The following is a 72,089-nucleotide window of genomic DNA, read 5'->3' as shown; positions in this document are numbered from 1 at the left end:
ATGAAACATTGCTTGGAAGTGGGGTACAATTGTTTGTTTTGGCAGAGTTCCAAGATGTAGAATTTTTATTGTCCTTTGTCAAGCTTCAATACTTTACCTGTTTAGTACAAGCTTCACAGATGGAGACCCCCCTATAGTATACACTGGAGCACCTGTGTGGGAACCCCTAATAAAAAGTGTGTTCTTGTGTCCCACACTAGTGCTCCAGCGTCCAGATGTGAAAACTGCTGAGTGTCCTCTCCTTACACAGAATCTAGTTTGCATTTCATTCTAGTTACAAACCCATCTACACAACCAAATTATTTTTAGACATGTAGGCCATAAAAAATGTTGGCAAATGCATATGGCCAAAACAATGGTGTTTTCTAGGCCGAACGAACAATGTTTTATACGAACGAATAATGTGCCTATGAACATGAAAGTTGACATTTTAAACTGGACAACAGTTAAGAAAAGCACATGGAGCAGCACGAACATAATAAACATAAAGAATAGGAACACAGGACAACTACTTACTTTTTTGCAGCACTCTCCTGATCCTTCTGTACTGCTCGTGCTCCCTTAATTTGAGGTTCTGAGCTGATCTTTCAATCGTCGTACCCCGAAATTCTGGTGCAGACTCTTGACGACTTTCGCCATTATCTTGGCCTTTCTGACATTGGGGTTGGGGTAAGGTCCATACTTCCCGTCATAGTCGGCCTTCTTCAGGCTCTCGACCATCTCCACCATCTCCACAAAGGACATATTTGAGGCCTTAAATCATCTCCTTCTGGATCGGGACGTTCCAGGCTCCGGGCTTTCCTCCTCCTCCTCCTCGTTGCTGTAATTAGCACACACCTGCTGTGTCTCCGCCATGTGCTCTTCCCCCACTGTGCCGAACGAGAAGGGGCGGGGAATAGACTAGAAAGAATGTCAGGGGCGGCAGAGTTTCACACATGCGCAGTGTCTATAAAGGGTAAAACGCGTGCGTAGGATGGACGATCTGTGAGCGGAGGAAGGAGTATCTGAGGCGCCGATCGTGATAACGATGGTAAGATAAAAACTTGGGCCTATACTGCTTCTAGATTGAGGCCTATATTGTAACAAGATTAGGAGAGTTTTGCCTGGCATTAGGGTTTATCTTGTGTATTGCAGATAAAATGGATGGCTTCAATGACCACAACTTCCTCCTCCTGTTCATAGACAAGTACAGGGAGCTGCCCTGTCTGTGGCAGGTCAAACACCCGCATTATAATCATAAACAAAAGAGGCAGGCAGCGCTGGAGAAACTGCTGGAGTTGGTGAAGCCGGTGGTCCCCACGGCAACCACCCCCTATTTAAAACAAAAATTGGTGGCCTGAGGAGCACTTATCTTAGGGAGCGCAAGAAGGTCACAGATTCCCAGAGATCCGGAGCTGCAGCAGATGACATTTATGTCCCCAGGCTGTGGTACTATGAGAGACTACGATTTCTGTCAGACCAGACTGGAGTCAGGGAATCCCTCTCAACCCTTCCTTCCACTCTTCCTTCCACCCCAGCTGAGGCTTCCGATGTCCAGCCTGGGACTTCCAGCCAGGAAGAAGTGGAGGAGCCCAGCTGGAGCCAGGTATAGCATTCTTCTACAGATTTCTGGTCAATAAATAAATGATGTTTACTAGATGTTATTATTGGTCACTAATTGCTGATTTAATAAAGTGTTTTACATATCAATAGACAGTAGTGGGCAAAAATAATTGGAACAAGAATAAAAAATGCTTGGCTCAGAATTATAGTCTGTTATATTTGTTAACATTCAATTTGCAACAGTCACGAGGTGAAAATTGTGTGTGATTGATGAAGAAAAAACAAAAACTATGACCCTTTTTCATACACAGGAAGACCTCAGCCAGGACGAGGCTCTGGAATGTGGAACACAGGAGGAGGCTGTGGAATGTGGTAGCCAGGAGGAAGCGGGGGTTAGTTGTAGCCAGGAGGAGGCGGGGCTAAGTGGCAGCCAGGAGAAGCCTGGGCCCAGTAGGAGCCTGACAGAATCGCAGGTTCCTCCCCTCCGCCTTCCAAACAAAAGACCCAGGAAGGGGAGTCACGTGCAGGATTCAGCACTCAGGCTGATGCAGGAGGCTTCTGCGTCCCTCAGAGCCACCCCCACTCCTGAAGAGGCCTTTGCCTGCATGGCTACCACCAAACTGCAGGGCATGCAGGAGGGCCAACGCCAGCTGTGTGAGGACCTTCTTTATAAAGTCTTAACTAAGGGTATGAGGGGCGAAATCACACCCAATACCCACCTGAGTGAGTTGGAACATCCTCCTCCCCCTCCTCCTCCTCCTGCCACAACTACACCACCACAGCGTGGAAGGAAGCGTGGAAGGAAGACCAGAGAGCAATGGCCTGGGTTCAGTCTGGTCTGACAAAAGATGCAGGCTCTTGTATGACCACAGCCTGGGGACACAGATGTCATCTGCTGCTTTCATGATCTCTGGGACTTCTGGACCAACTGCACTCCCTTATATATGAACTCCTCAGGCCACCAATTTTGCAGTAAAATAATTGATGTCTGCCCTGGGGGTCAAAGGGTTCACCAATTTCTGCTGTTTCTCCAGCGTTGCCTCCCTCTTTGTTTGGTTATGAGCACTTAATAAAGGTTTTTTGGTTTCAATTATACTCGCCTATGTGTGTTTCCCTTCAAAAAGGACAGTTTGTTTGTGAGGAGGCAGGTACATTTCTAAAGTACAATGTGAAATTAACAAGCGACACCAACACCAAACAATCTCCTTGAGATTAAATAATACAAGATAATAATGGTGTTGTGGTAACTTGACACACAAAACACACACAAAAATATTCAAGATGTTAAATAACTAAAAAAAATAATAATAATAAGATCAGCCTTGAAAAAAATACAAACCAAAAAAAAAAAATCACATCAGGCTTGAACAAAAAACAAAAAAAACAAAAAAAATGATATAGATTTTTTGTCAGATGTGACAAATCATAATATATTGAGGGAGGGGGCATGGCTTGGCGCGCAGCGGAGATGGCAGCTCACTGAGAGAGCTCTGAGGCACACGCGGAGGTTCTCAGCCTAACACCCGACCTAAAGCATACAGATGCCGGGCAGAAAGCTCCACTGGACCCCCCGATCCAGGACACGCCGCAATTCGGCTTCAGCTAACGCCAACATAGCTGATATTTTCAGACACAACGCGGTGGCCTGTAGCGGGATCACGAGAAGCAAGATGGCGCCGACGCCTCAGGAGGAAGGAGAGAGCGAGGACTCCATGTCAGCTACTGAGGACACAGGCAGGGGTAAGTCCAGACCGGACCCCCCGCTCACATTCGCAGACATGTCAGTGTTTGCAGCGGACATTAAGGCCACGTTTTCAGCTGCCATAACAGACTTGAAAATGAGCATGATGGTGATAAATGAAAAAATGGCGGCGGCCGAAAGGCAGACACAGGGACAAGGCAATACACAATCTGGAGATAGTGACATCCAGCCACATGCAGCACTTTATTAATATGAATAGACACATTGAAGACCTTGATAACAGGGGGAGGAGATGCAACATCAGGGTCCGGGGGATCCCGGAATCGGTGGATCAGGATCAGATCACCCCAGCTCTCCGTAGAGTCTTTAATAGCCTGCTTGAGAGACAGGAAGACACAGAGATTGAATTTGTGAGAGCCCATAGAGCTCTCAGGCCTAGAGGATCGGATACCGCACCGCCTAGAGACATAATCTGCTGTTTACAGAGTTTTGCCACCAAAGAGGAGATCATGCGTAAAGCGAGAAGAAATGATCAAATTATCTTTAATGGCACCACGATTATGTTATTTCAAGATCTATCACAGATCACACTGAGAAATAGACGTGCACTGCGCCCCCTACTGGAGAAGCTAAGAGCAAAGGACTTGAAGTATGCTTGGAGATTCCCCTTCGCCCTCACGGTCACATATAATGGACATCAATTTATACTACGCACACCGGCTGACCTCCCGGAATTCTGCGAGTCACTAGACCTGGGACCATTGGAATTGCCAGATTGGTACGTGTAATTTCTGCAACCACCACTGACCAGGAGTCCTCCCTCTTCCCCGCTCTCTTCCCCAGACAAAAGACAGCTGAAGAAACACAAACAAAATAGGGGCAACAATACCTATGCTGATACCCCGAGAAGATTGGCTGGTCCCTCCAGAGCCCAGGAATGTGAATAGATGCTCCATCCCACTGATGCATTAACATTGTCCCATGCTTTGCTTGCAATATATCCTTCGTCACACAGGTATGCCCACCACATGTGCCTACACTCATAGGCCACTTACCCCAGGAGAGATGAACATTCTGGAGGACACCAGGCGGATCGGCGGATCTGACAACAACCTAAAACCAGCACTCAGTTCATCATACAGCTTATGTGTACAGGAAACTGGAACTTTCACAAGACACTGAGAAGACCTGCCAGACGCACTATCTGTTCGATTGATGGGATGGCAATAACACTGGTTGTGAAAGTAGATATGCCCTGGACGTGGCTCACTGTTACACAAATGAACCCCCCCACGATCTCACGAACTCCTTTTGGGATCCCCATGAGATAGTATATTTTGGTGGAGGGGGGGTCTTCCCATCCTTTTTTTTTTTTTTTTTGGTGTTGTTCTGCCTCTGGGTTGCTTGGTGTCGATCCGGATTGTTAAGCTTGGTTACGGTCTGGCACTTAATAAGGGGGTACTCCTATGGGTGACAATTAATGCTTACTATTTAAGATAACGGTTTATTATCACATTTATTACAGTTATACCTGTGTGATCTATAGAGTAAATTTTTTCACACATGAGCCCGAGTTTACCCATGACACACCTAGGTCGGGTGTAAACAATATACTACCATTAAGTTTATTTAATTGAACCAAAGTGTGTGCCCCGTTGAGGTAGTTCTGATTTAGTTTTTACAGGTTTCCAATTATTTGGAGATTAGACTGCCTCTAGCTGCGGTCGCCTCCTAGCGACTCCACAAACATTCCTGACTCCTCCGGGAGAAAGGGAAGATATTCGCATTACGTTTGGTGGATCCTCTCCTTTGGGGGCGTCGTAGTTGCTTCTGGAGAGTGACACACCATTGTAATACCCTCCCGCTAAAAGTATTCTCTCATTCTTTCTTTTTCCTTTCCTGTATCCCTCTCCTCTTACTAAGACTCCTAACTGTTTAGTTTTCAGAAGGTACCCACTTGGATACCTAGAGGAGCCCAATCTTAGATTGGACTATCAGTCGCTAACCTTTAAATAACAGTTTTGTCTTCACAGCCCCGAACTTCGGCCGTCTCCTCTTCCACCACCAATATGGTTTACTCATCATTGGGGGTCCAACCCCTTGTGATCTCACACAATATCAGAGGTTTGAACATCCCCGAACGACGCTCCACCCTCCTTAGGGAACTCAAAAAAGGTAAGCCTCAGTTTGTGTTTCTACAAGAAACCCATTTTAAAACAAACAACATTCCCAAAAAACGAGTCTGCAGTTCCCGAGGGCTTTTCACGCCACGACAGCTGATTCTAAGTCAAAAGGGGTCACGATATTGGTGGGCAGAGACACACCCTTTAAACTGACTGAACAAGTTTGTGACCCTGATGGACGATATGTGTTCCTGAAGGACCTGTACAATGATATACCAGTAACCTTGGCCAACGTACTTTCGTACGTACTTTCCGAACAAGACACACTTGACTTTCTGCCAACATATAGTGGGGAGGCTACAGGAGTTTGCCAGAGGCTGCCTAATACTAGGAGGAGACTTTAACGTCCCCCTAAGCCCTCTGTTTGACACTTCCAATGGTAGGACATGTATCACCTATAAAATTTAGAAAAAAATCAAATCACTTCTAAAACAACTACAGTTGGTGGACTCCTGGCGCTTCCTCAACCCAGACGGTAGAGACTATACACACTTTTCGGTCCCACACAACAGATATGCCCAATTAGATTGCATCTACGTCTCCCAAAGGGACCTTTCGAGAATCTCTGGTGCCCGAATAGGTTCCCAAACAATCTCGGATCACGCCCCCATCTCATTGTCCCTGGACCTACAGAATACAACCAGACAACAACCGACATGGAGGTTAAATCCGTCTCTGCTGACGGACCAGACACTCCTACCTGTCCTTACTAGTAACCTCACTGAATTTTTCAAACATAATAATACATCTGGGATAGATCCCTTAATAATGTGGGAAGCACACAAATGTACCATGAGGGGAGTACTGATAGAAATGGGCTCCAGGCGTAAAAAAGAAAGAGATGCTCAGGTAAAGAAACTACTCAACCAAATTGACTCACTGGAACTATTACATAAACAATCTCTCTCGGAGGCCTCAGCCAGGAGCCTTCTTGAGGCCAGGAAAGAACTACAGCGCTTACTTAATACCAAAGCCAAACGGATGCTTTTCTTTAAGAGACGACTTTATTATGAGGCAGGCGATAAAGCTGGTAGATTCCTGGCAAGGGCTCTGAGGGAACACAACGCGATTAATAGGATCGCTGGGATCAGAACTAAGGAAGGACAGCTAAAGGTATCTTCAGAGGCGATAGCTAAACAGTTCCATGCTTTCTACACGAAGCTCTATAACTTGCCACCACAACATAAACATCAACAGATGACAGGGGACAGAGCACAAATCATACAAGACTATATAACTAAAAGTGGGCTCCCAGCTTTGTCTAAGGTTGATATAGAATTTCTAGAAACCCCAATCACATCAGCTGAAATTAAACAGGCCATCAAATTGCTCAAAACAGGTAAAAGCCCAGGTCCTGATGGGTACTCAGCCATCTATTACAAGTCTTTTATAGATATCTTAACCGAACCTTTAAGAGAGGCTTTGAACTCCTTATCCAGGCAAAGAAGTGTTACACTGGGTTTTCTTTCAGCTCATATCACGGTTATACCGAAAGATGGTAAAGATCCCGAGGATTGTGCTAGCTATCTCTTTGCTGAACCTGGATGTCAAATTGTTCGCAAAGATATTAGCAATCAGGATGGGACCGTTGCTTACAAAACTAATTGGTTTGGAACAAGTGGGTTTTATGCCAAACAGAGAGGCCAGGGATAATGTAACCAAGGCACTCTTGCTAACACACGCAGCTAGACAACGGAAGATCGAGGGCTTTCTCCTCTCGACAGATGCGGAGAAGGCCTTCGATCGCGTGGCATGGGACTTCATGATGGCGGTTTGTGGAAGGGTAGGCCTGGGCCCAAACATGCTGAATTGGATTTCTACTCTTTACCAAGACCCGACAGCAGAACTAAAAATAAATGGCATTCTCTCAGAAAAGGTACATATAAAAAATGGGACTAGACAGGGCTGTCCCCTATCGCCCCTACTGTTTATTCTTATGCTAGAACCCTTTATTAGATCAGTACAAAATAACCCCGCAGTGCAGGGTTTTCAGATAATCAATAGTATAAAATAGTATAGTATAAAAATTAATTATACAAAGTCAGAGGCACTGAACCTCTCGCTGCCAGATAGATTACTCACCTTGACGCAGGCTAACTCTGCGTTTAAATGGGACAAGACCAAATTGAAACACCTGGGGATCTGGCTTACGTCTTCTATAAAATCAGCCTTTGAGAGAAATTTTGTGACCTTTCTTAAAAACTGTTCGGAAGACCTCACAAAGTGGAATGAGAAGCTCTTCTCTTGGTTTGGCAGGGCGGCCATAATAAAAATGGTTATACTGCCCAAATTCCTGTATCTAACCCACGCATTATCGATCGAGTTACCTCAGAAATTTTTCAAAGAATTTAATTCGATGGTCACGAGGTTCCTCTGGCACCACAAAAAACCCAGAATCAAATTAGCCACTCTGGTCAAACCTAAAGACCTAGGAGGAATCCACTTTCCGAATTTTCAACACTATTACCAGGCTTCACATATAACCAGAATCATAGATTGGCACTGCCACAATTCGGTAAAAGACTGGGTTACACTAGAGGCAGTACTGGCCACACTTCCGCTTAAATACTTACCTTGGGCCTCTCTGAAAAGTCTACCCCATGCCATTCACACACATCCGATCACAGGCACGACACTGAAGATCATTAATATGTTAGCCAAACATAGAGAGTTGACCTCAGTTCCTAGCCCGCTTACGCCCTTGACAGACAATCCTGACTTCATCCCAGGACTACACAACACAACACTCAAGACATCATCTCAGGGTAACCCCCTACTGGCAGGAGACTGTTATATTGAGAACAAATTCAGAGATTGGTCTTCCTTTAAGACAGAAAAGAATCTGTCTCAGATGAGGCAGTGGACCTATTTCCAAATAAGAAGCTACTTAGGTAAAATAAAGGAACCTCAAAAATTATACAGACCCCTGACGGCTTTGGAGTCGGTGTGTCGAGATGGGAACCCGACCATTAGGGCTACTTCAGTTGCTTATACATGGTTGAGTCGTTCGGGAACAGACAAACTGAGTGGACACAGGAGGAGATGGTCGGAGGAACTTGATGTGGAGATCACAGACAAACAATGGAGGTACGCTGCTATTCTAGCGCACAAATGCTCTATAAGCACAAAACTACAAGAGACAAATTACAAACTATTGACCCATTGGTACAACACACCCGACAAGTTGCATAAATGGGACGCACAAAAATCAGACACATGCTGGAGATGCCGTTCAGAGAAGGGCTCACTAGCTCACATATGGTGGTACTGTTCCAAAATTGAACCCTTCTGGAATGAAGTTAAGATCTTAATCAAAAAAATCACAGAGACCAAAGTTGAGCTGACTCCAGCGTGTTGTCTTTTACACGTATCCAATTCTTCTTTTAAAAGCTACAAACATTCATTGACAATTCATTTCCTCAATGCTGCCAAATCCCTAATTCCACTTCATTGGTTGTCAACCTCCACCCCTTCTGTTAAGGAGTGGGTGTCAAAAATTAGTGAAATTTATGAAATGGAGGATACTCTGGCCCAAGACAAAGGAAACATTGAACGTTTCCACAAAACGTGGCAACCATGGCTGATTTTCAAATATCAGATTTCCCTACTTAATTTGTGTGTGGGGAAGTTTGAAAAGCTCTAAGTGGGTGCCTTCTTTACTTTCTATACTCCCCATACCTTCTATACTTTCTTTATCTTCTTTGATGTTTACATACCTCTCCCCTTCCCTAATCTCTTTTCACTCACTTTCTTGACCCTTAACCTCTCTACCTCACTGGACTATATTTATCTCACATGTACTTCTCCTGTATGCATGAAGAAAAATGCTTTAGATAGACACAGAAACACTATTCATATACGATACCAATAGTTTGCGTTTTGAATCATTGGCAAGATGTTTCTGGCTTAATGGACGACATTTATACAGAAATGTAATAACATTTATAGATACAAAGATGTCTTAGCGGGATTATCTTGACAACTTAAGAATTTCAAAGTTTGATACCATCTGAGATCTTTGTATCAGTTGTATACTTTCGGTTTAATCTGTAATGGCGAAAAGTACGCAGTTGCACCTGCGAAATTTGCATTGTACAGTGCGTTTATATGTTACTTTCTTTTGTTTCAATAAACTTTAAATGGAAAAAAAATATATTGAGGGAATCACGATAAGTAATAAAGAAAGAAGTTTGTGAGAAGTCTGTGTGAATATCAGCAGCAAAACTACTTCGTTCTTCCTGCATTATAAAGAAGAAGAGAGTGCGCTGTATTAAAGAATTTTAAACACTGCAGCCTGACGAACACTGCAGCCTGACGAAAGTGCTCTATCCATTCCGAACGCTAATTTTACCAGACCAAGCTGTTCCATCTCGGAATTTCTTCTGAGCATGCGTGGCACTTTGTGCATCGGAATTGTCCACACATGGTCGGAATTGACGCGATCGGATTTTGTTGTCATAAAATTTTATAGCCTGCTCTCAAACTTTGTGTGTCAGAAAATCCGATGGAAAAAGTCAGATGGAGCCCACACACGGTCGGATTTTCCGACAACACGCTCCGATCGCACATTTTCCATCGGAAAATGCAACCGTGTGTACGGGGCATTAGAGTTCAAAAAGTAATATATCCAAAACATAGTTACTCTATTTTTCAAACAAACTTTCCCACCAATTTTTAGCATTCCACGGATTCAATATATGTAACACTTTATTTTGGACCCAATTGTAAAATGTCAGCCTTTTTTTTACCAAAATCCCATTATCAAATTTTAATCTAACTCCAAGCCCTAAAAGAGGGGATATCAGGCTTAATATCCAACTTTTCTCCATGAATACCATAGGTAGACCCCTTTTTTCCCTCCTACTCTTAGGTAGGAATACAGACACAATACATTTCCTCTTAAACTTGTACATTGGAACCTTGGTTTACGAGTAACGTGGTTAACGAGCGCTTTGAAAGACAAGCAACTTTTTTAAAAAATTCTGACTCAGTTTGCGATTGTTGTCTCACAAAACGAGCAGAATTTAAGCTAATGGGGTGTGCAGTACAGCATTTGGCCAGAGGTGCAGGGGTGCTGGGGACACTCGGAACGGTTCGGGGCCATTCGGAAACACTTGGAAATACTCCATTCCCGAGTGTTTGCGAGCCTTTCTGAGTATTTCCAAGGCACCCCCCCCACCTCTGGCAACATGCGGTATTGCATGTAATAGAAGTCAATGCGGAACAAATTATCTTAGTTATCTTAGCTTTGATATGCAAGTGCTTTGGATTACAAGCATTCTCCTGGAACGGATTATGCTCGTCATCCAAGGTTCCACTATATACATTTTAAGACATACACTAAATAACTTTGTCTTAGGTATTTCAACTATTAAATGTGAATCCATAAACCATAATAATTTTTTTCTTGATACAATAAAACACTTTCCATTCCTTTATTCTCTTTCACTGGCCCTTCCATTCATTCATTTAGAATGCATTCTTCCATATTTATACGGCAAATCACTGGTTTTTATCACCAATATTGTATCAATTGTATTAACTCTATCAACTTTACAATAGTATAGGTTAGCAACACAGTCAAAACACTTCATGCCTCGAATAGTAGGGCCCCTCTATGTAAAAGGGGTATATCCAGATTTTGGCACTCACATGTATTACAGCTTAACCACTTGCTGCCCGCCCACTGTAAAATGATGGAAGGACGGTGCGGCTCTCGGTCTGGGTGGACGTCATATGACGACGCACCTGAACGGCCGCTCCCACGCAACCTAGCAACACGGCGTGACCCCGATCTCTATAAAGAGATCGACCGTATCCAATCACAGCTGTGTCCACTCACAGCCGATCACATGTAAACATGGAAGTGCTGGTAATCGGCTCTTCTCGCCTCACACTGACAGATTGTGCGGTGAGGAGAGCCGATCAGCATCATCTCCTCGCAGGGGACACTAAGAGATATAATCAGGGCACTGATGATCAGTGCCCTGATTACATTAGAGTGCCAGAAGTGCCAGAAATCCATGCCCACCAGTGCAAGCAATCTTTAATTATTCAACATCTAATATTGAATGTACAGTACAAAGATTGCAATATTATATGTGTTAAAATTAAGTGTTATTCATTTGAGAAACAAGTAAAACATTTTGTTCAACTATGTTGTTCAAATATTAGCTGTGCATTCTGTATAAAAGCTAGTGTCAGTCCAAGGCAATTCCAGCAATTTGATGTAAGCACTGCAACTCCTACAAACATTATGTATTAGGGGCTCAAATGCACTTATATCTGCAGTGAGAAGGCCGATCTAAATAAAAATAATCAAGAAAATAAAATGAAATAATTGTTTTTCAGTGAAAAATATCCAATTTTATCATTTCAAAAAAAATAAATCTGTGCTAATTTATTTATCACTGACTGATCCGGTGAAAATATGTTAGTCATCTTGGCTGATGTTTGAATTGGACCGCAATTACAATGTGCATGGAAATGCTCACCATTCACCACAGAGCTATCCCAGAAGAAGATTCAATTTCTAATTATTTTGCTTCCTGTTTCTATTTCTGAGTTGATTTATTTGTAAACAAAAGGTTTACATCACATTACTGAACCCATTTTCCTCTAAATGCTTTTCCTCTAAACGCCTAAAACAGAAATCAAGAAATGCCATAGTGATTTCATCTTTCTATTAATGTCAGGACTGGATTAATATAGGGGCCTTTTGAGCTGCAGCTGCAGGTCCCTTACCTTAAGATAGGCTCATTTGCGAAAAAAAAAAAATCACAAAAAAAATAATAATAAACGATCAACTTTGAGGGTCGTGGCTCGGCGACCAGGGTAGCTGAAGACCTCCCCCACCACTGGTGAAAATTTGGGGCTCCTATCATCTATGGTTCCGGAGATACGGGGCTCCTTGCACAGCTTGTCAGAAGCTACATACAGAGCGGCCTGTTTAAATACAAGCTGGCACACTCTGCAGCAGACTGAAAGGATGAGCTCACAGTGCCTTTCCTAACTTCTTATTAGAGGCACTGAGCTCAATGGACAGCTTGGAGCCTGCAGAGTTTGACAGGCAGCACTGCATATAAAAATCGCCTACTGATTTCAATGGGGCCACTCTGCAACTGCAGGCCAAACTCACTTGCAGCGAGAACAAAAGGAAACCTCTGAGGTGGGAATTTCTGGGCAAGTAATGAAAAGATGTGAATTTTTTTTTTTAAATATATAAAAAAATACAATTTATTCATACAAAAGTTCATAAAACCGCAATTCGATAATAGTCAAAAGGTATAGACAACCATAATACTATATTGACAATGTTGACAGAAATGGCAAGAATCCCACTACATGAATGTTGGTAATCCATGCGTGAGAGTCCAACATGTTTCGAAATATGTAAATACAATCTTCATCAGGGCCAATTTTTCCATTTCTGTAATGCAAAACACAGTATAAATACATATAAATACAATCTATATCTTAATATATGCAACAATCTATTCAAAGAACTTACATATCAAAAAACTTCATCATTGGAAATTCCTCCATAGACATAATTCTCCAAAACAGTCTAAAAGGCCTTTCATTATGCAAAAGAACCCAGGGATAAAGATATCCAACAGGGGCGGACTTACACCAGGCCGGCTACTTCCATCTGTTTCACTCTATTGTGCCCCTGGAGTGCGGGTGCCCGTCGTTTGTGCATGCGGTGTCGGGTGGTTCCCTTCCGTCCCTCAGTTTGTGGGATAGGGTGGGGGTGCTCCTCCCGTTCTCCACTGTCTCCGATGGCTGCTTCCATTCCACGCTACAGCGGTGGCGTCCTTGGTTTCCATGGTTTCCATGTCACGTGTTCGGATGATGTTGCCGCCCATCTCATGGGCGGCGGCGTCATGTTACCATGCTGCGTTCCAGCTCTCCATGGGACTAGGTGGATTCTGACCTCGCTTGTGGTTCAGCTTCTGGTTTCTTCCATCGTGCACTGGTTATGACGTCAGGGCTTAGACGTTCTTCAAGTGCGCCACACCTGGCTCATCCTGCACGGGGTTAAGGGGCTTTAATAGGAGGACGCTGGGAATCCTTGGAGCGCCATTCCCTCTCCATGCCATGCTATTGGCATACGGTTTATGCATTAGCTGGTCTTTCTCAGGGAGGGGGTACCTTTTGTCCTATTCAGTTGGGCAGGTTGTGCGGATATTTGGAACCTTGCAGTGGACCACACAGTTATTATATCTGGTAAGTTTTGGTTAGTCCCTTATCTTTGTATTATGGGGATGGTGTATTGAACTTTCCAAGGCCTGGGACTGATCCTTTTGGATGCTTTCCCTTGAGTTTTTACTTGGATTTTACCACCCCATATACATGTGTATGTGTGCATGTATATATGTATGTTTATATATGCATACATGTGTGTGTGTGCTTGTTACATACATTGAATTATGTTTTTTTTTGTTTTGTTTTTTTATTTATTTAATTTTTGTATTCACTCATCCTTAGGTGAATTCTTCCACTCTTTCCCCTGGGAATTGTGAACACATATTTTCAAATAATTTTTTGTCCTATACATGGTTGGATCATCGGGGCCATTACCTTTTTCTGGGCTCACTTTGGACCATATGACACTGTAAGTGTAGTTTAATTCATTTGTTTATATTCTTCCAATCTTGCCAGCACTGCTGTCCATGCCTGTGTGGTTTGGAGGGTGGGGGATGTTTACCTCTTCCATCTCTCGAGTTTCTGGGGTTTGGTTTGAGGTCTCCCCATGCTCACCCAGGTTTGGCATTGTTTGATGTGGTTTTTCAGATGTACACTCTGACATCTTGGATACTTTATGCTTTGGTTTCTAATATATGTATATTTATACATTTTGTACTGCAGATTCCTTATCCGCACTGTTTTGGGGAATTATGGGTATGGAGGAATTTCCAATGATGATGTTTTTTGATATGTAAGTTCTTTGAATAGATTGTTGTATATGTTAAGATATAGATTGTATTTATATGTATTTATACTGTGTTTTGCATTACAGAAATGGATTGTATTTACATATTTCGAAACGCGTTGGACTCTCACGCATGGATTACCAACATTCATGTAGTGGGATTCTTGCCATTTCTGTCAACATTGTCTCATATAGTATTATGGTTGTCTATACCTTTTGACTATTATCGAATTACGGTTTCATGAACTTTTGTATAAATAATAAATTGTATTTTTTTATATATTTAAAAAAAAAATTTCATATATTTTCATTAATTGCCCAGAAAATCCCACCTCAGAGGTTTCCTTTTGTTCTCATTTATAATTAAGGGATGTTGGCAATTGTACACGCAACCTTTTGGAGTCAAGTTCTTTTCTTAACAAACTCACTTGCAGTAGCAGCATAGTCCAACAATGTAAAACTACCATTCAGCAATGTAAAAAAAAAAAAAGGAGTGACAGTAGCACCTCATGAATGTCTGTCAGCTGCTGCTATACCACTCGTTAAAAAGCAATCCACCACAGATCACTTTTCAGAGGGCAGTAAGCATTACCGCAAATGTGAAAGAAACTTGAAATACAACATCCATTTCATACTCCCCACCAACCAGGTCACTCCCCAGCCACTTCCCATGTTAGTCACCTCGCAGTTACTTTCCCCACCCGCTAATTGATATCCCTCCATGACCACCTCACACTCCCCTGCTGACAGACTTCTCTCCCCAGCCTGTCCCCACACACCCTCTCACCCGCTGACCTGTGGATGGGGGAATCACTCCCGCAGTGTTATTGTGTTCAGCCAGTGGGGAGCCTTCCCTACCCACAGAATACAATGATCAGTGTTGCTAACTATAGCTGGCAGCGCTGATTGTTTTGGGAAAAACCTGACAGGCTGGTTGTACTCAAGTCAATTAATAGATTGACTTGACAACCAGTTAGCCCATACATGGCTGGTCTCTGCTTAATTGGCTTAATTTCAATCCATGTATGGCCCGCTTAACCATTACGCAGTCCCTAAACATTCTTTCACAATCCTTTAATCCTCCCAGATTCCTTCATCCTCCTTACTAAGGAAGAGCTAAACACCCCCCGGTCGGTTCGCAGCAGAACATGTGAACAGGTAAAAAATTTGTTCGAACACGCAAACACCATTAAAGTCTATGGACACGAACATGAATAATCAAAAGTGATAATTTTAAAGGCTTATATGCAAGTTATTGTCAAAAAAAGTGTTTGGGGACCTGGGTCCTGCCCCAGGGGATATGTATCAATGCAAAAAAAAGTTTTAAAAATGGCCGTTTTTTCAGGAGCAGTGATTTTAATAATGCTTAAAGTGAAACAATAAAAGTGAAATATTCCTTTTAAAATTTCGTACCTGGGGGGTGTCTATAGCATGCCTGTAAAGTGGAGCATGTTTCCTGTGTTTAGAACAGTCCGAAAGCAAAATGACATTTCTAAAGGAAAAAAGTAATTTAAAACTACTCGCAGCTAAAATAAATTGTCGGTCTGGCAATACAGATAAAAGAAGTCATTGGAAAAAACGGCATGGGATCCCCCCAGTCCATTACCAGTCCCCAGTACACTACCAGACCCCAAACCAAAATAAAAAAAAAAAAATTGCATGGGGGTCCCCCCAAATTCCATACCAGGCCCTTCAGGTCTGGCATGGATATTAAGGGGAACCCCGTGCCAAAATAAAAAAAAATGGCGTGGGGTCCCCCAAAAATCCATACCAGACCCTTATCTGAGCACGCAACCTGGCAGGCTGTAGGAAAAGAGGGGGATGAGAGAGCGCCCCCCCTCCTGAACCGTACCAGGCCACATGCCCTCAACATGGGGAGGGTAGCCCCCCAAAGCACCTTGTCCGCATGTTGATGGGGACAAGGGCCTCATCCCCATAACCCTTGCCCGGTGGTTGTGGGGGTCTGTGGGTGGGGGGCTTATTGGAATCTGGAAGCCCCTTTAACATGGGGACCCCCAGATCCCAGCCTCCCCCGTGTGAAATGGTACAAATTTACCCCTACCATTTCACAAAAAGAGTGTCGAAATGGTAAAAATAACAAGACACGGCTTGGGACAAGTCCTTTATTAAAAAATAAAAATATTAAAATGTCCCACGAAGTCTTCTTCTTCTCTAGCTACGCCAACGGACCGAAAAAGAAAAAAAAACGCGACCGACCCACCTCCATGGAAGGCTCCAGCCATATGACACGCCTTCGCTTTGACAGTTCTTTTATAACTGAGGGCGGGTCCACACCGTGATGTTCCCGGGTGACCCCGCCCCTCTCTGACACAAGGGGACTTCCCTATGGCTTTGCCGAGGCGTTGGAAGGGGGGTGGGGCCACTCATTTACAAAAACAGTTCTTTAAAATTATATTGAATATCCTCAATGTTACCAGCTCTAGAATGGGCACACTTTTGTTAGTTTAACTTAAGGAAATCTTCTCAATCCTCATATTTGTTCTGCCCATTATTAGTAGTCATTTAATTTTGTGATTACTACTGTGATGTATGAAGGAACATAGGGGATGTCAGCTATTCTAAATATACCACTGGTAAAAAAAAAAGTGTCCCTGAAAATATTTTTAAAATGTTGGCAACTATGCACCTAGTCATTGCCCAAGGGCCACCGGGTCAGTAGGGGGCTCCATGAGAGGCTCCTGGGATCCTGTGATATTACATCGGTAGTAACATTACTACTTTTTAAAGGCCCTGAGGTAGGTTATGCAATAATGTACTAGTATGCACAGCATAGGTACTCTTACCTGTCAGACTGAGCCCTCCGCCACTGCGTTGTGATCAATCCGGCGAGTCCCAGGCGCTTCCATATTTACCTGGTCTTCCTTCCAGGTTCTGTGCCTTCGGTCACTTGCCTTGGCTGGGCTGCGTTGCTGTCACTCCCACGCATGCTTATGCGCATCATCTCTCTCATACACCCTCCTTTACCCCTCACCCCTCTCTCTCTCATCCTCCCTCTCTCTATTTAATTTAATTTGTTATAACAAAAAATGTTTGCATATTTATTTATTTATTTATTTATTTTTTATAAAAAGCCCTACCAAAATCCTCAGCACCAGGCCCATGATGTTCTTAATCTGGCCCTGATTAATGTCATTTAAAACAAACACACATTTGCAAATGTTTTTTTTTTAAACTTACTTTAAAGTGTATCTAAATCCCAAAACTAAAATGTAATATATTGAAGCCTACAAGTCCTTAGATGTAGTGGCTTAATTTGTTTTCTTTTGCTTTCACCTGGTAATTTTGACCCTAATGCCTATACTTTTTTCCACTGTGTCTATGAAGGTAGCCATGGTTGTCACACAGGTTGGACTTACATGTTTGGCTTTGTTCGTCTCCCTTTACATAGTTGACTGATGGGACTAGAAGCTTCCACAATGAGTATTCTTTGTGCTTTATTTTAACCACTTGCTGCCCGCAATATAGCAATATGACGTCAGCAAAGTGGTTTGGTTTAGTTATCCTGATCGGACATCATATGACCTGATCAGGATAACAAGCCAGCGATCAGAGGTGCTATGTGTCAGTCTGACACACGAAACTCGGATTGTGGTATGGAGACGCTGACAGAGGCTTCTTACCATGTGATCAGCAGTGACCAATCACAGGTGATCATTGTGTGAACCATGAAGTGCCGGTAATTGGCTTTCCTCGGTTCACGCTGACAGGGAGAGCTGATTGGCGGCTCTCCCTGTCAGAGGGGGGTTTGCACTAATAATCAGTACATTGATTATCAGTGCAGCCCCCATCCCAGGTGCTCATCCCCTGCCAATCAGTGCCAATAACCTGCCAGCCAGTGCCCCACAAATAACTCCTGTCCGTGCCAATAAAAATGCCATAAAAGTGCCAATCATTGCCCCATCAGTAATGCTGTCAGTGCCCTTCAGATGCCACTCAGTAATTCCTGTTAGTAGCTCCTCATCAGTGCTGCCTATCCAGTGCCACCTACACATACTCAACACCTACACCCCCTGCACTTTCAGTGGACAAGCAGGACAACCTTGGACGGTACAAAGGTAATACTAATATAAAGGCACAAGCTAATTGTCCCAAATCAGCTGCGGAGCTGATCTGTGTCTCACCTTTACTGCTGTAGGCCGGCTGATACCTGTTGTTCCACTAACTTATGTTCAGCTCTGCTGCACTCTGCAGCTATGGGTGTCGCCGGCTTCACCTGTTGCTTAATATATGATTCCTTCCTGCTACTTCCTGTCCAGCCCCTCATGTGCTTCTCTATTTAAATCCCTCTCAGACCAGTTCTGGTTGCTTGAGCAACATTTGTTTCTGAGCTCCCTTTGTGTAACCTGCCTTAACCTGACCTCTCATGAACTGATCTCTTGTGTACCGACTCGGCTTGTTCTGATTATGTTATCTTCAGCCCGCCCTGACCTTGGCTCGCTATCCGGCTCTCCTTTGCTTCATCCATCTATCCTTGTCTGACAGTGTCTTCTGGTACTTCCCTAGCGAGCAGGGTGAACCCGGGGGTCATGACCTGGGGTCAGCACGCAGCTAAGCCCAAACCCTTGTTAAAGGGTCCCTGGCAGAATACCGGCTGGCCCTTAGACTCCACGCCCTGGGGGACCCCGTGTCATCTGCTCGCCTGTGGGCTCACTTAAGTATTACTGTGACAGTAATGGCCAAGAAAGAGAGATGGCACAGGAGGAGGGAGATAATACTACTATTAAAAATTCTACTGGAATTCCATCTGGAAATTTTCAAAATCTGCAACAAGTTCGGATTGAAGAGCCAACATTGAAAGATGTGTTTAAAGCGGTTCAAATAAGCAATGCTACACTATCTTTTTTGACAAATCAGTTTCAACAGATGCATGAGGAGATCACTACTATTTGCCAAGATATGCAAAAAGTGCAAGAGCGCACTACAGCAGTACAAAGTCGAGTTGGTAATATTAAGGACACAATGCCACTTATGAAAAGAAATATCAAAGCAGCGGACCTCCAGTTAAAGCAGCATGCTAATCAAATTGATGATTTTGAAAATAGATTGCGAATAAATACTTTAAGATTGATCGCCATTCCAGATAATAAAAAATAATTTTTTTCTTTTTCCATTGAGCGAGCACACAAGATTCCGTTTAGACCACCTCCTCCAAGAAAATTTCCCCAACCTATTATTATTAAGATGCTGCATTATTGAGACAGGGATAACATTCTGGATATGGCCCGAAAAAAAGGCAATGTGGAAATAAATGCAACAAAAATCTAATTTTATCCAGATTACTCAATGGAAGTGCAAAACATCAGAGGGCAATCTGCAACTGACCTACGTGATGTTGTATCCAGTGAAGCTAAGGATTGTAGCTAGAGAAGAAACTATTTTTTTTTTATAATCCCAAGGCTGCCACTAGATAAGAATGAGCAGCTACTGCTACCTCATCAGGAGAAGATATCCAGGGAAAAATGACACTATATCAGTGGCCGCTGGTGCTTCATTTTATTCGGGGGGGGTGCAAACAAATCCCCAACCAACCCAATACCCCCCCACACTCACCCACAATAGGGCCTACAGATAGATAGATAGATAGATAGATAGATAGATAGATAGATAGATAGATAGACAGACAGAGAGGGATATAGTGGTGAATGGGAGAAGCATTTGATCAGAGTCAGCAGTTCCCCATGGCAATCCCTCCCCTCTCCTCTCCTGCCAGGCACATGTCTCTGTCTGATCCAGCAGATTGTGAGTGAATAGCTGGGGGCAGGGGTGAAGCAGGACACCCTCCCCCTCCTTCCACCTTCAGTCTGATCACAGGATGCTGCTACGGACAGACAGGGTGTCAGGTCACATTACAGACTGCTGCCCGGGGAAATCACCACCCATTTCCTATGGTGGTGCCAATAGAAAACCCCACAGCAAAGAGAATGCTTGCAAGATGGGAGTGTTGCGGCACAGTGCTTTGCGCCACAATGACTCATAAAAGCAGGCAAATGAAGCGTCTCACATGCAATCACGTGATTGCATAGACGTTATGCTACCCATAGTGCACTGTGTCCGGTATCCATACACAGTGCACTTGTGCAGTTAAAGGACTTTTTTTTTTAAGGACCTTTTAAAAAAAAATTGTTTTTTTTATTTTTTATGGTGACTAGCCTTGGGTGGGCCGTCACTGCACTATATAAATATGAAAATGTTCCCTATATCAGTGTTTCTCAACTCCAGTCCTCAAGGTGCCACAACAGGTCATGTTTTCAGGCTTACCATTATTTTGCACAGGTATTTTGGTCAGTTTCACTGCCTTAGTAATTATCACAGCTGTTTCATCTGAGGGAAATCCTGAAAACATGGCCTGTTGGGGTGCCTTGAAGACTGGAGATGAGAAACACTGCCTTAAATGTCTGGCTGGGGGCAGTGGCGGGGTGGCTGTCGCTATCTTTAATTTTTTCAGTTCTGCACATGCCACCCCCCTCCTCTCACCTAATGCTGTTGGGTGGAAAGGGATGGTGGATGAGGGACTGCTACTGTTTTTTTTTCTCCCTCTGCTTTTGTGCAGAAAATGTTTTATTTTTTGGGAGTTGTTGGGGGTTGGGGTTTTTTTGTTGCTGTTGTTGTTGTCTGTCTGGGCCTACACATAAATACGGTACTACCAAATGAATGACTTCATGGTCACTCCAATGTTACATAGTTACATAGTTACATAGTAGGTGAGGTTGAAAAAAGACACAAGTCCATCAAGTCCAACCTATGTGTGTGATTATGTGTCAGTATTGCATTGTATATCCCTGTATGTTGTGGCCATTCAGGTGCTTATCTAATAGTTTCTTGAAGCTATCAATGCTCCCCGCTGAGACCACCGCCTGTGGAAGGGAATTCCACATCCTTGCCGCTCTTACAGTAAAGAACCCTCTACGTAGTTTAAGATTAAACCTCTTTTCTTCTAATTTTAATGAGTGGCCACGAGTCTTGGTAAACTCTCTTCTGCGAAAAAGTTTTATCCCTATTGAGGGGTCACCAGTCTGGTATTTGTAAATTGAAATCATATCCCCTCTCAAGCGTCTCTTCTCCAGAGAGAATAAGTTCAGTGCTCACAACCTTTCCTCATAACTAATATCCTCCAGACCCTTTATTAGCTTTGTTGCCCTTCTTTGTACTCGCTCCATTTCCAGTACATCCTTCCTGAGGACTGGTGCCCAGAACTGGACCGCATACTCTAGGTGCGGCCGGACCGGAGTCTTGTAGAGCGGGAGAATTATCGTTTTATCTCTGGAGTTGATCCCCCTTTTAATGCATGCCAATATTCCGTTTGCTTTGTTAGCAGCAGCTTGGCATTGCCTGCCATTGCTGAGCCTATCATCTACTAGGACCCCCAGGTCCTTTTCCATCCTAGATTCCCCCAGAGGTTCTCCCCCCAGTGTATAGATTGCATTCATATTTTTGCCACCCAAATGCATTATTTTACATTTTTCTACATTGAACCTCATTTGCCATGTAGTCGCCCACCCCATTAATTTGTTCAGGTCTTTTTGCAAGGTTTCCACGTCCTGCTGAGAAGTTAGTGCCCTGCTTAGCTTAGTATCGTCTGCAAATACAGAGATTGAACTGTTTATCCCATCCTCCAGATCGTTTATGAACAAATTAAATAGGATTGGTCCCAGCACAGAACCTTGGGGAACCCCACTACCCACCCCTGACCATTCTGAGTACTCCCCATTTATCACCACCCTCTGAACTTGCCCTTGTAGCCAGTTTTCAATCCATGTACTCACCCTATGGTCCATGCCAACAGACCTTATTTTGTACAGTAAACGTTTATGGGGAACTGTGTCAAATGCTTTTGCAAAATCCAGATACACCACGTCTACAGGCCTTCCTTTATCTAGATGGCAACTCACCTCCTCATAGAAGGTTAATAGATTGGTTTGGCAAGAACGATTCTTCATGAATTCATGCTGATTACTGCTAATGATATCGTTCGTATTACTAAAATCCTGTATATAGTCCCTTATCATCCCCTCCAAGAGTTTACATACTATCGATGTTAGGCTAACTGGTCTGTAATTCCCAGGGATGTATTTTGTGGCCTTTTTAAATATAGGTGCTACATTGGCTTTTCTCCAATCAGCTGGTACCATTCCAGTCAGTAGACTATCTGTAAAAATTAGGAACAACGGTCTGGCAATCACTTGACTGAGTTCCCTAAGTACCCTCGGATGCAAGCCACCTGGTCCCGGTGATTTATTAATGTTAAGTTTCTCAAGTCTAATTTTAATTCCGTCCTCTGTTAACCATGGAGGTGCTTCCTGTGTTGTGTCATGAGGATAAACACTGCAGTTTTGGTTACTGAAGCCCCCCGATTCACTCGTGAAGACTGAGTAGAAGAATAAATTCAATTCCTTTCGCCATCTCCCCATCCTTTGTAACCAGATGTCCTTCCTCATTCTTTATGGGGCCAATATGGTCTGTCCTCCCTTTTTTACTGTTTACATACTTAAAGAATTTCTTGGGATTTTTTTTGCTCTCCTCCGCTATGTGTCTTTCATGTTCTATCTTAGCTGTCCTAATTGCACCTTTACATATCCTGTTGCATTCTTTATAAAGTCTGAATGCTGAGGATGATCCCTCAACCTTGTATTTTTTGAAGGCCTTCTCCTTTGCTTTTATATGCATTTTTACATTGGAGTTAAGCCATCCAGGACTTTTGTTCGCTCTTTTAAATTTATTACCCAATGGGATACATTGGCTAATGCCCTTATTTAATATGCTCTTAAAGCAAACCCATCTCTCCTCCGTATTCTTTGTTTCTAATATTTTATCCCAGTTTATGCCTTTTAGCAAGGTTTGTAGTTTAGGGAAGTTGGCTCTTTTGAAATTCAGTGTCTTTGTATTCCCTTTATGTTTCCTATTTGTGTGATTTATACTGAAACTAATTGACCTGTTATCACTGTTACCTAAATTGCCCCGCATTTCCACATCCGTGATCAGGTCTGTATTGTTGGTAATCAGTAGATCCAGTAATGTTTTATTTCTAGTTGGTGCGTCTACCATCTGACCCATAAAATTGTCCTGCAAGACATTAAGGAACTGGCGAGCCTTAAATAAATGCGCGGTTCCCTCCGCCCAATCTATGTCTGGATAATTAAAATCCCCGATTATGATAACACTTCCCATCCTTGCTGCTACTCCAATTTGTGATAGGAGATCCGTCTCCACTTCCTCCCTCAGGTTTGGGGGCCTATAGCATACTCCCAGTATTATTTTCCCCTTAGCTTTATCCCTTTGGAGCTCTACCCATAAGGATTCCACCTCCTCTCTAGCTCCCTCAGTGATGTCATCTCTCACATTCACTTGTACATTATTCTTGATATATAGGCATACCCCTCCCCCTTTTTTACCCTCTCTATCCTTGCGGTATAGGGTATACCCTTGAATGTTTGCCAGCCAATCATGAGAGCTGTTGAACCAGGTCTCTGAAATTCCCACAAAATCCAAATCCTCCTCGTACAACAGTATCTCTAGTTCACCCATCTTGTCCGCCATGCTCCTGGCATTGGTGAACATGCCACATAGTTTAGACCGGTCGCATATTGTCTTCGTATTGGGTGTTTCGAGATTGCAACTAGGACTTGCTACTATACTCACCTTGTGTTTTTGTGCTTTGGTTAACCTACCACTAATGCCCCCAATACTACCCTCTGGAATATCTTCCGTGCTGGCTATCTCTGCCTCTGGACCCTCCCCCCCATCGCCTAGTTTAAAAACCCCTCTAACTTTTTGGCCATCTTCCTTCCCAGCAGATCTGCACCTTCCTCATTTAGGTGCAGTCCGTCCCTTCTATAGTACCGGTTACCAACTGAGAAGTCGGCCCAGTCCTCCAGGAACCCAAACCCCTCCTCACTACACTAGCTCTTCGGCCACTTGTTTACTTCCCTAATCTCCCTCTTCCTTTCTGGTGTGGCTCGATGTACCGGTAGTATTCCTGAGAATACTACCTTGGAGGTCCTTTTCCTCAATTTAGCTCCTAAGTCCCTAAAATCGTTCTTTAGGACACTCCATCTGCCTCTGACTTTGTCATTGGTGCCAACGTGCACCATGACAGCCGGGTCTTCCCCAGCCCCTCCCAGTAATCTGTCCACAAGATCCATGATGTGCCGAACCCGAGCGCCCGGTAGACAACATACTGTTCGGCGCTTCAGGTCTTGGTTACAGATTGCCCTCTCTGTCCTTCTAAGAATTGAGTCCCCTACCACCAGAATCTGTCTTTCCTTTCCCTTTGCTGCCCCCCCACTCTCACTGGAGGAGTTCTTCCCCGGCAGCTAGGAGAGTCCCTCAGCTCCAGCAGTGCTGGTCCCTGACTGGTTTCACCAATGTCACTCAAAGTAGCGTACTTATTGGGATGCTCCAGTCCTGGATCGGCCTCCCTGGCACTTCCCCCTCTACCCCTCCTGACTGCCACCCATCTACTCTTTGCTAGTGCCAGCACCTCTTTGTCTCCACCCGCCTCTGTGCTGGCCCCTGCCGGCACCTGCCGTGTACGTTCCTGGCTCTCCTTTAGTATGGAGGGACTTCTCAGTGCTGACAGTTGCTTCCCCAGATTCAGAACCTGGGCTTCCAGGGAAACAATGTGCTTACATTTTGCACAGCAGTATTCGCCCTCGATCTGATGATCAAGGAACGCATACATGCGGCAAGATGTACAAAGAGTCGCCTCTCCACACCCGCCGGGCATCGTACCTATTAAATTTAGTGAGGATTGGGGATTTTACCCTGTCTAAATTTCCTAACAGCTAGCTTCCTGGCACTAATACTCAAGACAATACACAGGTACACAACAAGACAATACACAGGTACACAGGTACACAAGACAATACACAGGTACTCACAGACCTAAGTGCAATCGCAGAACAGTCGCAGACCTATGTACACTCGCAATACTCAAGTATACAATACACAATACACAAGTACTAACGATCCACACACACTACTCAGACAACACTCATGTACTCACACTACACAGGTACTATGACCCCTGTTATAATCTCCTGTTTTAAACTCTGGTTTTAACTCACCACTTAGAAAAGTTCCACTTGGTTTAAGTTTCAGCAATCTCCCAATGAGCAGGCTCAGGATGAGTCCTACACACAGTTATATAGACTGCAGGCACCTGTGAGCAATCACCCTCCCCCTACTTAATAGCCTGAAGGAACCAAAGAAGAGAAAAAAAAAAAAAAAGCTATTTAAAAAGTGACAGAAAAAGCTAATTAAAAAGCTAAAAGGAAAAGCCCCAAAAATGCTACCCAGCAAACAAAAAGTAAAACTTGTTCACTCTCCCTCTGGTTTTAACTCACCACTTAGAAAAGTTCCACTTGGTTTAAGTTCCAGCAATCTCCCAATGAGCAGGCTCATGTCTCACTATTGATAGCCTGGCGTTTAGTAGAATGTGGGTAACTATAAATCTTGAAGCCGCTGGTATGGACTTTATTCCTAGAGATAAGATGGCCAAACCTTCAGATAGAGGGATACATAACCCTAGGATTTGTGATATTAATCTAAAGATTTTGGTCCAAAAGGCGTGTATAGCTGGGCAATGGCATGCCCAAAATATGTGAAATAACGTGCCTCTAGATCCACATTTTCTCCAGCAAAATGGGGAAGTCTGGGTGTCAAATTTTGACATTCTAAAGGGTGTCAAGTACCAACAAAGCAGTATTTTTTTTTGGTTAATTCCCATAGGTTAACACTTTTTGATGCTGCATAAGTAGTATGGAGTGCTTTCTGCCATTGTTCTGGAGTATAAAATGTGTCCAAGTCCTGTTCCTATGCTTTAATAGATAAGGATTTAGTGAATACATTCTTGTTATTTAGGATATTGTAGAATAAAGAGATACATTTAATGTTAGTGGAGGGTTTGGCAAGATATAAAGCTATTCTCCATGGTACAACTAGATACTTTGAATACAGTTAGTTATTGTGGTGTGTATGATACTATAGTATCAAAGTAACTGTGCTTGTGGAAAATAATGGATACATGGCATAAGCAGTTTGATCTGAGGTGAAGAGCCCAGCATGATTTGTGATTAGTGTTTGAAATAATGCTGATTTGCCTTGGAAGGGTGCTTCTTTGTAAAATAATTCTTAGTTGAATTGATCTAAAATTAAAATGTTCATATATGATATTTAATAGGCTATGGATTTGCTATAAAATCCCCTTCATCCTAGACTAATACTATATTATCAAAGTAATTCCTTAACAGTGGATACATGTTGTGTGTAAAAATCTTGTAAAAAAAAAAATATTAAATAACTATCTGTATAGTGAACCTACCATTGCATGAAGTATAACACAAAAGATTACTACAGAAATTCCTAAGACTGTTATTTATTTGTAAAGGTCATGTAACAAGATTTACTGTATATTTAATTGACACAATATACGTAGAAAATGGGAGCAACTCCTATATTTATTGAACTTTCCTTCATACCTCAAGACAATTTCAATGATTCAAGTGTTCAACATTCTGTTGCTATATAGTTTTTATAATTTTCTAGTGCTCAATTAGTAACTTGTCAGAAAAAGTCTGTGGTATCTAGTTCACTGACCAAACACTAGTTCAATGTTTCATTTTGTTACTTTAGGTTAAAAAAGTCAGACCAAAGATTTGGTTTAAAAATTAGCCCAGTTTACTCTAAATATATGAATGACCTTCAGAAGAAAGTATGGTTAAAACACTGTAAAGTTAGACCTTCAGATGTTGGAAGATATCTGTATATGTAAAAAAAAATAGAAAGAAATCCTGCGAGCCACCACTGTCTAGATGCTTAAAGTGGTTTAAATAACCCAAAAACTATTGATATTAAGCCTGTCACATGTATTGTGAAAGATAAATAAATTATCTAAAAGCTGCTAGCGTTGAACACGTCACATATATCGTGCAAAGATAAATACATTAGTTGAATATGCTGCGCTAAAAATTATATAGAATGTAGTGTATACTAAAACTGTAAAATTGTGAAATTAATCAAATTAATATAACTAATAAATGGATATGATATACACAAAAAAAAATTAAAACCATAAAAATAGGGAGGCGTGGCCTAACCACACACGAGAACGGCCGCCTGAGTTCCGCTCCTCCACAGAGCTACACAGCGGCATTCAGCGCCTAAACTTAGTCCATCATCCCCCACAGAGGGGCAGCTGACTCCCCGCATCCCCAGGAGTATGACCCGTGGACAATCCGACTCACACGGATCGCAGAAACTGCTAGACTTCTACATGAGGGTCGCCAAGCCACCAGCCCAAGATGGCGCCGGCCGGGACAGAGCTCTCTCACCACAGACACACAAAAACACAGGCAGTGCCCGCACAAACCGATGATTCTATTTCAGACATGGAGGAGTCAGAAGAGCAGCGACCTCAGCCAGCCTCCTCTCCGGCAGATAGAGGTAAGAGGTCTGCAAATTCCCCAGCGCACTCTCCCACAAAGCCCCCCCTGTGAAGAAGCAGCATGGTGCTGAGACCTGTAGTGCCATGGCAGATGATATACCTACCACATCTCTAGCTGCATACATAACTACAGATAATCCTGCCTCAGAACACACATTGAAAGCAATGCTGTTCTCCCTACAATCTGACATGCAAAAAGAGTATAAATCCTCAATTAATCATCTACTTGATAGAGTGGATAACCTGGAGGACCGTATTAATCATATTGAGCAGCACCTAGCGGCAGCTACCATAGCCCATAACACCACTGTAGACATACAGGATGAACACCCAGAGGCTATCCATCAATTGCGTCTGAAAATGGCCTACCTTGAAGACCATTCCAGGCAGAACAATATTAAAATTAGGGGAGTGCCAGAAGCAATAACACCTGCTGAGATTCGTACCTACACCAATTATTCCGCAAAATCTTATCGACATTAACGCCGCAAGACCTCCTCATTGACAGAGCCCACAGGATTCATAAACCACAGCATTTACCTGAATCCCTGTCTAGGGACATCCTGGCCCAAGTCCATTTTTTTCATTCTAAAGAACAAATCATGAGAGTAGCAAGATCTCTGCGCAACCTCCTTGAACCGTTCTCCAACATAAAACTCTATAATGACATTTCTGCAGCTACCTTGCAGGCACGCAAAGCTTTTACACCAGTTACATCGATACTCATGGAGCACAAAATCACATACAAATGGGGATTTCCTACCAAACTTCTTGTCAATTACCAGCGTCAGCAAGTCGCAATCTTGACACCCAAAGATGGGATTAAACAGCTGCATAACTGGGGTATTGTCCCTAATCCACCTCCAACAACCCCATTAAACAAAAGATCTTCCAAGATCTCCAACAAATGGGTGGCAAGGGATAAACCCTAGCTGTTAGATCACATAGGGACAACCTTTCAAGGTCATCCCTAAACCCAGCTGGATATCATTTGCTTTAAAATTGTGGAGGAGTTCCTCCTCTACTGGTTGACTCTCTTCACCCTACTGCTACAGTGTGCAAAGCACACAGCGTTTTCTCAGGTTACCATTATATTTTTCCTTTTTAATGTTTGTAACAGCTCTGTTTAACTAAGTCTATGAAGTCTCTATATCAGTCTTGATCACTGTATAGAAGTCAATTTTCTTACTCTCTACTTACGTAAGCAAACTATAAACACATTACTAATTCCATAAAGTTCTGTTAAATACTACTTATACCTTTACAGGATCGAACGTTCTCTGTGCCACTTTGACATCTACAAACCACTACACATCTCTCAAAATCAGTTCCCTTAATGTCAAGGGTTTAAATAGCCCATTCAAACGATCCATGCTATGGAAGGAAGCGATTTCCCAACGCACCGATATATTATGTATTCAAGAGACACACTTTTCCTCAATCAATCCACCACGCTGTACCCACAAATTATACCCACATATTTTCCACTCCCAAACTAATAAAAAAGTAAGAGGAGTAATGATAGCGGTACGTTCTACCGTGTCCCTCACAGTTTTACACATAGAACAAGATCCCTCTGGCAGGTACCTAATACTATCAGCTCATTTCAACAACAAACCTCTGATAATTGTGAATCTCAATGCCCCAAACACCCACCAAAAATCCTTTTATAAAACTATCATAAAAAATGTAACTTTATTCTTCATTTATCCTTCATTAAAGTCGCCAAATTATTCTATGTGACGACTTTAATGAAGTACTTGACCACTCAATTGATACTTCCACCTCAAAGAGGAGAAGATTCACTGCCCTCTCCTCTATGGTACTCTTAGAAGAGTTCTATGACCCCTGGAGATGTCAACACAGCACTGAGAAAGATTTCACCTTTTACTCCAACTCCTAATCACACCCAAATCAGGTGGGATTCATCCCTCAACGTCAGGCCTCTGATGGCACCCGCTGCTTTGTGGATCTCATTCACTGTTCTGAACATCACCAAACGCCTTCTCTGCTGATCTCTCTTGACGCAGAGAAGGCATTTGATAGAGTCCAGTGGGGCTATCTAGAAGGTGTGCTGAGAAAATTTGGCATAAAGGGCAAATTTTTGCAAGCCATCTTAGGTCTCTATTCCTCACCCAGCGCTAAGGTATGGACCTCAGGTATTCTCTCTAACTCTTTTGCAATCACCAATGGCTCCCGACAAGGGTGTCCGCTCTCGCCCCTGATCTTTGCCTTGGTGATTGAGCCCTTAGCCCAAGCCATCCGAACAAATCCCCTCATTTCAAGGATCCTAGTTGGAGACACCCATCACAAAATAGGCCTCTAAGCAGATGACATTAGTATCGCAGTTATCGATCCTCTGAACTCGCTCCCCATTCTATGTCAAGTACTTGATGATTTTAGTAAGATTTCAATGTATAAATTAAACCACTCCAAGTAATCCATGATTGACATTTCAATATCACCCTCAACCAAAATGGAGATTTCCAAAATGTCCCCTTTCTCCTGGGCCTCCAGCTCCTCAATGACATATCTGGGCATCTAACTTTTATCTCCTTCCTCCACGCTTCTTCGCACTAACTTATCTTCCCTTTATCAGAAACTACTAACCATAACCTCGGCTATGTCATCCATCAAAGCATCATGGGCTGGATGGATAGCTCTGCCAAAATGTTTCTTCTCCCACATGTTCTTTACTACTTTAGGACGCTACCATTACTGATATTACCGACAGAACTATCCAAAATTCAACAAATTCTCAACTCCTTTATTTGGGCAGCTCGCAAACCGCGACTGAAAGCTTCAATACTATGCACTCCTACTAACTATGCATTGGGATGGGTGCACCCAACATCAAATGGTACTATAAAGCAGTCATCTTAGATCAAGTAAAGCAGTCTTGGTCTCCGCACCCTACTACATGTGGCATCAAATTGAGTCAACTGCTATATCAAATACCTCACAACTAGTATTATCAGCAATTTGGATGAGCTTTCATGCACCTCACTCATACCTTCCTACAGTCAATGCCTTTATCACAACATGGAAAGCTGTAAGTCACGCCTGTCAAGGAATACACATTGATACCTTGAAATTACTTCCAATTCTCGCATTGCAACTCCTATCTCCGAACTTAACAATTCAACACTGGTATGAAGCTGGAGTCAAGACAATCAGAGACCTATTTCTCCAAATTAACCTTTAAAAGTTACCAACAACGCACCATGGAATACGGTTTATCAAGTAAAGACTTTTACATCTATCTTAGGTTCTGACACATACTCTCAAAAACTACCTGCCCCTATAGAAACGACCTCCAGGAACCTGCTCTCCTACTATGTTCACCCAACCAACAAAATCAAGGGCATCTCCCACATCTACACTCTCCTCTCTTGAACAGCAACCACACACAAGCCAACCAGTATGGTATACTGGGAATCAAAATTAAAGTCCTCCTTCCCTGCAGAATAATGGTACCAAACCCTTTACCTCCCGTCTATCTTTTCCAAAAATGTATCTCATTGGGAAACCCTCATGAAGATTTACCACAAATGGTATTACACACCTGCTAGACTGGCATCCATATTTCCATCTCAATCTTCAAAGTGTTGGAGGAATTGTGATGAAACTAGGGACACCTTTCACATATGGTGGGATTGTCCTATCATAATACCATTCTGGAAACAAGTATCTGCATTAATCGTTAACACAACTAACACTTCCTGACAATTAACTCCACAAATGGCTCTCTTTGGTCTAGATCCCCAACCTCGACCTACAGCCAAAATCCCAATTATTCAACATATTCTAATTTTAGCGCGTACAGTCTTAGCCCGCTCCTGGAAAAACCCACTCCCACCAACTATCACTTCTCTCATTACCACACTTAATGAGCACTGTCATATGGAATATCTTTTTTCCAAAACTAACCTGACAGGGGACAAGTTCCATAGACACTGATCCCCTTGGTTAGCTCACTCCAGAAGTATAAAGCTCACCTGAAAGGTGCAACGCTTTACGTTGACCTGTATCACTCATAAGAACTAGCCCCCATCACGATCTAGACCGGACAGAACCAGAAGTGAACACCTCCTTCATGTCTCTCTATACAAATACGCCACCCAAAGTTTACTAATGATTCATGAGTATACTCGTGAATGTTTAATCAGCTTTCCTAAACCTGTTCCATTCACTCTAACACCTCTCTCTGTAACCTACCTCTTTAATACGGCCTCAACGCTTCCCCCATTAGGGGTTAGCAGATGAGACCTTAGATACTCCCTAAGTTCAACCAGTTAGATATCTCAACTGTTTAATATATATAATCCTGCTTTCAATTATGAGTGACATATGAGTATGGGGCTGATGATGTTGTCCTCCCCCATGACACAGTCTGTTCCCAATGGGGTATCTGGAGGAACCGGAATAGTGTCAAATGCCATGTACTCAACATGTGGTTCTAATGAATGTGTCCAAGTGCACTTGTTTCTTCCCTCCTATACTCACAAGTTTGATTGTATTTGACTTGTGCCATCTTATGGCTAACAATGTCTATCACTTGTTTACTCTATTGATGAAACACAAAAAATGTTTAGAACAAAAAAAAACATAAACATAAACAAATAATATTGAACACAGCTGATCACGTGGTAAAGAGCCGCTGATTGGCTCTTTACCTCAATCTGTGATCAGCAGTGTCCCCTGGACCCTGCAATCACAGAGTGCCCTGTAGCTGTCATTAGGCTATAGTGCAGTTGGCAAGTAGTACAAAACAAGGTGATTCTCAGAATCAGCTATATAGGATACAGTAATTAAATGTGGCTACATATATAATCAATAAGTAATGGGAATATATTCAGCGCTGACTACAAACAGGACAAAATCACAATAAATGCTAGCAGACACTCAAAGGTAAATTCAACAACACCTCTCATGTATGTAAATAGAAAAACAGTGCTGCGCAAATATTAAATGTCCATAAAGAATAGATGTATAGAAATGAACAAATCAGGTGTAAAGGCAAGACCAGCGGTGAACACTCAATACGACAAGGATCTCTGCTTCAGTGACTGTGATCCCTCCATCACACATAGATGGCCCCTCACCTTAGTGATTCGACCTGCAACAGGTCACAAAGCTCAAACCCATAAAACGGATGGAGAGGTCCAAGTAATAATAGCCACGTTTTCAGCGCTCATCAAAATATGGGAATGCCATGTATGCAACAAGAAATAACAAATATAGTGCTCTATTCAGAATGTTGCCAGAGGCTTGCTTCTTTGAGAGGATTTGCATGTGACTAATCACTGTAAGATGGATGTTGCTCTCTCCCAGCTGTGTGCATGCTCACACCAGATGTACTGCGCATGCATGGGAAAATGGCGCAGATCAACGTCCATGATTTCGACATCGCCGCGCCTCGTGTTTCTGTGTCATATCCTGTCTCTCATGATGACAACACCTGGAGACCAGGGTGGCAGCCAAGGGTGAAAAATACCAGATTTCTAAAACCATTAAAAGAAAAGATAAACCAACAATCAAAAGAATTCTAGGTCTCTTGTAAACCAGTCAGCAGTGCTATTACATGTTATTTTTTACATATAATTTACCAAACTTACTTTATATATGTCCAAACATGGAACATTATATATACGTATATTTTAAAGATTAAAGACGTACCATCCTAATCTAGACCATCAAACTAAAGATGGGGAATCAACATACAAGATGAGAGGAAAAAAAATCCTATCCAGAACCTCACAACCTTACCATCCAAACCATGATAACATTATCAATAAGGAAACAAAAAGAAAGAAAATTAAAACAGAAAAAGCAGTCACTATTAGGTAATGTAAAGTGTGGGTCATGTTGCCATGAGGATCATGTTCCCAATGTCCTGTAATTGGAAGGAGGACGCACTTTACATAGCCCAATGGTGACCACTTTCGTGTGAAGCAATTTGGCAATTACAAAACATGAGGTGTGGTGTATCTTATGCAGTGACAGTGTGGGTCCTTTTATGCAGGGAAAACCAAACAAGAACTAGGTCAACGGGCCATCAAGCACATGCACAGAGTATTGGCAATCTATATTTGCCCCTGGGCCAATACTTAGCCAAGGGACACAATTTCAGGATTCCCAGGGTCAATTTTACTGTTCTGGATAGAGTTCACATTTCAGCCTGTGGGATGCGCTGTATCAGATATCTTAACCACACCACTGGGCCTTATTGAATGTGAGAGTTTTGGACCCTTCCTTGAAGGTTTTTGTTCAGAGAAACTGACAAATTTCATACAATGTGATCATAGGTGCCGTTCTCTTCATTCTAAGTATATTTTTCAATATTTAGCATTTTCTGTTTTCATTTTCTTTTTCTTCTTGTTTCCTTATTGATAATGTTATCATGGTTTGGATGGTGAGGTTAAGTGAGGTTCTAGATAGGATTTCTTTTTCTCTCATCTTGTATGTTGATTCCCCATCTTTAGTTTGATGGTCTAGATTAAGATACATCTTTGAGTTAATCTTTACAATATACTTATATACTCTATAATGTTCCATATTTGGACATATATAAATTAAGTTTGGTAAATTATATGTAAAAAATAACATGTAATAGCAGGGGCACTGCTGACTGATAGGGATGGGCGAAAGGTTCAGCCCGAGCATAAGTTCGGGCTGAACTTTGGTTGTTCGGATGTTCAGACGAACACCGAACAATATGCAGTGTTCAGGGGCAAATTTGAAAGCCGCTGGAACACCATTAAAGTCTATGGGACACTAACATGAAAAATCAAAAGTGCTCATTTTAAAGGCTTATATGCAAGTTATTGTCATAAAAAGTGTTTGGCTTATATGCAAGCTATTGTCATAAAAAGTGTTTGGGGACCTGGGAGGTGTCTATAGTATGCCTGTAAAGTGGCACAGTTTTCCCGTGTTTAGGACACTACCACAGCAAAATGACATTTCTAAATGGAAAATTGTCATTTAAAACTGATCGCGGCTGTAATGAATTGTCGGGTCTTGGCAATATAGATAAAACTCATTGAAAAAAACGGCATGGGGTCCCCCCAGTCCATTGCCAGGCCCTTTGAGTCTGGTATGAATATTAAGGGGAATCCCGAATCAAAAATTTTAAAAAAATTGCATGGGGGTGCCCCTAAAATCCATACCAGGCCCTTCAGGTCTGGTATGGATTTTAAGGGGAACCCTGCGCCAGTATTAAAAAAAATGGCATAGGGGTCCCCCCAAAATCCATAATCCAAAATCCAAATCCAAAATCTATACCAGACCCTTATCCGAGCATGCAAGCTGGCAGGCCGCAGGAAGAGAGTACCAGGCCCCATGCCCTCAACATGGGGAGGGTGCTTTGAGGTCTGACCCCAAAGCACTTTGTCCCCATGTTGATGGGGACAAGGGCCTCATCCCCACAATCCTTGCCAGGTGGTTGTGGGGGTATGTGGGCGGGGGGCTTATTGGAATCTGGAAGCCCTCTTTAACAACGGACACCCATATCCCGGCCTCCCCCTATGGGAATTGGTAACGGGGTACATTGTACCGCTATCATTTCACGAAAAAAAGTGTCAAAAATTGTAAAAAAGACAAGAGACAGCTTGGGACAAGTCCTTTATTAAAACATTAAAATGTCCAGCAATGTACATTCATCTTCTTCTATCACGCCGCCGATGAGCAGAAAAAGAAAAAAAATGCAGCACCTCTGCCTCCATGGGAGATAGACTTGTGCACAACGGAAATTTTTTTTTAGTTTTGGTTCGTTGTCATTCGAAAAATACATAATTTTGTCCTGTTATATTCGTTACGTTACGTTATGTTATGTTAATTAGTTTTCGGATACAGGGGCTCCCCGGGTTACAAACAAGTTAGGGACTGTAGGTTTGTTCTTAAGTTGAATCTGTTTGTAAGTCGGAACAGGTACATTTTTTAAGAGTAGCTCCAGCCAAAAAAACTATTTTTAAGCTTTGTGGATAGCAAAGGGAAGGTTTATCACCCCTGTAACATTTGTTTTGCTGTGTGTGTCCCTGTTCAGAAGATTTCACCTCAGTTTCTGTCCCAATGACAATTGGATTTTGAAAATTTTGGGTTGTTGTGGAAACAAGCCTTGGTGATAAAGCATCAGTGGAGTCACCTTTTTCCCATAATAACTCTTACAGGAGTGAATTTCCCTTCCTAGGGGTAGATTTCATCTCACTTCCTGTTGTCTCCCTCCGTTTGTAAGTAGGAGTCGTTTGTAAGTGGGATGTTTGTAACTAGGGGACCCCCTGTAATTTGTTATTTCTGTAGAGTTTCAATATTCCTTAGATTGAATCTCGAATCCTGTCAAATTCATTCGTTATATCCCCTATAATTTCTTTTGTATTAGTTGAAATTCAATATTTATGTATGTATATATATATAATCGTGATAATGATTCGTAGTTTGGAAAGTCGTTTGTTTGTTGAATCTATTAACACACACAATGACAATATCACTTCTCCTCTGCTCAAATACAACACACTGCTCACTCAGTTCTCAGGAATGCACTTTGCCAGTAATCCTACCTCCAGCACAAAATTAATCAGCTGATTGGACTGTAAGATTTACTTTAAGTTGACTTTTTGTTTCATTAGATCTTTAACGAATTACCGAATCATGTCGAATTCATTCGTTATATTCGCTATAATTTCTTTCGTATTAGTTGAAATTCGTTATTTTTTTATTCGGACATTCTGATGCATCCGAATGTCCAAAAGATGCAAAATTTGGCCAAATTTCGATTAGTTATGAAACGAATTGCACAAGTCTAATGGGAGGCTCCCGCCGAGTGACGCTTCCCATTGGTTACAGTTCTTATATAGCTGAGGGCGGGGCCACCCGGTGACGTAAACGGGTGACCCCGCTCCCCTCAGACGCCACGCAGATGCCATGGAGAAGCTCTCGTGGCATCAGAGAAGTGGGATCACCCGTTTACATCACCAGATAGCCCCGCCCTCAGCTATATAAGAACTGTCACCAATGGGAAGCGTCACTCGGCGGGAGCCTCCCATGGAGTTGGAGGTGTTGCAGGGTTTTTCTTTCACTTTTTTCGGCTTGTCAGCAGCGTGATAGAAGAAGATGAATAGACATTGCTGAACATTTTTATTTTTTATCTTTTAATAAAGGACTTGTCCTAAGCTGTCACTTGTCTTTTTTACCATTTTTGACACTTTTTTTGTGAAATGGTAGGGTTATCATGTACCCGTTGCCAATTCACATAGGGGGAGGGCAGGATCTGGGGGTCCTCTTGTTAAAAGGGGCTTCCAGATTCCGATAAGCCCCCCAGCCCACGTACCCCCACAACCACCGGGCAAGGGTTGGGGAGATGAGGCCCTTGTCCCCATCAACATGGGGACAAGGTGCTTTGCGGTCAGACCCCAAAGCACCCTCCCCATGTTGAGGGCATGTGGTCTGGTTCAGGAGGGGGGCGCTCTCTCGTCCCCTCCTCTTTTCCTGCGGCCTGCCAGTTTGCGTGCTTGGATAAGGGTCTGGTATGGATTTTGGGGGGACCCCTACATCATTTTTTTTAATTTGGTGCAGGGTTCCCCTTAATTTCCATACCAGACCTGAAGGGCCTGGTATGGATTTTGGGGGGACCCCCACGCAATTTTTTTTTTAAATTTTGGTTCGGGGTTTCCCTTATTATTCATACCAGGGGGACCCATGCCATTTTTTTCAATAAGTTTTATCTATATTACCCAGACCCGACAATTCATTACAGTTGCGATCAGTTTTAAATGACTTTTTTCCTTTAGAAATATAATTTTGCTGTGGTATTGTTCTAAACATGGGAAAACTGCGCCACCTTACAGGCATACTATAGACACTCCCCAGGCATGATATTTAAAGGAATATTTCATTTTTATTGTTTAACTTTAAGCATTAAAAAAATCACTGCTCCCGCAAAAACTGCAGTTTTTTTTAAAAAAATTGCATTGCTACATGTCCCCTGTGGCAGGACCCAGGCCCCCAAACACTTGCTATCACAATAACTTGCATATAAGACTTTAAAATGAGCACTTTTGATTTTTCATGTTCATGTCCTATAGACTTTAACGGTGTTCGTGTGTTCTTCCGAGTTTTTTGCTTGTTCGGGTGTTCTGGTGCGAACGAACTGGGGGTTGTTTGGCTCATCCTTACTGACTGGTGTACAAGAGACCTTGAATTCTATTGATTGTTGGTTTATCTTTTAATGGTTTTAGAAATCAGGTATTTTTCACCCTTCCCTGTGCCTGTGTGCTGCGTATACAAGAATGTTTCCTTCTCGGTTGTCTCCATCATGAATGCCACCCTGGTCTCTGGATGTTGTCATGTAGAGACAGGATATGATGCAGCAACACAGGGCACGGCTATGACGCAATCACGTACGTCGAACTGACGTGATTTGCGTCATTTTCCTGCGTATGCACAGTGCATCAGAAACGCCGGCAATGCTAAGCGGTGCCATTCCTTCCTTAATTGCAGGGCATGGACGTTCCATTGATATGGAGCCATGCCACATACCCTAGGACTGCCAGCAGCACATTAGCACTTTGCAATAGAATACAGCCAGAATGTGTATACTGAACTTACATTCTGAATGCAAGATTGGAAAAAGGATTCATACAAGTAAGTTCATTTTTTGAATTTAGGTAGCTACTGGGCCAGCCTTTTTGTGAACATCATGTAGGTTGACCCACTATCCCATGGAATAGATACTAATTATCTTCCAAGGGATTGTTCATCAATTTTTGTTTTGTTTCCTTCTTCCTCTCTATAGTGCATTTTTCATCTCCCTTTCGGGGTAGTGTGAAGCTGGTTGCTGATGGTTTCCTGCAGTTTGTGAAGAGTATTGATGCATTGATTTATGGTTCTCTTGTCACCTCAAGGAGTGCTCTTGCTAAAAAAATTCAAACATTGTAAGTGTATATATGAGTATGGATATATGTTTACATTTGTATGCATATTTGTAGATGCAATTCCATATACAGTCATATACAATATATATATTTTTTTTAATTGAAACTGTTTTCAGAAGTGGTATTATTCCCTGAAGAAGCTTTGTTTATATTTCCACATTTCGAAATGCGTTGGAGATCCCCACTTACTTTATCTCATCGTAATCCACCGATGAAGAAACAGCAAGTAGCTGGGGACTACCACTTTATGTTTACATTCAATTTTTATGTAATGTGATATTATCACCTGCTGTTAGGCTTTGTACTTCCAACCTGGAATTTTATTAAAATCTATTTGTAATAAATATATATGTTTTAGAATTACATTATCTTTTTTCAATTGCCCATAAAATCCAATTTTTTGAGGTTTATTCTTATATTCCTTTCCACAGGATGATGGCAATTACATGTATAGCCATATGAGTCATTAATTCTAGAATGATATCTGTTTAGCATTGGCAGACATCTGTGCAGAGTACGGGACAGTTGTTCCCAGTGTGCATGTGTGTACCCAAATATTCAAGACAAAAAATGACAAAATGTAGCCATTGGTGTTGTATGTGTACATAGTGAGTAGCCTAAAGGGTTTAAAGCAATCCAGGTGCATCTACATTTTACCCCAGGTAAATAGAGTATAACATAACCTTGTTATCAATCAGCTGGTTGCCTGCAAACACTGACCAGTGGGGAATCTATTTACAATGAACAAAAACAGTTGCAGAAAATAAGGAACAGAAAAATACCACCTCAAGCCATTCCAAAAATGGTCTAACCTATTTGGTGACAATGAACTGCCGTGAAAAATCCTTGAGGGATACAGACACGTTCGCAAACTTACTATATCAGAATTGTGGCGGGAAACACAATTTAAAATCATAAACAGAGTTTACTACCTGTTCCGCATCAACAAAGTGGACCCAACTCAAGCGCAATGCCCCTGGTGTTCCCTATGTCTCTTGGTTGCCTACAGGACTATTATGTCCCACTGGATTTCACCAAGACCACCAACTCTACCGGCAGTGAAATGAGCTATGCTATCACTCTTCTACTTAGAGAGACTGGACACCATTACACTGAACTTTTTCACTACCTCACGCTTTTTCACGAGATGGTGTAAATATATAGAGGTCACATTCACTCAGAAAGTCCCACAAGAAGTCATGCAAATGTAGCGCTGGTAGATTTACAAGCTACCGCAGATTAAGTAAGTTTAGTAAATTGTGTGTTAGGAAGGTTAAAAGTTCGCCTCTGTTCCAGCTTGGCTGACGTTGTGTGTGCTTCCGTGCTGACCGGTGGGTGTCGCTGTTACCATTAGTCAGTGTTGGAAGGGCAACGTGTCGAAGTGTATAGATGCTCCTCTGTCTCGGAGGCAAGCTCGGTGGAGGTGGTCCTCCGAGTTGCATTCTGGGCGAGGGTATTTATGGGACAGACGCCATGTTCTAGGGGTTTTTTTTGCAGCCACCTGCTGGCCCTCCTGGCCGACAGGTATGCATTAAGGAGCTACCTCGTGGTCCTCCGATCGGGAGGCCCACGATGCTACGGAGCAGGGGTGGGTCCAGAGGCTTGTCTGGGGCCTACCACCACAGCCGAGAAATGGTCCTGAGCTGTCGGTCCTGTGTGACGAAGCTGGACAGCCGAGGAGATCCCAGGGGAGGACCCGTCTTGGAGAGATCACGCAGCATGCTGGTCTATAGAGGGGCCTGGTGACTTGGCTGGAGGACGTATCCAAAAGAAATAACCATACAGCATGGTGTCGCCAGTTCGGCTTAAAGGTTCAGGCACTGTGACTGACTGTTCACTGCAGAAGATCTGATACACCCTGTGGCAGAGGATCGTGCAGATTTACCCCCCCAAGTAAGTCTGTGGCAGAGACTTTAGATTCATGCTGCGTACTGGCTCCTAGACCGGTAAGAGAGGCCTATCCAGATGAGCAAGGAGTGTGTCCCATGAGGGGAACGCATTCCACATGATTGTTTGAATTCTACCGGGACATTTGCTCCACCGTGAGTTAGTGCTACACAACCATTCCACTATACGAACTGGTATATGAAAAGAGATCTCACCAACTCACTGGGCAACCTCAAAGTATCCAACCTGTCTGACCCCTCTGCCTTTCTACCACCTTAGGACATCCACTGATTCCTGCAGCTCGTTGACGTCCTTGACTCTCTTCTATCTAAAACTAGTCACTCCCGTAGTTATTACTGTTATGACTAGGCCATTATCTGAGATCACCGGTCAATCACATCCAAATTGTGCTTCCACTCCTGAAGGTAATATGGTATAAGTTCTTGCTTCTATATGCATCACATTGTTTTACGACTGTCGTGTAGGTAAATATGACTCACCTGTTCCCCTCCCCCTTTCCCCCCAACCCCCCACTTAGAATTCCACCTTCTTTGTTGAATCGACTACATATATACCTGCTTTAGAGCTGCTGTAATTTATATAACTGTACTATGAAAAACCCAATAAATATATATATATATATATATATATATATATATTTAAAAAAAAAAAAAACGAAAATGTTGGAAAACTTTTCTTAGTTTCTGTTATAACATTTTGCAATAAAGTAATTTCTCTTCATACATTTTAACCAAAATTTATATTTCTACACGTCTTTGGTAAAAAATAACCCAAATCAGTGTATAGTATTTGGTCTGTGTGCTATGGTAAAAATCATTGAAAATTGATCACACCTGATGTTCTGACGGCCTATCTAATTTTTGGAGGGCCTAACATATCAAGACAGTACAAATATTCCTCAAATTACCCATTTTTGGAAAGTAGACAGACCAACTTATTTAGTAAGAGGCATGACAAGTTTTTTTATTTTTTCCCACAATTCTTTGGATAATTAATTAATTATTATTACTAGTTTTTTTCACAAAAAAGTAATATTAACAAGTTATTTCTCAGACACGGCATAGGCATACTTGCAACTACACCCCAAAACACATTCTGCTACTCATCCTGAGTATGGCGATACCACATGTGTGAGACTTTTTCACAGTCTGGCCACATAGAGAAGCGCAACATTCAAGGAGTACCTTCAGCCATTATCCACTTTAAGACCAGGCATTCTTCTGACTTTTTTTGTTTACAAGTAAAAATCTGTATTTTTGCTAGAAAATTACTTAGAACCCCCAAACATTGTATATTGTTATAGCAGAGGCTCTAGAGAATAAAATGGTGTTTTTTTCAAATTTTTATGTCACACGGTATTTGCGTAGTAGCTTTTTGGAACGCAATTTTACACACTAACACATGAATACATTTTAATGAAATTCAGTGTACGCAGAGACAATATAATACCCACATTTTTGGTAAAATATAAAATATGGTGTTGTATCGGGTAAATAGATACCAAATATATCACGCTTTAACCACTTCAGCCCCGGAAGGATTTACCCCCTTCCTGACCAGAGCACTTTTTACAATTTGGCACTGCGTTGCTTTAACTGCTAATTACGCGGTCATGCAATGCTATACCCAAACAAAATTTGCGTCCTTTTCTTCCCACAAATAGAGCTTTCTTTTAATGGTATTTAATCACCTCTGGGGTTTTTATTTTTTGCGCTATAAACGGAAAAAGACCGAAAATTTTGAAAAAAAAATGATATTTTCTACTTTTTGTTATTAAAAAAATCCAATAAACTCAATTTTAGTCAAACATTTAGGCCAAAATGTATTCGGCCACATGTCTTTGGTAAAAAAAATGTCAATAAGCGTATATTTATTGGTTTGCGCAAAAGTTATAGGGTCTACAAACTAGGGTACATTTTCTGGAATTTACACAGCTTTTAGTTTATGACTGCCTATGTCATTTCTTGAGGTGCTAAAATGGCAGGGCAGTACAACCCCCCCCAAATGACCCCATTTTTAGAAAGTAGACACCCCAAGGAAATTGCTGAGAGGCATGTTGAACCCATTGAATATTATTTTTTTTTGTCCCAAGTGATTGAATAATGACAAAAAAAAAAAATTAACAAAAAGTTGTTACTAAATGATATATTGCTCACACAGGCCATGGGCATATGTGGAATTGCACCCCAAAATACATTTAGCTGCTTCTCCTGAGTATGGGGATACCACATGTGTGGGACTTTTTAGGAGCCTAGCCACATACGGGGCCCCGAAAACCAAGCACCGCCTTCAGGATTTCTAAGGGCGTAAATTTTTGATTTCACTCCTCACTGCCTATCACAGTTTCGAAGGCCATAAAATGCCAAGATGGCGCAAACCCCCCCCCAAATGACCCCATTTTGAAAAGTAGACACCCCAAGCTATTTGCTGAAAGGCATGTTGAGTCCATGGAATATTTTATATTTTGACACAAGTTGCGGGAAAGTGACAATTTTTTTTTTTTTTTGCACAAAGTTGTCACTAAATGATATATTGCTCACACAGGCCATGGGCATATGTGTGGTATTGCACCCCAAAATACATTTAGCTGCTTCTCCTGAGTATGGGGATACCACATGTGTGGGACTTTTTGGGAGCCTATCCGCGTACGGGGCCCCGAAAACCAAGCACCGCCTTCAGGATTTCTAAGGGCGTACATTTTTTATTTCACTCCTCACTACCTATCACAGTTTTGAAGGCCATAAAATGCCAAGATGGCACAAAACCCTCCCAAATGACCCCATTTTGGAAAGTAGACACCCCAAGCTATTTGCTGAGAGACATGTTGAGTCCATGGAATATTTTATATTTTGACACAAGTTGCGGGAAAGTGACAATTTTTTTTTTTTTTTTGCACAAAGTTGTCACTAAATGATATATTGCTCACACAAGCCATGGGCATATGTGAAATTACACCCCAAAATACATTCTGCTGCTTCTCCTGAGTACAGGGATACCACATGTGTGGAACTTTTTGGGAGCCTAGCTGCATACGGGGCCCCGAAAACCAATCACCGACTTCAGGATTTCTAAGGGCGTAAATTTTTGATTCACTCCTCACTACCTATCACAGTTAAGAAGACCATAAAATGCTAAGATAGCACAAACCCCCCCAAATGACCCCATTTTGGAAAGTAAACACCCCAAGCTATTTGCTGAGAGGCATGGTGAGTACTATTTTGCAGCTCTCATTTGTTTTTGAAAATGAAGAAAGACAAGAAAAAAACATTTTTTTCTTTTTTCAATTTTCAAAACTTTGTGACAAAAAGCGAGGTCTGCAAAATACTCACTATACCTCTCAGCAAATATCTTGGGGTGTCTACTTTCCAAAATAGGGTCATTTGGGGGAGGTTTATGCCACCTGGGCATTCCATGGCCTCCGAAACTGTGATAGGTAGTGAAGAGTGAAATCAAAAATTTACTCCCTTAGAAATCCTAAAGGTGGTGTTTGGTTTTCGGGGTCCCGTACGCGGCTAGGCTCCCAAAAAGTCTCACACATGTGGTATCCCCGTACTCAGGAGAAGCAACAGAATGCATTTTGGGGTGTAATTTCACATATTCCCACGGCATGTTTGAGCAATATATTATTTAGTGACAACTTTGTTAAAAAGAAAAAAAAAATGATCTTTTTCCCGCAACTTGTGTCACAATATAAAATATTCCATGGACTCAACATGCCTCTCAGCAAATAATTTGGGGTGTCTACTTTCCAAAATGGGGTCAATGGGGGGGGGTTTGAACTGTCCTGGCATTTTATGCACAACATTTAGAAGCTTATGTCACACATCACCCACTCTTCTAACCACTTGAAGACAAAGCCCTTTCTGACACTTTTTGTTCACATGAAAAAATAAATTTTTTTTGCAAGAAAATTACTTTGAACCCCTAAACATTATATATTTTTTTAAAGCAAATGCCCTACAGATTAAAATGGTGGGTGTTTTTTTTTTTTTTCACACAGTATTTGCGCAGCAATTTTTCAAACGCTTTTTTTGGGAAAAGACACACTTTTTTAAATTTTAATGCACTAAAACACACTATATTGCCCAAATGTTTGATGAAATAAAAAAGATGATCTTAGGCCGAGTACATGGATACCAAACATGACATGCTTTAAAATTGAGCACAAACGTGCAGTGGTGACAAACTGAATACATTTTTAAAAGCCTTTAAAAGCCTTTACAGGTTACCACTTTAGATTTGCAGAGGAGGTCTACTGCTAAAATTACTGCCCTCGATCTGACCTTCAGAGTGATACCTCACATGCATGGTGCAATTGCTGTTTACATTTGACGCCAGACCAACACTTCCGTTCGCCTTTGCGCAAGAGCAGGGGGGGACAGGGGTGCTTTTTTTTTTTTTCTTTATTATTTTTTTGCTTTTTTATCTTATTTTTAAACTGTTCATTTCATATTTTTTTTTTAATCATTTTTATTGTTATCTCAGGGAATGTAAATATCCCCTATTATAGCAATAGGTAGTGACAGGTACTCTTTTTTGAAAAAAACTGGGGTCTATTAGACCCTAGATCTCTCCTCTGCCCTCAAAGCATCTGACCAAAGCAAGATCGGTGTGATAAAATGCTTTCCCAATTTCCCAATGGTGCTGTTTACATCTGGCTAAATCTAAGTCATGAAATGCTCATAGCTTCCGGTTTCTTAGGCCATAGAGATGTTTGGAGTCACTCTGGTCTCTGATCAGCTCTATGGTCAGCTGGCTGAATCACCGGCTGTATTCTCAGGTTGCCTGTTGGGACAGGAGAGCCAGAGAAAAACATGGAAGACGGTTGGGGGGGCATTCCCTCCCACTGCTTGTAAAAGCAGTCTAGAGGTTAATTAGCCACTAGGATTGCTTTTACATGAAAGCAAACTGCAGGCTGAAAAGAATGATACCAAGATGATACCTGAACTTGCAGGCATTATTCTGGTATAACCACTCAAAGTCCAGCAACATACCAGTACACTGCTGGTCCTTGTTGGGCATATATTGTAAACTTTTTTTCATGCAGCCTGTGAAAAAAAGAGATTGCTCATCCACCCATTTCTAATGATGGGCAAACATGCACCGTATATATATGCCGAAGCATGGGGGCATCCTATCGCAAAAGTTAGGAGCAAATCGCTCCTCCGCCCTCTGCTGCCCCCACGCTTTGGCATATATGCTGAAGTATGTAACTGTGGTGGTGTAATCACCTCCGACAGCGCTGGAGTCATATACATTTATATATAGTGGGAGCAAACGCTGTTGCTGTCAAGATAAATAAATCCGCGCCTCAACTGAATGGCGTACCTGCTAAGCAAATGATAGTTAACAATAAAACAAAGTAACATTACAGTATAACAGTAAGACTTACCATACCTGCAAAGCAAATAAAAAAAAATAGTAAAAAATAAAACATTTAACGCAACCTGTGCCTAAAATATATATATCTCGAAGCATGGGGGCATCCTCCCGCAAAAGGTAGGAGCAAATCGCTCCTCCACCCACTGCTGCCCCCACACTTCGGCATATATGCTGAAGTATGTAACTGTGGTGGTGAAATCACCTCCGACAGCGCTGGAGTCACAGCATTATGTATCGTGGGAGCAAACGTTGTTGCTGTCAAGATAAATAAATCCACTCTGCAGCTGAATGGCGTACCTGAAAACAAAAAAATGGTTACCAATAAAACACAGTAAACAGTAAAGTATAAAAAAATTGCATATCTGAAAAGCAAACATGGTAAAACATAATAACAATAAAACATTTTAGAATAGAATACAGTAAAAAAGAGCAGAACAATAGAGAGAGAATAGAGAGAGAGAGAGAACAATAAAACGACAACTATTTTTGTTTTTTTTATTTTATATTTTTTTGTGTTTTTATTACTTTTTTTTTTTTTTTTTTACACTTTTTTTAGTAACTTTAACTTTTGTAACTGGTACCAGGTTTGGGTCTCTCAAAATGCGATGGCATCTTGGGAGACCCTGTGAAAGTGTGTCCTAGTCTGTGCAGTGCTGTACCCTACGCTAATACTCAACTAGTGAATGGTAGCGTTCAAAACATTCACCAATGCATAGACCAGGATTGTCAGGACAGGAGGGACAATAATCCTGGGTGTCCCGCCTATATCCGCGCTTGCTGCAGACACGACATCTTCTTTGGGGGGCTCGTTGGGTAGGGGTACTCGGGAGGACATAGGGAAAATGCCTCTCATGCAGCTGGCTTACTGCATTTGGTTGGGGAAGGTGAGGTGGAGCACCGTCTGGAAACAGAAGGGCTCTGACGATCTCTTCCTGGAATTTAAGGAAGGATCCAGTCCGTCCTGAAGCTCTGTATAGCACATGAGCATTCAGCAAAGTCAATTGAAATAAATAAACAGACACTTTTTTGTACCAGCGTCTGGCCTTATGGGCAACTAGGTACGGCGCCAACAACTGGTCGTTGAGGTCCACCCCTCCCATATTTTAGTTATATTCGTGGACACAGAGGGGTTTCTCCACAACACCAGTCGCCATATTAATTTAGACCGTCATGTCTGCATGAAGGGAGGTAAGAACGAAAACATTCTTATTGTCCCTCCACTTCATAGCGAGCAAATTATTACACTGCAAGCAGGCTCTCTCCCCCACCCTAAGACGGGAATCTACAAGCCACTGGGGAAAGCCCCAGCGATTGGGTCGCACGGTGCCACATGCTCCAATCTGTTGATCAAAAAGGTGACTAAAAAGTGGCACGCTCGTGTAATAATTGTCCACGTACAAGTGGTACACCTTTCCGAATAAAGGTGACACCAACTCCCACACAATCTTGCCAGCGCTTCCTATGTAGTCAGAGCAATTTGTCAGCTGTACGTGACTATCTTTGCCCTCGTAAACCATAAAACTACATGTATAGCCTGTGGCCCTGTCACAGAGCTTATACATCCTGACCCCGTATCTGGCACGCTTGCTGGGAAGGTACTGTTTGAATGACAAGCAGCCAGAAAACTTAATCTAGGACTCATCAACGCAGACAACTTGATGGGGAGTAAACAAGTCTGCAAAATGTTGGTTGAAGTGGTTTGCGAGGGGCTGAATTTTGTAGAGCATCATATCCAGGGTCTCCACGAGGATGACAGAGTTCATTGTTGTTGAAGTGCATGAACCGCAAAATCTGCTCGTATCGTGCCCTGGTCATGGAGGCAGAGAACAAGGGCATATGGTGAATAGGGTCAGTGGACCAGTATGACCGCAACTCACTCTTTTTAGTTATGCCCATGTTGAGGGAAAGGCCCAGAAAGATCTTAAATTCGGAGACCGTAATTGGTCTCCAATCTCTGGCAAGGGAGAACTAGGGAATAGTGGCGATGTGTTGACCAGCGTATAAATTGCTTTGGTCCACAATAGATCTATAGAGATCTTCGGTGAAAAACATTGCATAAAAATCCAGTGGTGTAAAAATCAACTGTTTCCATCTGAATGCCGGGTTGGCCAGTGAATGGGGGAAGTACGGGTGCTGCAGAAGTGGTGGGTTCCCAATTTGGATTTGCAAATGCAGCAGAAAGGGCACTATGGGCACGACGGGCCTGTGTTCGTCTTCTTGGTGGCAGCGGGACACTACTTGTGCTTGCCACCTCGCCAGCTTGAACTGCACTTATGGAACTCGCCACGTATTACTGCAGTGCTGGATGTACGACCAGGGTGTACTAGGCCGCTGGTGCTTGCCAGTTCACCAGAAGGAATAGCGGCACTAGTACTGCTCTGCTCCATACGAGGGACCTGCGGTTCTTGCACATCAAGGACAGAAGAAGAAGTTTGGGGTCTGGTACACCTGACCTTGGCAGGGACCACAACTCCGTCGTCAGAGCTATCTGTCATGGAGCCACTGTCCTCTACAGGATCGTATTCTGAGCCTGAATCTGACAGATGAGTGACTTCCTCTTCACTATCTGTCATGCTCAGAAACGTGTAGGCCTCTTCACTAGTGTACCTTCGATTTGCCATTTTGGGCTCTAAACTTAGTGGTACACTAGTGAGACTCACAGGCAAAAAAGCTCCTGACTGTTAGCGACTGGATCAAAACGCTACCAAAAAACTGTTAGCGATTGCAGGGAGCAGGCCTGACTCTGCAAATGCTGCATTTATGTGTGCTTAGTGTTTTGTAAGTGTCAGTGATCGATCGATACTGCACTTGGGTGGGCTGGGCAGGGCTGGGCCAAGGGGCAAAACGCAGGTGCTAGCAGGTATCTGGGCTGATCCCGCTAACACTGTGTTTATGGGAACCCTAAACTGCTGGGGATGCTAGTATAGATCTGATCGGATCAGATATTGATCTGTTCAGATACTATAGCACTAAGGGAGGTGAATGCTGCGTGCGTGGGTGTTAGCGGTACTGGCACTAACCTGACACTGCCTGGGGCGATGCAGACCTTATCTGACCCTAAAAACTTAACTTATATCACCGCCAGGCAATTAGGGGTTAAACCTTTATTAGGTAATAAACGGCAGGTGCCCTAAAACTATAATAAACAAACTAACTAACCAGCGTCAACCATAACAGTTATACAGTGATCGCTGGTGAAAGGATTAACTATGGGGCAATCAGGGGGTTAAAACCTTTATTAGGTAGTATATGGGGGTCCCTATCGCTATAAAACGCTGACGGCGAACCTATATGCTTACCTCCCTAACTAGCGTCACCTGTGTCATTAATACAGCGATCAGAAAAACGATCGCTTCATGACACTGGTGACGGGGGGTGATCAAGGGGTTAACCTTTATTGGGGGGTTAGGGTGGTACCCTAGACCTAAAGGGGGCTAATACTAACTGCTCTACCACTTATAACTGTCACAAACTGACACCAATGCAAAAAAAAACTGATATTGGTGTCACTGTGACAGGGGGTACAGGGGGGTGATCAGGGGGTGATGGGGGGGTGAAAAGTGTGCCTAGGGTGTTCTACTGAAAGTGTAGTGTTTGGTGCACTTACTTGATGTCTTCTCTCCCGGAACGAAAAGACCGGCTCGAGGAGAGATGACATCACTTCCTCTGCCTCTGTTTACATTACAGCGATTGCGAGGGGGTGGCCACGAATGGATGGCCTCCCCCTCACCTCCGATCATCGGGGGAGAAATACCGACCGCCTCGGGCACCAGGGGGGGGTCCGATCGGACCCCCTGCCCGCGGGAGGCAAGTAACGTACCTGTACGTTACTTTGCCTGCCCGTGCCATTCTGCTGACGTATATCGTCGTGAGGCGGTCAGCAACTGGTTAAAATTGTGCATGCTTGTTAAATAGCGTGAAACTTCAGTATTTGAAAATCTCCATCTCCAGGTGTTGCTTTATAAGCCTTTATTGGTTACCAGTTTAGAGTTACACAGGAGGTCTGGTGCTAGAATTATTGCTCTCGCTCTGACGTTTGTGGCGATACCTGACATGTGTCGTGCGAGCGCTGTTTATGTTTGTGTATGGGACCAACATGTGCATTTGCCTTTGCATGTGAGCATGGGGGTAGGGGCACTTAAAATGTTTTATTTGTTTATTGGTGGGACACTGGTTCACTGACAGATGTTGATCGGCCACTGGCGGACACTGACGTTGTTGATGTTGATGTCACAATGGTACACTATTGCAGATGTTTTGTGCATTAGTACAGATGTGATGGGACACTGACAGATGTTTTGTGTACTGGTACAGATGTGAAGGGGACAGACAGATGTCTTGTCTTGTGCACTGGTAAAGATGTGATGGGACACTGACAGATGTTTTTGTGCACTGGCACAGATGTGATGGGGACAGACAGATGTTTTGTTCACTGGTGCAGATGTTTATGTGGCACTGTGACAGATGTGTATGGGGACAGGGACAGTGGTGCTTGGTGTACTGTGTGTGGGGGGGATCTGTGACAGCTCTGTGTGCAAAATCATCCTTACACAGAGAGCTGTCACAGATCTTGCAGATCCCCCCCCCGAGCTCTGTGGGGAGAACTGTCACAGAGACACGTGTCTCTGTTTACATGGTGAAGTCTGTAATTGGACACCGCCATCACGTGATCAGGAGGGTCAATCACAGCGCCCATATCTCAATCCCGTCTTGGCTGTATGCTGCAATCACAGCCATCACAGGGCCACGCTGCAGGCACTTGCTCTGATTGACATTCCTAAACGTCCACTCAGAACGATGAAAGGCCCACCCACCCGTTTATGTACAGTGAAATATAGTAAAGGTCTTGCAAGCTACCAAATCAAAGTTCCCCTATCTTATAATAGTTTAATGACAGCTGCTAGCACTAATCACGTCCCATACTAATGTGTGAGTTTTACAGATAAATAAATAAATCATGTGCTGCGCTATCCCCTTAATGATCTGCTGAACCTGCAGCAAAAACCTAAAAAACTAAATTTTTAATTAAAGTGATGTGCCTATAAATCAAATCCAAGAATATAATAATAATATATAAGCGACTAAAGTTGTACTTGTACAGTGGCCGGGTGGGAGGAGGTTAAGAGAGGTTGGTTTTAGGGACTAGTTTTGTGGCATTTTTAGTTGGTTCAAAAACCTTGCATGCTGCTTTTATTGATCTTGATATTCATACTTGCTATTTACCGTTCAGTCAAGTTACTAATGTGCCTGATATCCAAAATGTGTGTTTCCTCATTAAAGTATCCTGCACTGCGAATGCAACTTCTGAATAGAGATGTCCCAAATCCAGAGCGTTATGTCCCAAATCCAGAGCATTATGTTTGATGAGGACCTGCAATATATGGACACTTGCAACCATACACCCCAAATCTGAGGGAATGGCCTTCTGATGGAGAATGACTGGAGAACCCTGGCCAGTAGGGAGACGCCTGGTATCTCCCTACCCAGACATACCTTGGGACAATATGCAATACTTTTACTTTTCTTTTGGGGGGGGAACTAGCGATACTGTTGTATGAGGAGGATTTAGATGTTGTGGGAATTACAGAGACTTGGATCAACAGCTCTCATGAATGGCTGGCATCCATTCAAGGGTATTCCCTTTATTGCAGGGATAGAGAGGGTAAAAAAGGGGAGGGGTATGCCTGTATATCAAGAATAATGCACAAGTGAATGTGAGAGATGACATCACTAAGGGAGCTAGGGAGGAGGTGGAATCCTTATGAGATCCAAAGGGATGAAACTAAGGCAAAGGTAATACTGGGAGTATGCTAAAGGGCCCCTTAACTGAGAGAGGAGGGGGAGACTGACCTCCAATCACAATTTGGATTAACGGCAAGGATGGGAAGTGTCATCATAATGGGGGATTGTAATTATACAGACATAGACTGGGTGGAAGGTACCGCACATTCGTCTAAGGCTTGTCAGTTCCTAAATGTTTGGCAGGACAATTTCATGGGTCACATTGTAGACACACCAACTAGAAACAAATCTTTACTAGATCTAATAATTACCAACAATACAGACCTGATGACGGATGTGGAAATATGGGGCAATTTAGGAAACAGTGCTGACAGGTCAATTAGCTTCAGTATAAATCACACAAATAGGAAACATAAGGGAATACAAAGACAATGAACTTAAAAAGAGCCAGCTTCCCTAAACTACAAACCTTGCTAGAAAATATTAATTGGGATAAAATCCTAGGAACAAAGAACACGGAGGAGAGATGAGTTTGCTTTAAAAGAATATTAAATAAGGGCATTAGCAAGTGCATCCCATTGGGAGATAGATTTAAAAGAGCAAACAAAAGTCCAGGGTGGCTTAACTCCAATGTAAAAATGCATATAAAAGCAAAGGAGAAGGTTTTCAAAAAATACAAGGCTGAGGGATCATCATCAGCATTCAAACTTTACAAAGAATGCAACAAAAAATGTGAGGGTGCAAATAGGGCGGCTAAGACAGAACACGAAAGACACATAGCAGAGGAGAGCAAAAAAAAATCCCAAGAAATTCTTTAAGTATATAAAGAGTAAAAGAGGGAGGACAGACCATAATGGCCCCATAAACAATGAGGAAGGGAATCTGGTTACAAAGGATGGTGAGATGGCAAAGGTATGGAATTTATTCTTCCCCCAGTCTTCACGAGGGATTCGGGGGGCTTCAGTAACCAAAACTGCAGTGTTTATCTTCATGACACATCACAGGAAGCACCCTTATGGCTAACAGAGGACAAAATTAGAAATAGACTTGAAAAACTAAACATTAATAAGTCACCCGGACCAGATGGCTTGCACCTGAGGGTTCTTAGGGAACTCAGTCAAGTAATTGCCCAACCATTGTTCCTAATTTTTACTGACAGTCTACTGACTAAAATGGTACCAGCTGATTGGAGAAAAGCCTACGTAGCACCAATATTTTAAAAAGTGCCAAAATACATCCCTAGGAATTACAGACCAGTTAGCCTAACATCAATAGTATGCAAGCTCTTGGAGGGGATAATAAGGGACTATATATAAGATTTTAGTCATGAAAACTGTATCATTAGTAGTAATCAGCATGGATTCATGAAGAATCGTTCTTGCCAGACCAATCTATTAACCTTCTATGAGAAGATGAGCTGCCATCTAGATAAAGAAAGGCTCATAGACGTGGTGTATCTGGATTTTGCAAAAGCATTGGACACAGTTCCCCATAAATGTTTACTGTACAAAGTAAGGTCCGTTGGCATGGACCATAGGGTGAGTACATGGATTGAAAACTAGCTACAAGGGCAAATTCAGAGGGTAGTGTTAAATGGGGAGTACTCAGAATGGTCAGGGGTGGAAAGTGGGGTCCCCCAGGGTTCTGTCCTGGAACCAATCCTATTTAATTTGTTCATAAACGACCTGGAGGACCAGTTCAATCTTGATACTAAGCTAAGCAGGGCAATAACTTCTCTGCAAGATGTGGAAACCTTGCAAGTGGATCTGAACAAATTAATGGGGTGGGCAACTACATGGCAAATGAGGTTTAATGTGAAAAAATGTAATATGAATGCAATCTACTCACTGGGGGGAGAACCTCTGGGGGAATCAAGGATGGAAAATGATCGTGGGTCCTAGTAGATGATAGGCTCAGCAATGGCATGCAATGTCAAGCTGCTGCTAACAAAGCAAACAGAATATTGGCATGCATTAAAAAGGGGATTAACTCAAGAGATAAAGCGATAGTTCTCCCACTCTACAAGACTCTGGTCTGGCCTCACCTGGAGTATGCTGTCCAGTTCTGGGCACCAGTCGCCAGGAAGGATGTGCTGGAAATCAAGTGAGTACAGAGAAGGGCAACAAGTCTAATAAAGGGACTGGAGGATATTAGTTATGAAGAAGGGTTAGGAGCACTGAACTTATTCTTTCTGGAGAAGAGAGATGCTTGAGAGGAGATATGATTTCAATTTACAAATACCATACTGGTGACCCCACAATAGGTATACAACTTTTCCATGGAAGTGAGTTTAATAAAACACATGGCCACTCTTAAAAATTAGAAGAAAAGAGGTTTAACCTTAAACTGCGTAGAGGGTTTTTTTACTGTAAGAGCAACAAGGATGTGGAATTCCCTTCCACAGGGGGTGGTTTCAGCAGGGAGCATCGATAGTTTCAAAAAAATATTAGATAAGCACCTGAACGACCACAACATACAGGGATATACAATGCAATACTGACATATAATCACACACATAGGTTGAACTTGATGGACTTTCAACCTCACCTACTATGTAACTATGTAACACCCTAATACGCATAAAATAGGCCTACAATGTATTATTAATGAATATAGGAATAAATATCATTGCTTGGACATTAAAGACAGAAACTGCTGAACGCTGGTTTTGTGTCAGTATATGTCAGTTTCTCTAGCATTATGCTATACTTCGGTGCACCGTAACTCTAGCATACATGTGGTATCGAAATATTGCTTTAATACAGGGTATCTTCAAAAGATAATGCTATAAATACACCATAATACATGCATGGAGTAGCATAATATACATAAAATCAGGATGTCGGAAGAATCAATCTGACCAAGGAAACAATAGTCTTTCCAAAACTCAGGAGGCTCCCTCCTAGGTTGAATGGGCTAAAATTACACTGCAACGCATCAAAAGTAATTCATGCACTAGTTTTTTAAATGCACTGCAACCAGATTGCATGATAAAAAAGATTTTAAAAAGTGCCACGCGATCTTGTGTGGGAAGGTGCGGGCAAACGCATTGCGTTTGTGACCTGCATCTGGGGTATTGTTAATTTTGTATTGACACCCATTGCAAATCGCAAATAGAGTGCGTTTTGCATGCGGTGTGAATCGTGTGGGCATGGTATGATCTGGCGCTTAAAAAAGTTCTCCTATACTTGACTTTTAGATATGCTAGGAAGGAGTGCAATTTTCTGAAGACCTTTAACATCATTTTTTTTTTTCTTTTTCTTTTTTTTATTACTCCTAAAACAGTTCACTAGAGTTCTTTCAACCAATGTTAACTTTACAAGACATTTCCTATAATAAAAAAAGGAAATCAGGTTTTACAGTGTTTTAGCTTTATAGTCTCAGTATTATTTAGTCATTTGCCCTTTAGGCACAATATGTTAACATCTTGCAGTTTTCTCATCACTGCAGATGTCTTTACCTGTCATTTTATGTTTATTAGTATTCCTATAAAAAAATGAAAAGTGCTGACTGTTCTTTAATTCACTGGAAAAATAGAAAGCTTGCAAGGAAGATAAAATAAATGGCTTCTCTACAGATCAGATAGTGGAAAAAAGAATACAACAAAACAGAATAATAACATAAAGACTTTATGGGAGTATTTGACAACATTTACAATGCTCCAAACGTATAGTTGAAGTAAGAAAAGGAAAAAAACAAGGAAGTCCTGTTTGAACACATCCCTCTTGTGGTAATTTGATGTTTTTATTTTTCCTCTCATAGCAGCTTAGCAAACAACACCAGATGGATTATGAACAGTTTGGGGATGTTTTGGATTCCCCTTTAAAGGATATGTTCACCATTTCATAACATGTTACATGTTATACCCATGTTCCTTTATTAAAAATTAAGAATGTCCCCCGTCGTAGCTCCGACGAGTCTTCTCCCTCCGGTCTTCTCCCTCTGGTCTTCTCCCTCCAGTTCTTCTCTCTCCGGGGATGTCTTCTTCCTCTGGTTCTTCTCTCTCTGGTGATGTCTTCATCTTTTGATTCCTTTGCTATCTTGCTATGTCTTCTCCCTATGCTAGCTCCCACTGTTGTGTTTGCTCCCACTGTTGTGTTTGCTCCGGCATTATATAGCCATGGAGCATGGCCATATGGTGACATCATCAAGATACCCCACCCCCTGGTGACATCACTGATGGGGTGGGTTAGAATAAAACAAATTTTTTCGTTCTGGACATGTATATCCAGCATGAGTTGCTTATTATGGTATTTTATTTACTCACAAATTGTCCCAGTATCACCAGACCAGTGTAAGCCAGCAACAGTGTTCTAGTCGCAGTGTCACCAGACCAGTGTATGCAAGCAAACAGTGTTAACAACTTTGAAAAAATTGTAAAATTTGAATTTCTTTTTGCATTTTCTAGAAACTTGTGGCAAAATAATAACATCTTTAAGATTCACCATGCTCGCTTCTTAAAAAATACTTTGGGGTGTTTACTCTCCAAAATGTGGTAATTTTTGGGAGTATTTAGTTCTCCAGGGCCTCAAAAAATGTGAAAGGTTGTCAGGAAATTAGCTGCTTAATTTATTCCACTAGAAAGCCTGAAGACACTTTTGATTTTGGGCCTCTCTATGGGGCTAGTGTCACGTACCTGGCTGGAGGCTGAAATGCCGAGAGGGCTCCCCTTGCGGCTGAGTGCAGTACACCCCTGAAGTTGGGTACAGAGGGTGTAGTGCCTTGAGAAGTACAGGTTGCCAGATGGATTCAGGAGAGAAGAGCTTGTGGATCCCTAAAGAACACTGGGTAGTACAGGAAACACGGCTGGGCTGAAGTCTCTAATGCCCTGTACACACGGTTGATTTTCCAACGGAAAATGTGCAATCGGAGCTTGTTGTCGGAAATTCCGACCGTGTGTGGGCTCCATCGGACTTTTTCCATTGGATTTTCCGACACACAAAGTTTGAGAGCAGGCTATAAAATTTTCCGACAACAAAATCCGATTGCGTCAATTCCGACCGTGTGTGGACAATTCCGACGCACAAAGTGCCACGCACTTTCGTCAGGCTGCAATGTTTTAAATTGTTTAATGCAGCACACTCTCTTCTTCTTTATAATGTGAGAAGAATGAAGTTGTTTTGCTGCTCAATATTCACACAGACTTCTCACAAACTTCTTTCTTTATTATTTCTCGTGATTTCATCAATATAATATTTTTATTTGTCACATCTGACTCAAAACATTTTTTTTTGGGTTATTATTTTTTTCAAGCCTGATTTTTATATTTTTTTTACTCCAGAATATTTTTGGGTGTGTTTTGTGTGTCAAGTTACCACAACACCATTATTATCTTGTATTATTTAATCTCAAGGAGGTTGCTTGGTGTTGGTGTCTCTTGTTAATTTCACATTGTAGTTTTGAAATGTACCTGCCTCCTCACAAACAAACTGTCCTTTTTGAAGGAAAACACACATAAGCGAGTATAAATGAAACCAAAAAACCTTTATGAAGGGATCTGAACCAAACAAAGAGGGAGGCAACGCTGGAGAAACATCCGAAATTGGTGAAGCCTTTGGCCCCCAGGGCACACATCAATTATTTCCTGCCGAAATTGGTGGCCTAAGGAGTCCATATATAAGGGAGTGCAGTGTGGTCCAGAAGTCCAACAGAATCACAAACAGCAGCAGATGACATCTGTGTCCCCAGGCTGTGGTCATACAAGATAAAAAATAAGAGAATTGCGCTAGACCATGTACAAAATTACATAAATGACATAAGTGAAAAATATTTTGATAATATGTGTGGATCGGGATAAATGTGGATAACAACTGAATATAGTCCACCGAAATGTCCCATCAAGTGAAAATTAAATATAAAATAATAGTGACTTCAAATAGCCCGCAAATGATGTAAAATCCAAGTGATAATTGATAAATGATCCGTGACTAAAGAGGAGGATCCACTACCGAGAGTAGAAGGGGTTGGTTCTTACCAGATGGCCATGACCCCCCACTACAGAGGATCACAGCAAGCAGGCAAACTTGTAAGGCAAAAAATGGAAGCTTCTGCCGGCATCCACTAGAGGTCGTCACACCATCAGCCAAACCCACAGAACTCGTGGCAGGGATACACCATAGAATACAAAAGGGGAGCTCACATAGTGTAAAATCGTAGAGATTTATTTAAAATGTAAGTACATAAAATGAACACTTACAAAACGTTTGTAGATAGAATAGCCTAAAGTCCGGTTCCTTGGCCACAGGAGCACGGACAAACTCCTTAAATAGTCCCACCCACACCTGACACAGGTGTCGGGCAATATCAGTGTTGGCTCCCTGCTACCTTGACAGTGGGAGGTATGGCCGGATAGAGGTCATAGGCATGCCAGGCGGAGATGGGGTTGCTCTTCCAAATGCTGGTGGTGAAAAGCCCATGGGGAAGGCAGAGTAGTGGTACAAGGGTGGGATGCCTAGGTACATCCTTGTGGGCTCTCGCTCATAGTTAACCAGACTCAACACACTTTCAGAGGCACGTATGGTAGTAGATGCGGCTCTATTTCCCAAAGACAACCTCTGGATATGACGCTGAGGACGTGCACTCAACTTCTTTGGTCGACCATGGAGAGATCTTCTCTGTGTGGAGCCTGTCCTGGTAAACCGCTGTATGGTCTTGGCCACCATGCTGCAGCTCAGGGTTAGGGTCATACAAGAGGCTGCATCTTTTGCCAGACCAGACTGAACCCAGGTCATCACTCTCTTGTCTTCCTTCCACGCTTCCTTACACACTGTGGCTCTGGTGGTGGAGTTGTGGCAGGAGGAGGAGGAGGAGGATGGTCCAACTCACACAGGTGGGTATTGGGTGTGATTTCGCCCCTCACCCCCTTAGTTAAGGTTTTATAAAGAAGGTCTTCACACATGAGGCGTTGACCCTCCTGCATGCCCTGCAGTTTTGTGACAGCCATGGAGGCAAAGGCCTCTTCAGGAGTGGGGAAGGCTCTCAGGGACGCAGAAGCCTCCTGAATCAACCAGAGTGCTGAATCCTGCATGTTACTCCCCTTCCTGGGTTTTTTGTTTGGAAGGTGGAGGGGAGGTACTTGCGATTCTGTCAGGCTCCTACTGGGCCCAGCCTTCTCCTGGCTGCCACTTAGCCCCGCCTCCTCCTGGCTGCCACATTCCACAGCCTCCTCCTGTGTGCCACATTCCACAGCCTACTCCTGGCTGAGGTCTTCCTGTGTATGAAAAAGGGACATAGTTTTTGTTTTTTCTTCATCAATCACACACAATTTAGATCTCATGTCTGTTGCAAATTGAATGTTAACAAATATAATAGACTATCATTCTGAGCCCAGCATTTTTCATTCTTGTTCAAATTATTTTTGCCCACTACTGTCTATTGATATGTAAAACACTTTATTAAATCAGCAATTAGTGATCAATAATAACATCTAGTAAACATCATTTATTTATTGACCAGAAATCTGTAGAACAATGCTATACCTGGCTCCAGCTGGGCTCCTCCACTTCTTCCTGGCTGGAAGTCCCAGGTTGGACATCAGAAGCCTCAGCTGGGGTGGAAGATAGGGTGGAAGGAAGAGTGGAAGGAAGGGTTGAGAGGGATTCCCTGACTTCAGTCTGGTCTGACAGAAATCGCAGTCTCTCACAGTACCACAGCCTGGGGACATAAACGTCATCTGCTGCAGATCCTGATCTCTGGGAATCCTGGACCTTCTTGTGCTCCCTAAGATAAGTGCTCCTCAGGCCACCAATTTTGGCTTTTAAATAGAGGATGGTTGCCATAGGGACCACCGGCTTCACCAGCTCCAGCAATTTCTCCAGCGTTGCCTGCCTCTTTTGTTTATGATTATAATGCGGGTGTTTGACCTGCCACAGACAGGGCAGCTCCCTGTATTTGTCTATGTACAGGGGGAGGAAGTTGTGGTCATTGAAGCCATCCATTTTATCTGCAAGACACAACACAAGATAAACCCTAAGGTCAGGCTAAAGTCTCCTAATCTTCTCCCAATATAGGCCTCAATTTCTAAGCAGTATAGGCACAAGTTTAAACGTTACCTTTATTATCACGATCGGCGCTTCTGATACTCCTTCCTCCGCTCACAGATTGTATGTAAGACGCACGCGTGTTATGCTTTATATACACTGTGCATGCGTGAAACTCCGCCCGCCCCTGACGTTCTTTCTAGTCTATTCCCCGCCCCTTCTCGTTCGGCGCAGTGGGGGAAGAGCACATGGCAGAGACACAGCAGGTGCGTGCTAATTACAGCAACGAGGAGGAGGAGGAAAGCCCAGAGCCAGAAACGTCCCGATCCCAGAGGAGACGATTTAAGGCCTAAAATATGTCCTTTGTGGAGATGGTGGAGATGGTGGACATCCTGAAGAGGGCTGAATATGACGGGAAGTATGGACCTTACCCCAACCCCAATGTCAGAAAGGCCAAGATCATGGCGAAAGTAGTCAAGAGTCTGCACAGGAATTTTGGGGTACGACGATCGAAAGATCAGCTCAGGAAGCGGGGGTCGGACCTCAAATTAAGGGAGCACGATCAGTACAGAAGGATCAGGAGAGTGCTGCAAAAAAGTAAGTAGTTGTCCTGTGTTCCTATTCTTGATTTCTCTAACATTCGTGCTGCTCCATGTGCTTTTCTTTACTGTTGTACAGTTTAAAATGGCAACTTTCATGTTCATGGGCACATTATTCGTTCGTATGAAACATTGTTCGTTCGGCATAGAAAACACCATGTTTTGGACATATGCATTTTGAATACATTTTTGCTAGCATAGTTCTCTACAAATAATTTTGGTGTCTAGATGGGTTTGTAACTAGAATGAACTGCAAACTAGATTCTGTGTAAGGAGAGGACATTCAGCAGCTGTTGACACATCTGGACGCTGGAGCACTAGTGTGGGACGAAAGAACACCCTTTTTATTAGGGGGCCCACACAGGTGCTCCAGTGTATGCTATAGGGGTGACTCTGTGAAGCAAGTATAAAACAGGTAAGTATTCAAGCTTGACAAAGGAAAAAAATAATTCTTGATCTTGGAACTTGGATCTTGGAGACTTAATTGAAATAGTCACCACAACAGGTGAGTGTCTGTGACCACAGGCTCAGGTAAGAGATGGATGCCGGCATATTTATAATACATGGTGTGTTTTTGTTGCTATATTTTTAGGTGATCGTGATGTTGTGGATGAAGGTCATTTCACCAGTAAGAGTGCCCAGATCCTGATCGGGGAGGTCTTGGGGTGTAAAAGGGACTTGGAAAACATCCAGAAAAACATCAATGATGTTCAAAACAAAATGAAGAACATCATTGATGTTTTAGGGAGAGTTTAAAACACCTCCAAATCCCTGACTTTTTTAAAAATTTTGAATATAACATTTTTTTTGCACCTTTTTTGACATATTCTCGAAAAGCCAAATTTTGAAGATGCACACAGTGTGTCAACATGTGCTATCTGCCATCACGGGAGATCAATGGACGCGTTTTGTTGGTGCAACCCCTTCCTCAATAATAAAGTAGCTGAGAGGAAGGGGTTGCACCCCCAAAACACGTCCCTCGATCCCCCATGATGGCAGCTAGCACATGTTGACATTCGGTAATTTGTGTGCATCTTCAAAATTTGGCTTTTCCAGGGGTGACTTCACCCCATCTGCTGAACGCAATATCAAACACAGTTTATAAATACTCATGTCTGATATTGCCTTCACTTTCTAACAAAGTTGAACTTTGTAAGTTCCAAATGTGTGTATTTCTTGTTGGTTTTAAACATGCCTGTTTTACCTTAAATGGGCAATTTGACTTTTCTTAATGTGACCCCAAAAATTGTTATACAATAAACATGTTGGTTTGTTTTAAAAACCCTTTATAAATGCACATGTGACTGTGCTTGTATTAAAAAGATTCATAATCAAGAATGTGTGGATTCTTCTTTCAATGCTCCAAAACTTTTTTTGTGGTAAAATTGGTGGTTTCTGTGACAATGGGGATTATTTCCTAGGGGCAAATCCACTTTGCACTACAAGTGCAGTTTCAGTGCAGTCTCAAGTGCACTTGTAGTGCAAAGTGTATTTTCCTTTAGTAAATAACACACAACAGTGCTTTCTAATGTTACGCAATCACGCAATTTTCAGGACTACCCACATTTCAGTCAGTCAACTAAAAGAAACACAAGCAGTAAATGTCAGCAAATATTTTAGTAGGTAAACAAATTTCTTTATTGAAAAAAAGGCTCAGACATTGTCTGGCATATTGATGGCCCCCCTACCCGCAAAGTATTCAAGGTATCTTAGACGGACCTCGTGGGCACTCAGGGGGGCAGGCCAGGATGGCCAGCCTCAAGCGCCATTAGGTTTGGTTCATTTACATGAACTCCAGCCTCAGGCCCCACTGAGGCAGCATAGTTGGCAGAATTTCGCCTTAAAAAGTTGTAGAGAACACAGCATGCCAGGATAATATGATTCAGTTTATACTCCGCCATGTGTATGGCTGTAAGAAATAGGCGGAACCGGCAGGCCATGATTCCTAACATGTTCTCCACCACTCTTCTGGCTCTGGCCAGCCGGTAATTAAAAACCCTCTGGTCCGGGGTGAGGGTCCTCATCGTGAATGGCCGCATAAGATGGTCCCCCAGAGCAAACGCTTCATCCGCAACGAAGACGAATGGGAGTCCTTCCACATTGTCTTCTGGAGTTGGCAAGTCCAAGCTGCTATTCTGGAGACGGCTGTAGAACTCTGTCTGGGCGATGACTCCACTGTGACAGACTCACCCGGGACAGAGGCTATTGGAGGGGACTGAATGTGAGCCTCTTGCCAACAGATTATGGGCCCTGGATTTTAAGGGAATAATACTCTGCAAGGTGAATTAGAAACCCAGTCTGATCTGTACTAATCAGACTCAATTGTGTATATATGTATATATTGTATGTTGTCTCATTCTGTTGTGGACTCTTTGCTGTGGTCATTTGGGATGTGTGTCCCTGTAGAGGGAGGGGGGATTCCTCCAGCAGCCCCCCTGCTGATAAGACTGATTCATAATGCTGGGACAAATACTGTTAGAAGATGCTGATGTCAATTCCAGCCACCTGTCTGTCTGTTGCCTGCTAGAATGTGTTTATTGTAAATAAGTCTAGTATGGGATCTAATAGTCATTAGATCCCCATTGTTGTTTGTGTTAATTAACTCTGCTATTGCGTTGATTTGTGATAATGTTGATTGTGTTTTCTGAGCTACAAGATGGCCAGTCTGGCCTAAAGGTCATGACTGAGTCATCTAGGCTGTCTAAAGGGATTAGTTAATTAGCCCATGTTAATTAGGTTTCTGGTCACAGGTTTATGTTCAGAGTAATATGAGCAGGAGGTATGCACCTACTCTTTTACTGTATAAAAGAGCCTGTATTCCTTTCAATAAAAGAGATTCCTGTTTTAACTTACATACAGCCTGCCTGGTGTTTGTTCTGAGCTACACAACTGGATTAGAACGGCACATAGCTGTAGTTCTAGTCCCAGAGCATTGGATGTTGCGATCTGCAATCTGATTCTATAGCCGCAGAGGAGTGTCGGGAGAGTGGAACCGAGTGAGCAGGGGCTCGTTACATCCACCATCTGACATCCAACCATTCTTCCCCACGTCCACATACAGGAACACATAAGTAGCCGGCACCACTGCCAACATCACAATACTATTGAACCCCTTATAATTATAATAGTATAACCCTGAGTTGGGTGGTGGGATGATGTGGACGTGTTTCCCATCAATTGCCCCTCCGCAGTTAGGAAAGTCCCACCACTGGGCAAAGTGGGAGGCCACAGTCTGCCATTCCTGTGGCGTGGAAGGAAACTGTGGAGTAAAACCAGAAAAATAAATTAATCATTTTGCACATAAACATGGAAAGCAGATTAGACACAAACATTCTTGGCCAACATCAGTATAACATTTATTTTAGGGAGTATTTAAAGACAAAGGTATAAGGTCCATCTATCAGATCCCCCCCACATGGGCCATTTTATAAATTTTATGGGGGGGAAGATGTTTTGGACAGGTAACCCTCTCCACTTCATTGAGAAATGAATGCCTAAATAATGTGGATTACTTTGCCCAGCCCCTCCTTACTTTACACTATTGGCAGCCCACTGGACAGGTAAGAAGTATCATAATACAAGGAGATAAATACACACTGTACACATTTTAGCACATTTTTACATTCTGCTATTACCTATCAAGATAATAATAGGATACAAAAAACTTGAAACAGGACAATCCGAAAGTATTCAGGCAGGCCCTTGCACTACATGCTTTGGGGAATTCATCCATAAATCTGACCACTAAAGAGGTGGGTATATTGTGTATGGGTTTGGCAAAGTCAGCAGATAGAGGATTGAGGATAGATAGAGGATTGGAATCAGCTGAGTTAGCAGTTTGGGGAGGAAGGGTTCAAAAAGATTTTGGGAGACCAAAAAAAAAGCCTCTGGCACTCTGCCTGAATTTAAAGCACACATCACAAATTTGCACATTTTAGGGGGTATTTAGGATTAAGCACTACTATGGATCTGACAAAATACATTGTTAAGTGACTACACAAGGTGAATATAGGGCCAGGAGAGCATTCTGGGGAGGTAAGTGAAAGCAAATATGTATGAAGGACAAAAAAAATAACCTAAAAATCCAGCATGCATGAGGCCAAAGGGGACATTCACAGTATATTACAATCATGGTAATTAGGGAATGAGGAAAGAAATACAATATATTAACAAACATTCTAGAAAATAAAAAGTGATGTTAAAGGATACAAATCTTACCTTCATATACTTCTTCTGCAGGACCTGGATGATGGCAGAACAGGTCTCTGGGATAATGATCCCTAGAGCCTGGGGGGAGATGCCTGTCGAGAACTTGAGGTTCTGCAGGCTTCTCCCCGTCGCCAAGTACCGCACGGTGGCAACTAGCCTCTGCTCCGGAGTGATGGCTTGCCTCATGCAGGTTTCCTGTCTGCTGATATAGGGGGTCAGCAAAGCCAACAAAAGGTGAAATATGGGGTCCGTCATCCGGAGAAAGTTCCTGAAATTATCAGGATTATTCTCACGGATCTCACGGAGCAAAGGCATGTGACAGAACTGGTCACGCTGGAGCAACCAATTCTTGGTCCATGAACTCCTCCTCGCCCTGTTCATGGACTGGGCTTGTGTCAAGGTAAGGACCCCAACACCAAGCCCCCTCACAGCACGAACTCTACGATGAGTACGTATACGCAACATGGCTAGTAAACGGTCGACTGCTCAGAACGCAGTAACAGAACGCACTGAAGAACAGCAAGGCCTGTGAAGAGCGACCTGAAAATCAGTAACGAACGAACACGAACACAATGACAAGTCAATTGTAATGCACGCACTGAAGAACAGATACAAACCCACAAGAACAAACTGAACAGCAGAAAACCATCTGGAAACCACAAGTCTGAAAAAGCGCGAATCGTCTCTCACCAAACTTTTACTAACACGAGATTAGCAAAAGGAGCCCAAAGGGTGGCGCACTTGGTTCTGAACTGCCCATTTATAGTATTGTCGTACGTGGTGTATGTGACCGCGTTCTTGGCAATCGGAAATTCCGACAACTTTGTGTGACCGTGTGTATGCAAAACAAGTTTAAGCCAACATCCGTCAGAAAAAATCCATGGATTTTGTTGTCGGAATGCCCAATCAATGTCCGATCGTGTGTACAGGGCATAAGAATCCTCAGTAACGCTTGGCAAGGTGTGCACAAGGAACAGTAGTGGAAGCCAGGCCAGGGGTCAAAAACAGTAGATCCGACAGGAGGAAGAGGCAGGTTGCAGAAATGGAGACAAGCCAAAGGTCTGGTATCAGGAAGCAGGCAGGAACAGATAACTGTAGCAAAGTCCGGGAAAAAAAAGCTGGGATCAGGTACTGGAGAAGGTGACAATTCGGTGAAGCAAGCCAGGGGGTCAAACCAGGAGAGCAGATCAGACAGGTTAGGAACAAGCCGGGTCACAATGAGAAATCCAAACAGCAATTGTACAGAGGCTCGAGAACACAGGAAGGCTGAAGACAAACCAGCAATTGCAGACACTAGCAGACTTCCTTATATAGGCCCATTTGACCTGCTGGTAAAGATACTGGGTCCTAAAGTCCTTCTTCTGCCAGAGATGCTGGGTACTAAAGCCCTTCTCCTGCTGTTGGTTCTCTGACAACTGGCACTATTGCCAGTTCTCCTACAGCTATTTCCCTGACAGTGCCCCCCCCCCCCAAGGGGCAGCCTGCGGATGCCCCAATGGGCCAATGCTTTGGAATGTCTGCTGTGAAAGTCCCACAGAAGTCTAGGAGCTTGCACATTGGTTGCAGGCTCCCAGGAATTTCGGGAGGGTACCCCCTCCATTTGATGAGATACTGGACCTGCCTATCTCTCCTCCAGCAATCCATAATGGCTTCAACCTCAAATTCTGTTTCCCCTTCTACCAAGGCTGGAGGTGGTGGTGGCTCTTCTCTTTCAGGGAAGGGACTGGGTACCACTGGTTTAAGCAGGGAGATGTGGAACACTGGATGGATCTTGTAAGTATTGGGAAGTGCCAGCTCAAAATCCACCAGATTTATCTCTCTTTTGATTTCAAAGGGACCAATGAATTTGGGTCCAAGCTTCCGGGATGGACATGAGAGCTTGAGGTTTACTGAATAAAGTCATACCTTGTCCCCAATCTTAAAGACAGGATTCCCTCTTCTTCTTTTATTATGGAACTTTTTATAGTCCTCTTGGGCTTTTCTCATAGCCTCCTGAAGCAACTTGTAGTTGGTTTGAATGAACCTTAATTGATCCTGGACAGCGGGGGCAGCAGTTTCAGGTATAGTATTCAGAAGGAAGGAGGGGTGGAATCCATAATTTGCCCAGAAAGGAGACTGATTGATGGCTGCATGTAATGAGTTATGCAAACTCAGCACAAGGAAGAAGGGAGATCCAGTCATCCATGCGAGCAAGAACAGAAACATTGAAGATACTGTTCTAGGGTCTGGTTAGTCCTCTCTGTTTGACCATTGCTCTGGGGGTGGTAAGCTGAGGAAAGACACACTTCAATTGATAGAGACTTGCAGAGATCTCTCCAGAACTTGGAGGTGAACTGTACCCCTCTATCGGAGACGGTATTATCTGGCAGTCCATGTAATCTGACAATCTCCTTAATGAACATGTTTGCTGCGTCTGAAGCGGGGGGTGTGCCAGTCATCGGAAGGAAGTGTGCCATTTTGGAAAGGTGGTCTACTACCACCATGATGGTGGTGCATCTCCCAGAGGGGGGCATGTCTACTATAAAATCCATTGATATTTCTTTCCAGGGTTGTTCAGGAATGGGTAATGGCCTCAAAAGTCCCCATGGCTTGGCATTGGAACCCTTGTTGTGCTGGCACGTGGTGCAAGAGTTAACATATTTTCTGCAGTCCTGTCTAAGGCTGGCCCACCAGAATAAGCGCTGAACAAGTTCAGTGGTTCTTCGTATCCCAAAATGTCCGGCAAGTTTATAATCATGTGACATCTTTTAGAACTTGGAGTCTGACTGGCTGGGGAACAAAAATTTTATCCTGGTGCCACAAAAATCCATCTTGGCTTCTCAATGAGGACACTCCTGATCTAGGTCACTGGGTTGAGGCTTGCTTGATCAAAGTCTTTAAGTCTGGTTGGATAAGCAAAAAATTCTGAGTGGATAGGATCGTACTTGGCTCTGTTGTTTCAGGGGAGTTGGGAAACATTTGGGAGACCGCATCCGCCTTCCCATTTTTGGAACCTGGCCAATATGTAAGATGGAAATTGAGACTGAAGAAGAACAGAGCCCATCGGGCTTGCCGGGATCTTAAACGTTTGGCTGTCCTGAGGTACTCCAGGTTCTTATGGTCTGTAAAAATCATAATGGGGTGAGCGGCACCCTCCAATAAGTACCTCCATTCTTCTAAGGCAGATTTAATGGCTAATAGTTCTCGATCTCTGACATCATAATTTCTCTCTGGTGGGCTCATTTTTCGAGAGAAGAAAGCTACAGGGTGAAGAAGAGCCTTAGGTCCCTGCCGTTTGGACAGGATAGCCCCTGTAGCTTCAGAAGCGTCCACTTTCAACACATAAGGCAGGGTTGGGTCTGGGTGCTGTAGGATTGCTGCAGAAGTGAACAGATTCTTTAATTCATTAAAGGCTGTCTGAGCTTCTGGGGACCAATGGAACCGGACCTTCTGGTGGGTCAATTGAGTGATGGGTGCAATGGTGGTGGAGAAATCCTTCACAAACCTCCTGTAAAAATTGGAGAACCCTATGAAGCGCTGAAACCTTTCTTGTCCGAGGGAGCTGGCCAATCTAGTATCGCTTTCACCTTTTTTGGGTCCATTGCAATTCCTTTTGTGGAGATGATGAGACCCAGAAATCGAATAGATGTTTTTTCAAAGTCACATTTGTCTGCCTTGACATATAGTCCATGTTTTCTCAGGGTAAAGAGCATGTATTTTACATGGGTTCGATGAAGCTTCAAAGAGGCAGAAAAGATGAGAATATCATCGAGGTATATGATTACAAAGTAATCAAAGAATTCCCGGAAAATGTTGTTCACTAGATGCTGAAGTGGCTGGGGCATTGCATAATCCGAACAGCATCACAAGGTATTCAAAGTGGCAGAACCACATCTGGAATGCTGTTTTCCACTCGTCTCCCTGGCGGATGCGGACAAGGTTGTAGGTGCCCCTCAGATTGGGTGGTTCAGAACCTTTGAAAGAGTTCAGGAACAAGAGGGAGTGGGCATCGATTTTTTACAGTGATTTTACTGATGTCTCTGTAGTCTACACATGGCCGCAATGTGCCATCCTTCTTCTCCACGAAGAATATAACCGCCCCAGCAAGAGAAGAAGAGGGTCGGATAAACCCCTTTTCAAGGTTCTCGTTAATATATAAACGTAAGGCCTCCAGCTCATTTTCAGATAGGGGGAAGATTTGTCTAAACGGGATCTCGGCCCCTGGGAGAAGTTCAATCGGACAGTCATAAGGCCTGTGAGGTGGGAGGACATCAGCCTTTTTCTTGTCAAAAATGTCTATGAACTCATGATAGGCTAAAGGAACATGCTGGAGGTTATCGAGAGCAGGTTGCATGGCCAGACAGCTAACAGGCTTACTGGAACTGGGAGTACAGCAATGTTGTAGGCAATATACTGAAGAAAAGGAGATTTTCTTCTTGGCCTAGTAGATTTGCGGGATATGTGCCTGCAGCCACGGAATTGCCAATATGATGGCAAACATGGGAGAGCAAAAAACGTCAAAACGGACAAATTCTTGATGGCCGGTATCTGTAGTAGTGAAGATGGGTATGGTTTCCTGGGTGACGAGTCCAGAACTGGGCAGGGAACCATCGGCCAAAAGAACTTCTAGTCTTTGTTTCTTTTAATAAAGGGGCACACCAAGTTTCTTAGCCAGAGTTAAGTCCATAAAAAAACTGCATGCCCCGGAAACGATGATTGCTTGTAGTCGGATCTCCCTTTCTGCCACTTGTAAGGAGACGGGGAGAACAAGGTAAGAATGGGAGGATCCAGAGACTTGGAGATATGTGGAACTTGGTGGGTGGACCTTACTGGGTCTTATGGGGCAGCTGCATAAAAAATTTCCAGCCCCTCCACGGTACAGGCAGAGATTGGCCTGCCGATGGCATTGTCTCTCATTAAGAGTAAGGGAGGAATGGACCCGGCCAACTTGCTTTGGTCCTCTTTTCAGGATTGCAGGGCAAACAGACGCGGGTGCAACAGCAGGTGGAATCTTGGGTGGCCTCTGGGTAGGCTGGAAGGTTTGAGCATATTCCGACTGCCGCTCCCTCAGGTGCCTGTCAAGCTAGATGGCTAGGTGGATAAGTTCATGAAGGGTGTCGGGAATAGAAACTCAGGCTAGTTCATTTTTAAGGATCTCAGACAGTCCTTGGCGGTACTGAAACCTGAGTGCCGCCTCATTCCAGCTTGTATCGGTGGACCATCTGCGGAATTCCACGGTATAATCTTTCACTGAGCGTTTTCCTTGCTGTAAGGTGACTAAGACAGATTTAGCGGAGGCCGTACGCTGGGGGTCATCATACAATAGAGTCATCAAAGCCTCAAAGAAAGTGTCCAAAGTATTCAAAGCTGAGTTCCAGCAGGTTATGAGCCCAGGCTTGGGGTTCCTCGGATAGTAGAGAAATGATAAATCCGACTTTCACAAACTCAGAAGAAAAAGTTCTAGGCTGGAGGGCCAGGTACAGTAGGCAAGCATTCTTGAAGGCCCTGAACATCTTCCGGTCACCGAAGAATCGTTCGGGTGTAGGTAACCGTGGTTCAGGAGGAAGCACCATCACTGTATGAGTTAGGTTAGCATATTCTTGAGGCAAGGAAGCTGGCACTGTGTTAGTGGAGGATGGACTGGAGTCCACCAAGGCTGAAGCAACAGGCAAATGCTGCAGCCGATATTCCAAGTGGAAGTAGCCCTCCTGGAGTTTCTGAATGGCTTGTGTAAGGGTGGTGACTTGTTGACATAACATCTTGAGCGGGGAAGCACCTCTGTCGGCCTTTGTCATGGCTGGTTTGTACTGTCATGTACCTGGTTGGAGGCCGAAATGCCAAGAGGGCTTCCCTTGCAGCTGAGTGCAGTACACCCCTGAAGTTGGGTACAGAGGGTGTAGCACCCAGAGAAGCAGAGAAGGTTGCCAGATGGATTCAGGAGAGAAGAGCTGGTGGATCCCTAATGGAACACTGGGTAGTACAGGAAACACGGCTGGGCTGAAGTTTCTAAGAATCCTTGGTAACACTTGAACAAAGAACAGTAGTGGAAGCCAGGCCAGGGGTCAAAAACAGTAGATCCGGCAGGTGGAAAATGCAGGTTGCAGAAACGGAGACGAGCCAAAGGTCTGGTATCAGGAAGCAGGCAGGAACAGATAACTGTAGCAAAGTCCATGATACAAGCCGGGATCAGGTATTGAAGAAGGTGACAAGTCGGTGAAGCAAGCCAGGGGGTCAAATCAGGAGAGCAGATCAGACAGGTCCGGAACAAGCTGGGTCACAACAGGAAATCCAAACAACAATTTTACAGAGGCTCAGGAACACAGGCAGGCTGAAGACAAACCAACAATTGCAGACATTCGCAGACTTCCTTATATAGGCCCATGTGACCTGCTGGTTAAGGTACTGGGTCCTAAAATCCTTCTCCTGCCAGAGATGCTGGGTCCTAAAGCCCTTCTCCTGCTGTTGGTTCTCTGACAACTGGCGGCTATTTACCTGACAGCTAGGCTAAAAAAAAAAATCACATATGTGCTATCCCCATACTCAGGAGTAGGGATGAGCTTCGTATTCGAATCGAACGCATGTTCAACTCGAACATTGCCTGTTCGGTCATTCGGAATTCCGAACAATGTGGGCCGTTCGCGGCAAATTCGAGTGGCGCGTCACGGCCCATAATTCACTGCGGCATCGCAGTGCATTGCTGGCTGATGAATGGCCAAGAAAATTAGTGTTCTTCTGATACTATTATTACAGTACTGCAGGCAGCTGCAGTATTTACAAGTTAGTGTAGTGTGTCCTCTGCACAGTGTGCACCTAAAGCTACCTGAAGAAAATGAGTGGTGTTCTTCTGATCCTATTAATACCACAGGCAGGCAGCTACAGTATTTACAGTTAGTGTAGTGCGTCCTCTGCACATTGTGCACATAAAGCTACCTGGAGACAATTGCTGTTGTTCTGTTCCTATTAATACCACAGGCAGGCAGCTACAGTATTTATAGTTAGTGTAGTGCGTCCTCTGCACAGTGTGCTCCTAAAGCTACCTGGAGACAATTGCTGTTGTTCTGCTCCTATTAATACCACAGGCAGGCAGCTACAGTATTTACAGTTAGTGCACTGTGTCCTCTGCAGTGTGCACCTAAAGCTACCTGAAGAAAATTAGTGGTGTTCTTCTGATCCTATTAATACTACAGGCAGGCAGCTACAGTATTTACAGTTAGTGCACTGTGTCCTCTGCACAGTGTGCACCTAAAGCTACCTGAAGAAAATTAGTGGTGTTCTTCTTATCCTATTAATACCACAGGCAGGCAGCTACAGCATTTACAGTTAGTGCACTGTGTCCTCTGCACAGCATGCACCTAAAGCTACCTGAAGAAAATTAGTGGTGTTCTTCTGATCCTATTAATACAATAGGCAGGCAGCTACAGTATTTACAGCTAGGGTAGTGCGTCCTCTGCACAGTGTGCACCTAAAGCTACCTGGAGACAATTGCTGTTGTTCTTCTCCTATTAATACCACAGGCAGGCAGCTACAGTATTTACAGTT

This window comes from Aquarana catesbeiana, linkage group LG02, assembly GCF_042186555.1.
Source record: "Aquarana catesbeiana isolate 2022-GZ linkage group LG02, ASM4218655v1, whole genome shotgun sequence".
In the NCBI taxonomy this organism is placed as follows: Eukaryota; Metazoa; Chordata; class Amphibia; order Anura; family Ranidae; genus Aquarana; species Aquarana catesbeiana.
This window is presented reverse-complemented; position numbering follows the sequence as displayed.